The following is a 71,850-nucleotide window of genomic DNA, read 5'->3' as shown; positions in this document are numbered from 1 at the left end:
GAAATAGTGGCATAGGACATGTCCAATTGCAAGGATCCTTGGAGTTTGGCACCCCAATACCTGGATAAAAGCATACCATACTTGGGTGGAATATCAGCTACCACCACATCCATTAGAATTGTTTTGGTTGGTTATTGGACTAACGAAACACACAGATCTTTAATTAGGCCTAGACACCTGACTTGTCTTGAATCAATTGAGAACAAATCTTTGTAAGGTCTTGTGATATCTAGGTCCAGTTTTTCCATCACAGATTTAGGCATTAGGTTATGAGAAGCCCCGGAATCAAACATTGCATTGTGTAACACTTTGTCATGAATGTTTAAACTGACATAAAAAGGTGGAACTCCTCCATTTGCTGTCTTTCCATTAACTTCAGGACCAAAAAGTAATTCAGGTTGATCATCTAGAACATTTACAACATTCCTATTGTCTAGTATTTGGAGTGACCTATTGATTTGTTGTCTATAAACTTCATGTTTGGCCAATTCAGAAAGAGGAATAACGATTTTCAGCTTACCTATTTTTGCTTCTAAATTGAACAGTTTTTCTATCTGAGTTTTTGCATTATGGACAGTGGATTTTTCCTTTTCAGCTGCACTTTCAGTGATATTCTCTTCATTACAAGTGTTGTTATAAGTCAGATCTATTTTAAAATTATTTTTAGGAGTGTTGTTTGAATTTTCTTCAACAGGATAGGATGCAACTGGCTGCTTTTTTGAGGGCTGTACATCTGATATATCTTCCACAGCGACTTCCTTTAGGTCTGGGCCTTTCTTAGAGGAGGGTTCTAGTGGGACAGCTTTATCTTTTGTTTTCTTTGGCTGTTTATTATCCTTTGGTTTGATAGGTTCAGGCACATCTATGGTTCTACTCCTTAGTTTATACTGTTTATGTACCTCATAAACTGTTGCATCATAGCCTTCCCTAAAGTCAAATGACTCTCCTGATTTGGTTTGAAATTGATTGCAATTATGGGCCTCTTGATCCTCTTGTGTTAGAAAGACTTGATGTTCACTATCCAAACCCATCAAGTTGATGTGAGGGTCCACGGTTGGTTCACTAGATGTTGAGGCCTCGGCATAATTTTCTTGAAAAGGAGGTCTGATGTTTTGGTCGGGACCAGCCCTTCCAACATTTGGATTTTGATTCTTTCTAAAATTTGGGTTTCTGGCAGTACTTGGTTGACCTTCCCAAGATGATTTCCTTTCGATGGTTTCCACCCTATCCCCAAGCCTGTCCATGCCTTTGATGATTGCATCAAGCTTTTGTTCAAATGCTGAAGGTTCCTCCTTGAAAGTAGTTCTTCTTTTAGTCCTTGCTCGATTTCTTTTAGTAATTAGGTTTGCCTCTACACTAGCAGCTATATTTTGCATGTCTGCTAAGGTTGGAGGGGCTCTTTCCCTTAGTTGATATGCCATGTCAGAATCAAATCCATCGGGGAACTTGATCAGAGCTAACTAAGGTGGAGGTATAAGGTTTTACGGAATGACATTGTAAACATTGTTGAATCTTGAATAATAATCTAGGACAGTTTCTTGTGGGCCTCTTTTTATGGTGTCATACTCAGATAGAATGTGCAGTGGGTGTTTTTTATTTTCCCATCTGTTGAGGAATGTTTGGTAAAGAGAATCCGGATTGGCTATGGAATTTTTAGCAAGTGCTCTGAACCAAGTTCTTACTTCACCTGTTAAACTTTGGACAAAAATTTTCATTCTCACATCATCATCATCTATCTCATAATTCTCAAAGTAGTCTTGCATTTTCTTTGTATGTTGTAAGGCAGTATATGTACCAGTACCATCAAAATAAGCGATCTTACTTTGGTAATCCTGAGGCATAGCCCCAGGATTTCCAGGTAGCTGTAAAGGGGCATAATGATTTGCCATATTTACAGGGACAAATGGGACAACAGGAAGGAATGGAACAGCTGGAACAACAGGGACAGCAATGGAAATTTGTGCAGTGGATGAAGGTGTGGAGAATGTGTTTTGAGAGGTGGATGAGGAAGAAGGAGAAGAAGGAGCAATGTGAGGATGAACTGAAGGTTTAGCAGGGGTTGGAATATAGTTTTGCGAAACTGTTTCAGGGCTTGAATCAACAAAATCTTCTTGTTCCTCTTGCTTCCTAAGGATCTTTGGGATTAAGTTGGGATTGTCAAAAACAGCTGGAGGGTCTGGGTCAGGATTTGACCTAGTATAACGAGTTTTCTTCTTTGGAGCCAGCTTCAGAATTTGTTTTTGGTATTTTCTAGGAAAATTCTGATTTTAGGAAGGAACTGATCAAATTTTTTGGAACAGTTGTTTAAAGATTAAAACTAGAATGAAGATTGACTGAAGCAGCTTTTATTTAATCCTGTAAATGCAAAGCAAGAAAAGTTTCAAAGGCTTCCTGGCTGACATTCAGGCTTCATCTGTAGTTTTAAGGAATAGACAGCAATTGAAAAATTCGTTCTGTTCCCAGCGGAGTCGCCAATTATGTTATCGCTCAGGTTGTTCCCTTTGACTCCCAAGGGAATACAACCGAGGTAACCACTAACCAATATTTTAGCTACAGGTTCTAGCCTACCTGCAACCAGAGAGGGCTCTCTCTTTATGTTTTAGCTTTCTTTTTGAAGTATTTTAGGCTAGTTATGATGTACAGGGTTTTGTTTTGAATTTGGTTGGGTGATGATTTCAATCAGAACTGGTATGCAGTCTCAGAACAGTCTAGACCATTGGGCAATGGAGTCAATGATGGTGTACTGCTGAAAGTATTTCTTGAGAAAAAGGTAATGCTACAGAGCCAGACAGGCATCCATGGAACAATTCTTCAAATCTGGAATATGATGGCATGAAATCAGGGAATGAAAGGAAGCTAAGGATCTTTCACTATACTGATAGAGGGAAAATGTGGGAATATTATCTAGGAATTTAAGAATTCCTAAACAGCATTCATAATGAAAGAATCAATATAAACATGAGCAGTTAAGAATTCATATTTATGATTAATTATGAAGAAAACACAGTTAACAATAGAGATTGAGCAGAGGGTGCATTCAAGCAAGTCCTCGGCTATTCTTCTTCTCTATTTCTAGGATAATGAAACATATATGTGAATTTATCAAACATAGAAAGACAAAACATGGTTTAGGATAACTTATTGTTCCATTAAACAACACAGGAATTCTGTAGCAGAACGCAGATCATCACTTTCACATCCAAACAGTGCAGAGCCCATGAACTTTCCCAGCCATTTGTATTAGAGAATCTGAAAATTTACAGCGTAGTGTCTTAGAGAGAAAATCACCAACCACAAATACGTTCTGTGGGGAGGTATATATACAAAAACTAAGATACAAAATATCTAGTTGATGAGTTAATAGCTCATAACTTCTTTGCCAACTCTTGAGGAATAGTATCTGAAAGAGTAAATGCTGCAGTAAATATTAATGTATTAGCTGTCCATTCTGTCAGAGAATTTTGAATTTTGTGACCAACTGAGTCAGCTGGGGCTGTGCTTTTAAATCTGCATTTTTTCCTTTTTGGGCTTGCTGTCCCAGCATTTTCTTGAGTCACTGCTCCCACCTGCTCTGCCTGTTGTCTTCATGTTGTACCTGGTGCCTGCATACTCAACTCTGCTGACTTGTAGATGACCTGAGGTTGACCAAAAAAGAGAAATGACCAAGATCACTTTGGCAAAATTTCCAACATTGCTTGCCACCAATCTTCTTTAGGTAGTTGATGTCTTTGTATCTTTATTAATGTCTCATCTGCCTCGGTATACCTGTAAAAATTTGGTGGGACCTCAAACAAGTGATTGATTTCATGCTCAATGTAAAATAAATTTTCCAGCTTATCATAAGGGCTCTGTCCTGATGGAGGTCCTGTTTCTTCTGAGGTACTTGTGGATGTTGTGATCTGATTTGAAATAAAGTTACTCATCCTGGTGGCATACTGCTCATGGGTCAATAGTCTTCCAGCGCTGGTCAATAGGTTGGGCAATCCTTTGCCTTGCAATGCTCCCATCCTCAGCTTGTAATCATCTACCTTCGCCTACATTTCCTGACACTTTCTCTCCAAACTTTGCACAAAATTTCTAAGGGTCAGCACCTTTTTTGTTGTTAGAATAGTTTCTGTCATGTTACTGATGTCTAAGGCTACCAACTCCTCTTTGGTGTGAGTGTTCAGGAAGTGAATCATTTTTCTAGCCTGCTCAGGCATATTTCCCAATGCTGCTCTAGCCTTTTGACTCTCAATTTGGGCTAGGCCTATTAATTCAATATGTTCATGCAAAGTTCAGATTGATTTCCATTGTCTAGTGATAGAGTGGTCAATTCTGGTCCACAAAATCTTTTTTATTTTAGCTAGAGTATTTTCTAAATTCAGCTCCTTCTCCAAGGCCTTTATTTTGTCCTTCAGGGCCTTAATTTCCCTTGTCTATTCAGCTACTGTCACCTTGGACTTATCGTAGCTCACTTCCAGTTTGGCCAACTTTTCCTTAGTGTCTTTTATCTCTGTTGCTTGAAGCTCTAGATCCTTGACATCTTTCGTCAATTCATCCATGCTCATGCTTGATTCAGGAGCTGTTGTTGTCGCTGCTGCAACATCTGTAGCTGTTGTAGTTGCTGGAATAATAGGAGGGGTTACTGCTGCTTGTGTAGGCGGAATAGCTGCAACAGTTGGAACCGTTTGAGGTGGCTAGGAGGTCGACTCTCCCTTCTTGCCTTGTAGTGCTCTCTCCAACTCTCCCTCCATTTGAATTATTCTCTAGTTCATTTGCATCAGTAGGTCCATTGTATCCTTAGCTTCCTTCTCTTGCACAAGTTCTGTTGTTTGTGGGTGCATAGTTGAGGACAACCTCATTTGCTTTTTCAGAGCAGCAATATCATCCTCCTTTTTCTTCATTAGGGCCTTGATAGCTTTGGGATTCTTAGGATCATGCCCAAGGTCCACAATAATGTCCTCAAATGTTTTAATTCTCCTGTCTTTGGCTGTGGAGGACATTCTTTCCAAATCAAGTTGAGTATTTGTGTTCTTCAAAGATTCCTTTAATTCATGGGCCAGTGTGGCCTTCTCTACCAGTGTGGCATAGACCATTTCCCCTGTTTGCTTATGTAACTCTATTTGATCCATGGGGTGAATGTCCTTGGCCAGGACCTCTAAATTTTTCTTGACATAGTCTGCAGCTTTTTGAGGCTACTGAACGTTGGGCTTGAAGTGGTTGAGAATCATCTTTTCTTCTTTGATGTCATATGCTGCCATCAACCTTTCTTGTCTACAGGTGTTGCCTTAAGAAATTGGTCATACAATTGTACTCTTAATAGTTCATTTTGAGCCTTAATTTCTTTAAAGGTGGCTTTGATGCTAGCTGGCCTCTTACTTTGCTGTGTAGAGGAAGACACCTCCATGCCATGTTGTCTGTCTTGCTCTTGTTGGAAAGAGCTTGTAGGTGTTTGTTGACTCCCTTTTCTGTCTCTCCTTCGACTTCCAAGGATTTCCTCACTGACTTCCTCCTCAAATGGAGGATCAACTCTTCGCCTTTTAGCTTCAAGCTGCTGTGTAGACCCACTGGCAGGTGTCGAGTCTTCTCGGTCTCGTTTTTTGCCTCTTTCCTCATGGGTAGGGGTCTGCAAAGCAGGCACTTGTGGTGCCTTTGTTTGCTATGGAGGACCTGTCCTTGAGATTGTTCCATCGAAGTAGTAGGCTGCTCTGCGATCACTTCTTGCTATGCATCCATTACCACTTTCCCTTTTGCTGTACCTGTTGCTGATGTAGATGGTCCCTGGGCGGCTTGTGTGGCTGCAGCAGCGGATGTGCCTTCTCCAATTTGATGTGGCAACTTGAATGTTACCTGCTGCAAAGAATCCAAGTCAAGTGTTTTTTCTAAATCCTTGACATTTTTCTCCATTATTTCCTCTTGGGTCAATTCCTCAACTAATGTGTCTTGCAGCCACTCTTCTTGGTTGGCATATTGTTCAACTTGTGGAAATTTACAATGGTCATAGGCCAGCAACCTATATTTAACTCTTCTGGCACTGATAAAACCCTCCGGGTCATAAGGGACCCACCAGAAGCTCCTCTTTAACTTATATTTGTCCCTCAATATTTGATCAGCATCTTGCCAACCTTCTTTCTTGTTCATAATGAAGGGGCCTAGATGGTCTTTGAATTTTGGGTGAGCTTTCTTTTTGGCACTATGAAAATGAGTGATATTAGAATTGATGAGTTGCCTATAGTACTCCAAGACAAGCCGTCTCATTGGTACATATATTGGCAGCCTGTAAGGACAAAGCTCACAGCCATAGATTCTAATGACAGTGTGATTTTGATAGAGATACCAATCACCTATTTTGTAACTCTTGGATAGTTGCAAGGTCTTCTGTATGTCATATGACAATCTAGGAGGAGGGGATCTAATTAGGAGACAAGGGACTGGGTATACAAATTGGTCAATGAACTCACAGTAGGAAAATGGAGAGTTTTGAACCTCATGGAAGACTAATGACCAAAAGATGACAAACCTCCTTTTACCCTTAGAGTCCAACTCCTTGATGGGGCATTGGAAGCATTCAGATTGGTAATACATGAACAAATGATAGATATATGATGAATATTTGAAGACTCCCTCCCTATCCAGTTTTACTAGCTGGTCCTGTATTTTGTTGGCTATGAACATGGCATAATTATACTTGAAAGCAGGAGGCTGTCCTGGACTGTATGCAGATAATAAGACCAACACTGTTTCATCAATGTGCTCACTTGTTTTGAAACCTAGCACATAGGAGATCATATCAACTAGCAGCTTTCCCCTCCTCATTGAAATGGACATAAAGGAATGGAGGTGGTCCTGTAGGTTGGCAGTCTGCCCTCATGAATGTCTTGGCAACCCTTGCAATTTCAGAGCTGGAGAGTTTGGAGCCTGCATCAAGCAAGTAGTTCATAGAGAAAGGGAATAATAGCTGAGTTTGTTTGAAGTTAAGCATCTGGTTGATGGAGTCAAGAGTAATATAAAAAAGTATGCTCCCAGATGGAGACTTAACAGCTCTCTGAGTTGGCTGATAGTTCTCAGCACATAGGCGGATGATCTCAGGAAAAATATTAATAGAGGGAAGAAAGTAAATAGGGAAATTAGATTCCCATATGCCATACATATCACAGTTGTTTACAAAGCTGTTTCTCAACTGGAAAAAGGTCTGCAAGTGATTTCTATCCCCAACTAAATCTTGAATGAGGTAATCCTTATCAGTAAGAGGCATGACTTCAAGCTCTCTGTTTGGTGGGTTCATAGGAGTGATACTTAGAGCTGTTGGAGTGGCCATTTTGAGACTTTCTGAGCATATATTGGAAATGAGGTGTAGGACAGTAATAGACTGAGGATAACTGCTTTTGAGATTTTTCAAATGAGTTTGAAACTAAGTTAAGTGAAGCAATAGTCTTGACTGTCTGAAATTATGATGAAAGAGGTAAATTTCTGCAGAGTATAGATAGGTTTCTCTTCTCTTGAATGAATTCTGTGGATTAAGGGATTGTCGGAAAAATGCAACGGGGAAATGGGATTATTTTAGCCGAAGGAGTGAAGTTTTTTGCAGAGGATTTGGCAAAAGGGGTGAATGCACGATAAATACGAAAATTTGCCGGCAATACAAACTTAAAAACCATTTTTTGATGGTGAAATTGCAGGTGGGCGCGGGGTCACCGGGTTATTTTTAGCTGGGAGTTTATCAAATGGATTTTAAGCAGCATTTAGGTGCATGAGGTGTCTTCAATTTGGGTACTTGTAGGTATTCAAGCAGCTAAAAAGGAGAAAACGGTGAAAAACAGGGCTGTTGGGTGAAATTTGGCAAATACTTGGTTTAAAGTTGCCGAGGGTAATTGAGCTGGTTGAATGGCGGCTCAATTATTTGAATTCGAATTTTGGAGGTAAAATGGCACAAAACAGGGTGCGTAGCTCTCCAAGACGACCAATAATAATGGGTTAAAACAGTCGAAACATACGTTTTTTATAAAAATTTGGACTTTTAGCACTTTTGGCGCTTTTCGGCGATGACGTCAGCATGACATCATCGGTGGGTCCCGGGTACGACAAGATGACGTGGCATCTGACACGGGCGCCGATGTGGCGATGACACGGTGGTAAGGTGTGGATGCAGGCGGATGAAGTGGCAATGATGTGGAGAAGCAGTGGGGATGCGGTGGTGACGTCACAGATGACATGGTTGGTGACGTCATGGGATGGAGGGTGGTATCCGGTTTTCCCCGCACCACCTTTGAACATAGGTGGTATTGGGGAGGAGCCTCCGAACACGCTCGGAGGGCGCCACGTGGCTGGGGTATAGTAGGGAAACCGCCTATCCCCCGGACGTTAACCTTAGGCAGATCGGGGTTTCAAATTAACCGCCCACCCTTGGATCTGGAGTGCTGGCCATCGGATGGTTGGTGGGGCGATCGGGTGGCGTGCAGTTAGGCGCGGGACCCTCCTGCTATATTAAAATAATATTATGCCACGGGGGGTGAAAACATTGGTTAATGTGGGTTCGTGGGTTATGCGCGCCAGCATCGTTTAATGTTAAAATAAACGTTCAAATGCCAAACATTAACAATGAGCACGAAAAGAAGAAGGGTTAGGTTTATACACAAAAGGGGAAGACCATGGTTATTATTTTAACCAGAGGTTAAAACAACTCCGGGTTAGGACGCGGAAGGGTTAATAGTAGTCCCAGATGGACTATTATTTCCATAAACTATATATACATAGCTATAATGCTATAGGGTATGGTATGTAATATCTTTTGTAATTTTATATAGTTTTTGTAGCAATAGGGGCGGGAAAGTAGCTAGGGAGCTATATAATAGAGTTAGGAGTTAATATGGGTTTGTGAGGTGAAGTGTAGGGGAGAGGCTAAGTTTGTGAACTGAAACTTAGACATAGGAGTGGATGGAATGTGGAGGAGTGATTTTACACAAGAAATGTGGCTTCTTATCTTTGAGGAAAGCCAAAACTTGACTTGATTTTCTCAAGAATGCAGTGCAAGTAGGACTAGTTGGGCAGATCCCAAATTCCTCAAGGGGTGTTAGTGAGAAACTTTTAAGGGGGGGGGAAGGGGAATTAAACATGCTTCCACAGTTCTGCCATTAAACATCTGCTTTGAGATTTCTATTCCTTGATGAGATGGACCTTGTTTGACAATACAAATGTGATCCAAATCCTGCTTCCGCAACCTCAAACTACCTACCCAGCCTAATACACCTAACATTTTTTCTTCCTTTTGAACGGGTGCACTTAGCCTTGCAAACCCTGATTATCCTCTTTTCTTTTGACTGCCCTCCTATCTAAATCTACCCTTATCTCTTCCAAGGGCCCAGATTAAGCAGTTGGGCTCCTTAATTTCTCTACCTAGCTAGTGATCTGCCAAGCTTGAACTGTTTGGACAGATATTGTTTCTCTATTCTACAACCTCAATTTAAACATGGCATGGTCCAGATTGAACTGTTGGACTATCCGTCAAGCTAGAAGTGGCATCTTGGCTAGCCACTTTCCTGGTCATTCTTTGGGGTTCATTTTTTATCATTTTTCTGACCAATTTACTCTTTTTTCCCTTTGATAATTCTTTTAGGGCATACCCTCTTCAAATTTTTTAACTTTCCACTAATGCCTTTTTACAAAATATGGAACCTTTGCAGCATGAAAGGATGAACATATTTGGCACTTCCACTGTCAATCATGAAAAATGAAACCTATTGGTATAGGAACCTAACAGGTAATTGAGTTGCTTTTTTGGGTTTTCCTGAAGAATGGCCTTGGGTCATTTGTAGGGTGGCTAATTTTCATCTTCTCTCCATCCCCACTTGGTAGCACATGAGTGGTAATGTTGGCCATGCTTGTCTCAAGAGCAATATGTGAACAATTCCCCTTTCGCTCTCCAAGTTCTTGGAGTTGTATGGTCTTTTGTGGGGTGGCTCTTGGGCTCATCTTGGTCCCTTGTGCCTATCCAAATGATATAAGTGATAGGTTTTTTTTTCATGTTAAAAGTGGGTTGGTAATTGAGTTGTTTTTTTGGGTTTTCCTGAAGAATGGCCTTGGGTCATTTGTAGGGTGGCCGATTTTCATCTTCTTTCCATCCCCACTCAGTAGCACATGAGTGGCAATGTTGGCCATGCTTGTCCCGGGAGGCATATGTGAACAATTCCCCTTCTGCTCTCCAAGCTCTTGGAGTTGTATGGGCTATTGTGGTGTGGATCTCGGGCTTGTCTTCGTCCCACATGCCCATCCAAATGATACAAGTGATAGGTTTTCTTTTCGTGTGAAAGGTGGGTTGTTAATTGAGTTGTTTTTTCTGGTTTGCATGAAGAATGGCCTTGGGTGATTTGTAGGGTGGCCGATTTTCATCTTCTCTCCATCCACACTCAATATCACATGAGTGGTAATGTTAGCCATGCTCATCGTGGGAGGCATATGTGATTAATTCCCCTTATGCTCTCCAGGTTCTTGGAGTTTTATGGGTTGTTGTGGTGTGGCTCCCAAGCTTGTCTTGGTCCCTTATGCCCATACAAATGATACAAGTGACAAGTTTGCTTTCCATGTGAAAGGTGGGTTGGTAATTGAGTTGTTTTCTCAGGCTTGCATGAATGATGGCCTTGGGTCATTTGTAGGGTGGCCGATTTTCATCTTCTCTCCATCCCCACTTGGTAGCACATGGGTGGTAATGTTGGCCATGCTCATCCAAGGAGGCATATGTGAACAATTCCCCTTCTGCTCTCTAAGTTTGTGGATTTGTATGGGTTGTTGTGGTGTGGCTCCCCGGCTCGTCTTGTTCCCATCGTGCCCATATAAATGATACAAGTGACAAGTTTTCTCTTCGTGTGAAAGGTGGGTTGGTAATTGAGTTGTTTTTTCAGGTTTACCTAAAGAATGGCCTTGGGTCATTTGTAGGGTAGCTGATTTTCATCTTCTCTCCATCCCCACTCGATGGTACATGAGCGGTAATGTTGGCCATGCTCATCCTGGGAGGCATATGTGAACAATTCCCCTTCTACTCTCCAAGTTCTTGGGGTTGTATGGGTTGTTATGGTGTGGCTCCCTGGCTTGTCCTGGTCCCTCGTGCACATCCAAATGATATAAGTGATAGGTTTTCTTTTCGTGTGAAAGGTTGGTTGGTAATTGAGTTGTTTTTTTGGGTTTTCCTAAAGGATGGCCTTGGGTCATTTGTAGGGTGTTTGATTTTCATCTTCTCTCCATCCCCACTCGGTAGCACATGAGCGGTAATTTTGGCCATACTCATCCCAGGAGGCATATGTGAACAATTCCCTTCTGCTCTCCAAGTTATTTGAGTTGTATGGGCTATCGTGGTGTCACTTCTAGGCTCGTCCTGGTCCCTTGTGCCCATCCAAATGATACAAGTGATAAGTTTTATTTTCGTGCAAAAGGTGGGTTGGTAATTGAGTTTTTTTTTTTGTGTTTTCCTGAAGATATTTCCTTGGACCATTTGTAGGGTGGCCGATTTTCATCTTCTTTCCATCCCCAATCGGTAGAAAATGAGCGGTAATCTTGGCCATGCTCGTCCCGGGAGGCATATGTGAACAATTCCCCTTCTGCTCTCCAAGTTCTTGGAGTTGTACGGGCTATTGTGTTGTGGCTCCAGGGCTCGTCTTGGTCCCTCGTGCCCATCCAAATGATACAAGTGACAAGTTTCCTTTCCATGTGAAAGGTTGGTTGGTAATTGAGCTTTTTCTTTGGGCTTGCTTGAATGATGGCCTTGGGTCATTTGTAGGGTGGCCAATTTTCATCTTCTCTCCATCCCCACTTGGTAGCACATGAGCAGTAATGTTGGCCATTCTCGTCCCAGGAGGCATATGTGAACAATCCCCCTTCTACTCTCTAAGTTCTTGGAGTTGTATGGGTTGTTGTGGTGTGGCTCCCTGGCTCGTCTTGTTCCCCTCGTGCCCATCCAAATGATACAAGTGACAAGTTTTCTTTTCGTGTGAAATGTGGGTTTGTAATTGAGTTGTTTTTTTGGGTTTGCCTAAACAATGGCCTTGGGTTGTTTATAGGGTGGCCAATTTTCATCGTCTCTCCATCCCAACTTGGTAGCACATGAGTGGTAATGTTGGCCATGCTCGTCCTGGGAGGCATATGTGAACAGTTCCCCTTCTGCTCTCTAAGTTCTTGGAGTTGTATGGGTTGTTGTGGTGTGGCTCCATGGCTTGTCCTGGTCCCCTCGTGCCCATCCAAATGATAGAAGTGACAGGTTTCCTTTTCGTATGAAAGGTGGGTTGGTAATTTAGTTGTTTTTTCGGGTTTTCCTTAACAATGGCCTTGGGTTGTTTGTAGGGTGGCTGATTTTCATCTTCTCTCCATCCCCACTCGGTAGCACATGAGCGATAATGTTGGCCATGCTTGTCCCAAGAGGCATATGTGAAAAATTCCTGTTATGCTCTCTAAGTTCTTAGATTTGTATGGGTTGTTGTGGTGTGGCTCCCTGGCTCGTCCTGGTCCCTTGTGCCTGTCCAAATGATACAAGTGATAGGTTTTCTTTCCATGTGAAGGGTGGGTTGGTAATTGAGTTGTTTTGTCGGGTTTTCCTGAATAATGGCCTTGGGTCATTTATAGGGTGGCTAATTTTCATCTTCTCTCCATCCCCACTCAGTAGCACATGAGCAGTAATGTTGGTCATGCACGTCCCCATCCCTCTTGCCCATTCGAATGATAAAAATGTTAAAGCTTGCTTGGCGCTCCTTTGAGCCTTCATCTTTGTGGTCCCAGGTGGAAACCCCAAAACCCTATTGTGCCTATGTCGCTATCGTGCCCCTCAGTTGTTGCGAATAGAAAATTTTGATTGGGCTGGGTAGCCATGTGTGGCTCCATTGAAATTGGCTCCTCGTTATATTGTTCACCTCCTCCCTATTTGGTGGGGAGGGTTTTGCTTTTCGTGTGAAAGGTGGGTTGGTAATTGAATTGGATTTTGGGTTTGCCTCAAGAATGGCCTTGGGTCATTTCTAGGGTGGCCGATTTTCATCTTCTCTCTATAGCCACGCGGTAGCACATGAGCGGTAATGTTGGCCATGCTTGTCCTAGGAGGCATATGTGAACAATTCCCCTTTTGCTCTAAGCTCTCGAAGTTGTATGGGTTGTTGTGGTGTGGCTCCCTATGACGGCTAGCCTCTTCATTGTTTTGCTATTTATGGTGCCAGTTTCTTGTGCTTGTACTCTTTTTGTGTTGGCATTGTCAGTTAAGATGCATACATTTAAGAGGAACATGGATGGGTTTTGGTTGTAAAACACCTATTCTCCCTCTTGCTTTCCTTTTTCGTCGGGCGATGTGAGGTGATCTTATCCTTACTATTAATTTAATGGTTGGCATTCCTTTCAAAGTGCACATCATCTGTGGTTACATTGGATTTGAGGTTTTGATAGATCTGTTGGCCCATATGTTTGATCGAGTGGTCAGCTTTTTCCTTGCATCTCATGTGTATGGCAGGCTTTTGTGGTTGGAAATGTTAAGTCACAATGTTTATGGGCATTTTTTGTTTCAATTGTGTATGCGCTTGTGTTCCAATGGGGAGGAGGCTTGCTACGTTGTTATAGACATTTTTGTGCCTTACATCATGAAGCATGAAATGTCCATAATCTAAAGGATCCAAAGTCCCTAAACATGTTGTTCCTACCCCTAGAGGAACAAGGTCAGCAAACCACAGCAATTCAAATCAGTTCTCCACTGAAAAACACTCAAAAACAAGTCAATTCTGGATCATGTCAACTGCTCCACTGAGCATCTGCGCTGAATGTCAACTGCTCCATGGTCTACCTGCGTTGAATATCAACTTCAACAAAGGCTACCTGTGCTGAGCGAGTTTTGACATGTGGAGGTATCTTTCCTCAATGTGTCAGTGCCCAGGAAGCTTCCAAAATGACACTTGGATCAAAGGATTCGCCTAGTGATGAGTAAGAGGTTCTAAAACTCCAAGTGGAAGCTAGGATCTCCAAGTGGACTCAAGAACTGAAGAAGAACTGGAGTTGAAGAGGACACTAGTCACACATCAAGCTGACTCATCTTCTCTCCAAAACTCTATATAAGGATCTCATCCCATGAGATCAGTAGGCCGGGAATTTTGTGCAAAGAATTGTTGTTGGTTTACAGTTGGAACTATTGGGTGATTGCTTGAAGGAGGTGAAGAGGAGATTTCTTTCCGTCGGGAAGGTGATGCTGGATTGGGCCTCTTATGGTTGTATCACCACCTGAACCTTACTTTCTTCCATTAATAAAGCATTTGAGGTTCTTCTATTCGCATGTGTTTCAATGATGTATTGTTTTACTTACGTATTTGATTTATTCTAATCCTTGAATCAATTATGAATGCATGCTTCTTGTAGTTTCCCTTTCTCGTCTTGTTTGCAGGATCTTGGTGTAGCTGGGCCCGTGAGAAGACAAGGAGCTGGGAGCAAGCAGCAAGGAGAAAAGATTGGATCAACCATTGGCGAAAGACATCAGTGAGTCGATCTCTTTCTTCCCCCTTTTGCATCTCATAAAGAAGTAATCTTAGATAGCTTTGCTTTGATTGTTGCTAAGGATCTATCACCCTTAGAGTGGGATAGGGTCATTCCGTATTGGATACTTTTCCCAACAACATACGTAGATGGTGCGGGCTATCTGGAAGAAGGATTTCGAGGTGGAATGCTTTGACCTCCCTCCTCTACGTGGAGGTGTCCATAGGTGAAAATTATTCGTTGTCCAGTTGGTAAAGCTATGGGAAATCTCCTAGGTTACCTGTACCTAGGTTGCATGGGGTGCGGAGCTGCCCGATCCCTCCTCCTATTTGGATATGTTCTTGTATTGTGTAGAAAGCCTCTTGATTTGCATTTATTTCCTTTATTTGCCTTCGCATCGTGGTTGCCGTAGGTAGTTAAGTGATCGAGGTCCACCGTTGTTGTTGTCTGGGTGGACTCCTGGGTGGGCTCAGTGCGGGGTGGGGAGGGTCGGGGGGCATTTCTAAGAGAGGTTGAGGGCTCGGTTGGTCTTGTTTTATTTCCTTCCGTTTCTTTGGCATTGAGGCTATCGCAGGCGATCATGCGATCGAGGTCCATCGTTGCTACTGTCTGTATGGACTCCTAGGTGGCCTCTGTGCGGGGAGGGGAGGGTTGTGGGGCATTTCTAAGGGAGGTTGCAGGCTCGGTTTGTCATGTATTATTTCCTTCCCTTGCCTTTGTGTCAAGGCTGCCATAGGCGATCATCCAATCGAGGTCCACTATTGTTGATGTTCAGGTGGACTCCTAGGTGGCATGGGTGAGGACGGGGAGGTTTTTATGGCCTCTCTGTGATAGGATTTGTGGTCGGTCATTCTCTTTTTATTTCCTTCCTTTTCCTTCACATCGAGGCTACCGTAGGCAATCGGGAGATCGAGGTCCATCTTTGCTGCTATCCGAGTGGATTCCTAGGGGCTGCAGTGCGAGGCAGGGAGGGTTCAGTCTCATTTATAATATAGAGGTTGTGTGGTTGGGTTGATCATTCTCCATTTATTTCCTTTGCATCAAGGCTGCTGCAGGCAATTGGGAGATCAAGGTCCACTGTTGCTGCTGTCTGAGTGGACTCCTAGGTGGACCTATGCGGGGCGTGGAGGCTTTTGGAGGCATTTCTAAGGGAGTGGGTGAGTGATCACTTGTTTCCTTGTTGGTTGGGGCATTGTTGCAAACTCTGAAGTGGCCTTGGTGCATTGTGGCTTGGCAGGTCTACCCATTTGTTCGCCATGTCCTTGGCATGTTGCATGTGATTCCTTCTTGGGATGCAAGAGGTGCAAGTCGTAAAAGTTTTACATGATATTTTGATATCTCTTTGACTTGATGGGTGTTCAGGTTGGCTCTTGGTAAGAGAGCCCCCAAGATTCCCTTTGAAGTGGGAGGGTGCTACCTGGTTGATCCTACTAGTAGTCATATGCTTGTCTCAAAGATTAAGCCACGTATGTCTAAGTATGAACTAATTTAGACTGTGAAACTGTGGATAGCTCATTAAATCAGTTATATTTTTTTTTATGGTACCATACTACTCAGATAACCATAGTAATTCTAGAGCTAATACATGCACCAAGTCTCAACTCTTTGGAAGGGATGCATTTTTTAGATAAAAGGTTGGTGTAGGCTTGCCTGCTTCTCTGGTGAATCATGATAGCTCAATGGATTTCACAGCCCTTGTGCTGGCAATTCTTCATTCAGATTTCTGCCCAATCAGCTTTCGATGGTAGGATAGAGGCCTACCATGGTGGTGATGGGTGATGGATAATTAAGGTTTGATTCCAGAGAGAGAGCCTGAGAAATGACTACCACATCCAAGGAAGGCAGCAGGCATGCAAATTACCCAATCCTGACATGGGGAGGTAGTGACAATAAATAACAATACTGGGCTCATTGAGTCAAGTAATTGGAATGAGTACAATCTAAATCCCTTAATGAGGATCCAATGGAGGGAAAGTCTTATGCCAGAATCTGCAGTAATTCCAACTCTAATAGCGTATATTTAAGTTGTTGCAGTTAAAAAGCTCGTAGTTGGATCTTTGGTCGTAAAGGTCGGTCTGCCTACTTGGTGTGCACCTGCCCTTTTATCCCTTTTGTCGGTGGCATGCCCCTGGACTAAATTGGTTGGGTCATGGCTCCATCTTTGTTACATTGAAAAAATTAGAGTTCTCAAATCAAGCTTATGCTCTGAATACATTATCATGGAATAATGTGATAGGAGTCTAGTGCTATTGTGTTGGCCTTCGGGATCGGAGTAATGATTAATAGGGACTTTCAAGGGCATTTGTATTTCATTGTCATAGGTGAAATTCCTGGATTTATGAAAGATGGAACACTTTGAAAGCATTTGCCAAGGATGTTTTCATCAATCAAGAATGAAAGTTGGGGGCTTGAAGACGATCAAATACCATCCTAGGCTCAACCATAAATGATGCTGACTAGGGATTGGCAGATGTTGCTCTAAGGACTCTGCCAGCAACTTCTAAGAAATCAGAGTGTTTAGGTTCTGGCAGGAGTATGGTTGCAAGGCTAGAACTTAAAGGAATAAATGAAAGGGCACCACCAGGAGTGGAGCCTGCGGCTTAATTTGACTCAACATGGGGAAACTTACCAGGTCCAGACATAGTAAGGATTGATAGATTGAGAGCTCTTTCTTGATTCTATGGGTGGTGGTGCATGGCTATTCTTATTTGGTGGAGCAACAATTTGTCTGGTTAATTCTGATAATGAATGAGACCTCAACCTGCTAACTAGCTACGTAGAGGTTCCCCTTCACGGCTAGCTTCTTAGAGGGACTATGGCTGTTTAGGCCATGGAAGTTTGAGGCAATAACAGGTCTGTGATGCCCTTACATTTTCTAGGCCACACGCGCACTACACTAATGAAGCCAACAATTTTTCCTTCCTAGTTCGAGAGGATCAGGAAATATTCTCAAATTGCATCATGATCGGGATAGACCATTGCAATTATTGGTCTTCAATGAGGAATTCCTAGTAAACACGTGTTATCAACTCATGTTGACTATGTCCCTACCCTTTGTACACACCACCCATCACTCCTACCGATTGAATGATCCAGTGAAGTGTTCGGATTGCATCGACGATGGTGGTTCGTCGCCATCCATGTCATGAGAAGTTCATTAAACCTTATCATTTAGAGGAAGGATAAGTTGTAACAAGGTTATCGTAGGTGAACCTGTGGTGGGATCATCGATAGCAGGGGTTTCCTTTTTTGGTTCGTGTTGGTTGGGTTTCAATTGCAATGTGAGACTGTGTGGTGTGTCTCTATGGGAGTGGGTTTGTTTTTTGGTGGGAACATTGTTGGTTTCCTGTCTTGAGGTAATTCTTGTTTTTTCATCTGTGCGCTTGCAAGCGATGCTTGTGCTTGTCCCACCCATCCTTTGTTTTTCTTTCCCCCAATGTGTTTTTGTAGGGGGTTCGGAAGCTTGTTTCTTGGGAGCCCTTCTGATGATCTGTTTGGCCAGGCATGGTTGCTGTAGTTGAGGTGCTTGGGAAATACGATGGATAAATTTAGACTCATTCGTAGTGGAAGTGCTCATTATTTTGTTCATTTGAAGGCATGGGCCAAGGTTGAGTGTCAGCCCATGATAACTCCTCTTTGGAGTTTGATTTTTGACCCCCATTAACTTTCTCGCTAGAAAGGTTGTTGGGTGTTTTGTACATAGAGGCATACAATAGCGGGGTGGGTTTGTTATTAGTAGTCTATTTGTCGTTTGAAGCCTTGTGTCAGGTTGGGGGGTTGTTACCTCTCAGTAACGTGCTCCAGACACTGGTCTCATCGTGGCCCTTATCTTTTCTAGTGGTCATGTTTAGGTTGTGATTTATTTGCTTGGTTGTTTGATTTTTATTTTTTATGTTGTAAGCTAGAAAGGGTGTTGTGTCGTAATGTATGTGGGAGGGTGTGAAGAGGTGGGATGCTTTTTGATTGGGTGCCTCGTATGATTTATTTTTGGTTAGCGGACATCTACTCAGCGTGTTTTTGATCTTCTCTCTTTTCTTGGGATCTTTGTTTCTTTGGTGTTGTTTTCTTCCCTTCTTCCTTTTGCCCCTAGATTTATGGAGAAGAGGTGGGATTGTTGTGGATTAGTGTTCGGGAAGGACAAAAATTAGTGCGAGTTCCCGAGGTGGCCACCCTAGTCCTTCTCGATCCCCGTCCCCTACAGTTCCCCCATTTTTGAGAAGGCACGGGGTTTGGGAAGCTTGTTCTCTGTTTGAGCCTCCCCTTGTGAGCCGGTAGCCATGTTCGATATATCTTGCTTTCTTGTTGTTTTCTTCCGTTCTTGATTTTGGCCCCTAGGTTTATGGAGAAAAGGGGGATTATTCTGGATTGGTGTTCAGGAAGGACAAAAAGCAATGTGAGTTCCAGGGGTGGCCACCCTAGTCCTTCTCGATCACCGTCCCATACATTCCACCCCTTTTTGCGAAGGCACGAGGTTGGGGAAGCTTATTCTATGTTTGAGCCTCCCCTTGTGAGTCTATATACACGTTTGATATATCTCTTTCTTTCATGTTGTTTTCTTCCCTTCTTCCTTTTGGCCCCTAACTTTACAGAGAAAAGGTGGGATTGTTGTGGATTGGTGTTCGGGAAGGAAGAAACGTAGTGCAAGCTCCCATGGTGGCCACCCTAGTCCTTATCGATCATTGTCCCCCCCTTTTTGCCAAGGCACGAGGTTGGGGAAGCTTGTTCTCTGTTTAAAGCCTCCCTTTTTGAGTTGCTAGCCATAGTTGAAATCCCTTTCTTTCATGTTGTTTTCTTCCCTTCTTCCTTCTAGCCCCTAGCTTTATGGAGAAAAGGTGGGATTATTGTGGATTGGTGTTCGGGAAGGACGAAATGCAGTGTGAGCTCCCAGGGTGGCCACCCTAGTCCTTCTCGATCGTCGTCCCCTTCAATTCCCCCCTTTTTGTGAAGGCACGGGGCTTGGGAGGCTTGTGCTTTATTTGAGCCTTCCCTTGTGAGATGGTTGCCACGTTTGATCTCTATTTCTTTCACCTTGTTTTCTTCGCTTCTTCCTTTCGGTCCCTAGATTTATAGAGAAAAGGGGGAATTGTTGTGGACTAGTGTTCAGGAAGGATTAAAAGTAGTGCAAGCTCCCGGGGTGGCCACCCTAGTCCTTCTTGATTGTTGTTCCATACATTTCCCCCATTTTTGTGAGGGTGTGGGGCTCATGGAGATTGTTATCTATTTGAGCCTCCTCCTGTGAGGGTGGTAGACACCTTTGTTTCTCTTTCTTTCATGTGTTTTTCTTCCCTTCCTCCTTTTGGACCTTAGCCTTACATTTGTTGTCGGGGGTACCCCTATTCAGTGTTGTGGCAGATTTTTCAGTAATAAGTGGAAACAAATCTCGACAATGGATATCTTATTTTTTGTTACGATGAAGAATGTAGCGAAACATGACACTTAGTGTGAATTGCATAATCTTGTGAATCATCAAGTTTTTGAATGCAATTTTCACCCAAGGCCTCAATCGAGGGCACATCTGTCTAGGTGTTGCATCCCATTCAAACATGCTCCCGGCAATATGTTAGGGAGCAGTAGAGCTAGTCGTCTGTGCCCAATGTGGTGTGGTTGGCTGAAATACCTCAAGTGATGTTTTGTGGCATGCATCGGCAAGCAGTGATCTTGTCCCCTTGGATTAGCAGTTGGTGTTAGCTGATGCAGGCTTTATGTGGCATCGCTTGAACTTGTTTTTCTCTCTCTTTTCCTCCCATCAAGTAGGGCAGATTTAGCTCCAACTTTGTGACCTCAGCTCAGGTGAGAACACCCGCTGAGTTTAAGCATATAATTAAGTGGAGGAAAGGAAACTTACAAGGATTCCCCTAGTAGCGTTGAGTGAACCGGGAAGAGCCTAGCATGAAAATTGGGTGGCAGTGTCACCTGAATTGTAGTCTGTAGAAGTGTCCTCAGTGGCGGACCTAGGACAAGTCCTTTGGAAGGGGGTGCCTGAGAGGGTGATAGCCCCCTTGGGCTGGGACCATGCCGCATCCTGAGGCATTGTCGGTGAGTCAAGTTGTTTTGGAATGCAACCCTAATTGGGTGGTAAATTCCATCGAAGGAAAAATACGGGTGAGAGACCAATAGCGAACAAGTACCACGAGGGAAAGATGAAAAGGAATTTGAAAAGACAATTAAAGTGTGCTTGAAATTTCCTGGAGGGAAGTGGATGGAGATTGTTGATGTGTCTCGGTCGGATGTGGAACAGCTCAGGCTAGTCTCTAGCTCGACTTGAGGTGCAAACCAACACGAGTTGTTGCATCATCACAAGTGCGGGTGGATTACTACCTATCAGTTTGCCGTTGTGTTGGTCGAGGAACGAAGTGTGCACCCTTGTGGTGGGCCATGTGCACTTGCATGCTCATGTTGTTGGTTGGCAGGCTCTCCATTCAACCCATCTTGAAAACATGGACCAAGGAGTCTAACAAGTGTGCGAGTCAGCGGGTTTGAAAACATGTGAGGTGCAAGGAAGCTAATGGGCGAGATCCCCTCTCTAGGGGGTGCATCTTTGACCGACCTTGAGCTTATGCGAAGGGTTAGACTGTGAGCACAACTGTTGGGACCTGAAAGATGGTGAACTATGCCTGAGTAGGGTGAAGCCAAAGGAAACTCTGTTGGAGGATCGCAGTGATACTGACGTACAAATCGTTCATCTGACTTGGGTATAGGGGCAAAAGACTAATCGAACCATCTAGTAGCTGGTTTCCTCCGAAGTTTTCCTCAGGATAGTTGGAGCTCACACACGAGTTTTATCAGGTAAAGAAAATGATTAGAGGCATTGGGGGTGTAATGCCCTCAAGCTATTCTCAAACTTTAAATAGGTAAGAGGGTGTGGCTGCTCCATTGAGTCGTGCCATGGAATCGAGAGCTCCAAGTGGGCCATTTTTGGTAAGAAGAACTGGCAATGCGGGATGAACTAAAAGTTGAGTTACGATGCCGAATTGTTCGCTAACCTAGATCCCACAAAGGGTGTTGGTTGATTAAGATAGTAGGACAGTGTTCATGGAAGTTGGAATCTGCTAAGGAGTGTGTAACAACTCACCTGCCCAATCAACTAGCCCTGATAATGGATGGTGCTGAAGCATTCAACCTATACTCGGCCGTCGAAGAAATTTCATAGCTCCAATGAGTAGGATCATGTGGGGGTCATTGAGAAACCTTGGGCATGAGCTTGGGTGGATCAGCCCCTGGTTCAAATCTTGGTGGTAGTAGAAAATATTCAAATGATAACTGAAGACTGAAGTGAGGAAAGGTTCCATGTGAACAACACTTGGACATGGGTTAGTCGATCCTAAGAGATGGGGAAGCCTTGTATCAAGGGTTCACTCTGTATAAGTATCTAAAGGGAATCGTGTTAATATTCCCAAACCGGGACATGGCGGCAAGCGGCAACGTTAGGAAATCTGGAGATGTTATCGGGGGCCCCAGGAAGAGTTATCTTTTCTTTTTAATAGCTTGACGAGTTTGGAATCGGTTCACCCGGAGATAGGGTCTAGCAGCTGGAAGAGTACCACATATCTTGAGGTTTCTGGTGCGCCCTCAGTGGCCCTCGAAAATCTAGAGGACCAAGTACTGTTCATGCCCGATTGTACTCATAACCACATCAGGTCTCCAAGGGTGAACAACCTCTGGTCAATAGAAAAATGTAGGTAAGGGAAGTTGGCAAAATAGATCCGTAACTTTGGGAAAAGGATTGGCTCTGAGGGCTGGCCCTAAGGGTCTGCACCCTTAACTTGTGGGTTGTCAGCAGTCTGCTTGAGCTACTCTCGTAGAAAGGGCGGTAGTCACGTGTCGATTGGGCTACAGGCGTAGAATGCCCCCTATCGGGGGCTTTTTCCTAGGCGTCAGACAGTCGACTCAGAACTAGTATGGACAAGGGAAATCTGACATTTTAATTAAAAAAAAGCATTGCGATGTTCCCTACGGATGTTGAAGCAATGTGATTTTTGCCCATTGCTCTGAATGTCAAAGTGAAGAAGTTCAACCAAGCGCGGGTAAATGACGGGATTAATTATGACTCTCTTAAGGTAGCCAAATGCCTCGTCATCTAATTAGTGATGCACATGAATGGATTAATGAGATTCCCATTGTCCCTATCTACAATCTAGTGAAACCACAACCAAGGGAATAGGTTGGGTAGAATTAGTGGGGAAAGAAGAGCCTATTGAGCTTCACTCTAGTCTGACTTTGTGAAATGACTTGAGAGGTGTAGAATAAGTGGGAGTCATTTTCAACGCAAGTGAAATACGACTATTTTTAATGTTATTTTACTTATTCCATGGGGCGGAGATGGGGCACTGCCCTTATTTTTTTTCCTTAAGGCACATTTTGGTGGGTCGATCAGGGTGGAGGACATTGTCAGATGGGGAGTTTGGCTGGGGTGGCACATCTGTTAAGAGTTAAGGCAGGTGTCCTAAGATGAGCTCAACTAGAATAGAAATATTGTGTGGAAAAAAAGGGTAAAAGCTCATTTGATTTTGATTTTCAATACAAATACAAGCTGTGAAAGAATGGCCTATCGATCCTTTAGATTTTTGGAATTTGAAGCTGGAGGTGTCAGAAAAGTTACCACAGGTAAAACTGGCTTGTGGCAGCCAAGCATTCATAGTGATGTTGCATTTTGGTCCTTCGATGTCGGCTCTTCCTATCATTGTGAAGTAGAATTCACCAAGTGTTGGATTGTTCACCCACCAATATGGAATGTGAGCTGGGTTTAGACCGTCATGAGACAAGTTAGTTTTACCCTACTGATGAACTACACCACAATAGTAATACAACTTAGTATGAGAGGAACCATTGATTCACACAATTTTTCATCGCGCTTCATTGAAAAACCAGTGGCATGAAGCTATCGTGTGTTGGATTATGACTGAACACCTCTAGGTAAGAATCCATGCTAGAAGTGGTGCATGTCACTCTTCGACTGTATCTCAACCCGTAGTAGGGGCATTAATTTGTCGCCCCTGGTGAGCTCCAGTATTGTAGAAATAATGCTACAACTCCTGGGGCTTCCTGTCTCTAATTTTATCAACCCGGTAGTTCGTACAAACTTGGAAGCGACGGTGCTGTATGCACAAGTACTAGCTCTTGTCACAGCTGTCACTTGGCCAGCTGGCACAAGTCCGCTAGGGCTCAAGCCAACTTCTATAGGCTCTCAGAAGAAGCTTGCTAAATGATGGACGAAAGCTAGCTCAAAGAAAACTAATCTATTTGGCAAAAATGAACTGAAAGCAAATCAAAGCATGGAAACCCTAGGAAACCCTAATTTGACTAGTCTAACCTCTATGATGCAAAGAATGTGAATGAAACTTCTACCAATGATGCCATTACTTCTAGTAAGTGAAAATGCATGAATCTAAGCTACTTGCATCTTAAAAGACATGTTTTTGTATTTTTTCTTTAAGTGGATGGAGTGATGGTGATTTTGTTCTTATTAGGGTTTGGTTGTGCAGAGGTGGTGCGGAAGGAAGGAAAGCTTGGGAAAGGTTGGGGAGGCTAGGAGAGGTCCCCAGGGATCCTTAGCATCCGTCCATAGAGGTTCCTCACGTTCAGAGGCTCAGCAACCGAGTGAGTGGCCTCCTACAGGATGTCTGCAGGGGATCCTACAGGAAACTCAGGGGTTTCTACAGGAAGTCTACAAATTGCTACAGGATGTCCTACCGTGGGTGTTTGAGGTGATGGTGGAGTGATGGAATGGTAGGGGGAGATATGTAGGGTAGAGATAAAGCTGGTGATGGCTCAGGAGTGGAGAAGTAGGATGGAGAACGAGTGTATGAAGTTGGTTGGAAGATGGAAGGCTAGAACAACGAAAGGTTAAGAGAATGAAGCTACGTGGGGGAATGGAGATGTTGGAAGGTAGATGGGCTAAACAGAGGTCAAGGATGTGGCTTTGGACGTGGTCGAGATGAAGAAGAAGGAAATGGAATGGTAAGAAGCAGTGTAAATAAAACAAATTGCTGATGACTGTCACCAAAACGAGAATTCATTAACCTATGCTACATGTGTTATGAACTCAACGAACAGCAATGTAAATCGTGAAAAGAAGTGTGCATGAAGCTATAAATGAAGGCGTATGGTTCAGGAGTGAAGTGCATGGAAAAATCTATCATAAACGTGACTGTGTTGCAGCATGCATAAAGTAAAGAACTGCGTTTTTTTGGTGGTTGGTGTAGACTGCACCCCAATCTCCAAACAGAGATGGCAGTGGAGGCTCTCTCAACCTTTTTCTTGGAGCTCCAATGTATTATCAACCTGCTAGTCTAACTAGACAACTGAAAGCAATTTAACCATAAGCTAAACTCACTCAATCTCATAAAAACTAACTCAGCAGACTGTAATTTCGAATTGCATGTTAAAGCAAGGAAATAAAGTGCTGGAACAAAAAAGGTAAATAACATTACAAAACAGAGGAGATCTATTGCTCTCAGGTTGGGCCCTAACCTGAGAGCTATAGCTCCCTTAAAAGCTCAGAACTAGATCCAAATCTGGTTGCCTTTATTCATATTCAAAAATCTAATGTCATGCCAAAACTGGCTTACACAAAAACAAACACCGAGCTTGTAACTCGTGCACAACAATTACAATAGTAATCCAGAGGTTCAAAAAGCCCCTAACATAGGCTACGACTTGCATATTTATACAAAATGATGATCAGGCTGGCTTCCTTCATTCGTGGGGCTTGGTTGTCCAACTGAAGTCAAACTGCTGTAAAACTGCTAATCCTGTAGAACGTGTTGGCTGCCTTTGAGCTCGGTGGGGAGAGCTGTTGGAGCTCGGAGTTGAGGTGACAATTACGAGGGAAGTAATTTAAGGCCATAGACAACCTCCCTATAAACCTGCAATGTCCTCCTTGTTGTCTCCTTGTCTCCATTTATGTGGTCTTTTTCTCTCTTTAATGCCAAGAACCTGAAATCACCATGTATTAGCCACACAAATATAATGCCTGCCCTTCTTCCTACAAACACACGAATATACTAAGAAATGAATGCATAAGTAGTAAAAGATGAATGGTTGAGCAAGTAAAATAGGCCAAAATGAGCCCAAATTGTACCAAAAATTGGGGCTCATCATCACCCCCCAGCTAAACCATTTTCTCATCCTTGAGCAACTCTGCTCCTGCTCCTTGTCCTTGGTCGAGGACTAGGGACCGGAACATGCTCTTCCTTTCCCGCCTTTGATGGCCCTGCCTTCTCTGCCCCTGGTGGTGACGAGTGTTTAGTCAATTTAGTGTTATCTAAATTGCTAGTATTTATTGTCAACCCAGGGCTCGTAAGCTGATGAAGTGAAGGTGTACTATATGTACTTAAGTAACCTCTTAGAGTTTTTCTTATCGTTGGGGGTGTTGTTGTGGTTAATTATGTTCCTAAGATGAAGTGATAATTTATAAACAAGTGAGTGATGGTGTGTGTAGAGTGAATCCTAAATGAGTGAAAGTGTGTGTTTAGTGATCTCTAACTACTTGCTTGAAAGGAAATGCTTGAAAGGAATAAGTGAACTGAAATGACTTGAAATAAAATTGAAAGCAAATGACCACTTCCAATGGCACTAGACACCGTTCAAGCTGCTGCTAATAAAAGAAAAGAAAGTCACTTTTAAAACCAAAAAATAAAGATTATCTCTCTCTAACTCGATGCTTCAAAGCACATGTACTGTGTAAAGCACGGATAGAAAGTAGCTTAAGTTGAATTAGAAAAGTGAGAAAAATCTGCTTGAAAGACTAATGATAACGGTTTGCTCTTTCTAATTCTCTACTTCAGCCATATGTACTATGCAAAGTATGATTAGAAAGTAGTGAAAGAATAGTCTAAGAAGCACTTAAAATCAAAACTCTACTTTAAAGACTAGTGGTAATATTTTGCTCTTTCTAACTCTCTACTTCAGCCATATGTACTATGCAAAGTATGGTTAGAAAGTAGTGAAAGAACAGTCTAGAAAGCACTCAAAACTAACTGCAAGTTAGTGATATTCTGATCTTAAAAGATAACAGTTTATGATGAAGATCATTCATGTGTTAGCAGCTCTTTGAGAAATAAGATTAAAAATCAGCTATAAAAAACAAAGGCAACACTTGAATTTGTCAACTTCAAATACCATTAGTTTGTAAAGCAAACACACACACATAAAAATAAATCCCGGGCTAAAAGAAACCTACAAAGAAGTAACACTGATCAGCTTGAAAGAAAGGAAAACAAGTAAATGAAACTATACATGCTTAAGGAAATGAATAAGAAAATAAAGAAATACTGCACATAAAATACTTTACAGAGGCTGAGATGAGCAGGGGCCCTCTGTTCATTCAGCCACAAGAAAACTCAAAGATCTGGAAACTTCAAAACGGTGCTATGTCTATTCCTCCATTTGCAAAAAGTGTACAAAACAGAGTGCTAGGATAGCACTAAAAAAACAGAGTTCACAATGCTCTTAAATTTAACACAAGTTCAGAAATTACAACCGATAAAAGTCTGATGAGCGTACGCAGACGCAGCTATTTATAGAGGTTTCTAAGATAGCCTACTCGTACAGCTAATTAACTGAAAAACAACAAACAGTCATGCGTATTTATGGTCCCTTGACACATCATACGGCTGCGTGGATGAGTTTAATGCTTCTGTCGTCATGGGTAATGAATCCCATGTTGGATCATGTCCCCTGCCACCTGTAGAACGTGGACAAGTCACCGTTTAAGATGACGTGACCAAGCAGCTCACAATCACCGTTAAACAGCCTTGAGTTGACCGTAACTTGACCAGCTTTGACCATGGGTAAAGATGACGTGGATGGCTGGAAAAATGGGACAGGAACCTCAAGCACGTTGATACCTAAGTGCCCATGTGGCTCATCTAGCAAACCGACACGTGGAACATTGCGTTTAACAAAAAGGCTGCAGGATCTTCAGATAGCTGCAGGATCGTCAGATAGCTGCGGGATTCCTGCAAGTAAGTCAAAATCTAAACAAATAGTCATTCATTAGCAAAACTTGCTTGATCATGCTTAATGACACCTAATGTAATGACCTGGGTGGTTTTATGGTGAAAATGAGGCAAAAGTGAAGGAAAGATAAGGAAAAACTGAGGAAAATGGTAGACAAGTAGGTGTAGAATAGAGGCTCTACAACGAGGGTGGAACTTCTTCCCTCTTTCCTGTTTCTTTGAGTCGGGCTTCGGAAGGCAATTGGCCTATCTTTCGTGTCCAGGAGGTGACTTTCGGGCTTCCCTTCTCGGGGGTGACCGGTGTTTTAGAGGGAGATTTCTCACTCGGTGAAGTAGGGACACTCCCTAAGGTGGTTTGGCTACTGGGTGGAGGCTGTGACTTGTCCGTTTTCATTCTCTGACTTCTCCTGGCTTAGAAAGGTAGAGGGATCTCCCTTTCTCTCTTCTCCTTTGGCTTTGCAGGTGTGCTGAGGGCGGCCAGCGCAGCTGCTGCCTCCTTTTCGAGAATGCCAGCCTTCTCTTCCTTGCTTTTTACTTTCCCAGTGCTCCTTGTGGAAGGCCCCTTCCTTTCTGATTTCGGGCTTCCTGTAGAAGACCCTGCTTTATCCACTTTCGGCCCTCCTGTAGAAGACCCTTTCTTTACTAATTTTGGGCTTCCTGTAGAAGACCCGGTTTTGACCACTGTCGGGCTTCCTGTGGAAGACCCCTTCTCTATTTTTGGGCTTCCTGTAGAAGCCTGCGTCTGTGTTTTTGGGCTTCCTGTAGAAGCCTGTTGCTGCTTTCCTGTAGGCGTTGTTCTTGGGCTTCCTGTAGAAGCCTGCTTCTGTTTTCCTGTAGGGACCGCTTTTGGGCTTCCTGTAGAAGCCTGTTTCTGCGTTCCTGTAGACACAGATGTCACCACCTTTTCTTGCTTGGCTGCATGGATTTTGCTTTTTGCTTTGGCTGCAGGTGTTGATGAGGTGCTTGGGCTGACGTGGACCACCTCAGCTTTGTCCGTCCTACTTTTCAACCTCTTTTCTCTTGCGGACAGGATGGGTGTGCCCTCTTTTGCTCTGTCATCTTTTCCCTCATGCTTCTCCTTTCGTTCTTTCTTCTGTACTGGAGTTGGGATCTTTTGGCCTTTCCCTCTCTTACTCTCGGCTACTCCCTCTTCTTCCTCACCGCTAGAGGAACTCGTTTATTCAATCAACATCTTTATGTCCCCCTCTCTCGTTAAATTTCTGAATGATTCCCATGAGAGGGGAACCTTATATGAGTGGAGCGCATCCTCCACAAGAAGCTTGATCAACCCATGGTGGGCTACCTGATCTGGTATGCTGTCCTTGAGCTTTGTAGCGCACTCCATCAAGGACTGTAGCAAAAAATAAGGAATGCTCAGTATCTGCTCTACAGGAAGATCAATTCGATGTCTTAGTTCATTGAGAAGCCGAAAGTGATATGCATACACGATGCTATAACGACCTTCACAGGTGATATATTTCATGATTTGTAGGCTGACTTTGTTCCATGGTGGCAACAAACTTGTCCTTCGCACCCCATTTTTGTCCTCCGAGAATTCCTCCTCAGGTGGGAAGAACTCTTTCTTGGCCTGCTGGCTCAGTTTTCGTTCTTCTTTATCCCACGGCAGACCCATAGGAAGTTCAGTGATTCTACTGATAGATTGCGGGGTGAGCTTGAGGCTTAAGCCCCTGAAATTTACTGTGGCCAGAGTCTTGGATTTTGGCCTCAGGGCCTGCAAGAATTCCTCGGCTACTTCATCATCGTAACCCTGCAGCTTATCAAAAAATGATATCCATTGTGCTCGTGTGAAGAGCTCCACCACTTCCTGATTTCTCCTCAATTTGTCTGAATCAGTGGGTTCTCGTCTAATAAACCCACCCAGCATGATGGCACAACTTTCTTAACCGGAGGTGGTGAGGGTGGAAGAGAGTTTAGTTTCTGAGACAGAGTGTAGAATAATGAACATAACCCACAAAATTTTATGACACACTCTAATTACTCAACATCCTGTAGAATGCAGTATAGGAACGACATACAGCAATTTCACCACTTTCCTATGACCAGACGGTGAATGACAATTCTACCACCTTTAATAACCAGTTGCATGAAGAGTCCAGGGTTACCTCGTTAATTGGCCACCTTTTTACGTGAGGCACCCGCTTTCCTGTAGAAAACTGTGTTCCTGTAGGATGACAGCGTTCCTGTAGAATGCAGTGTTCCTGTAGAATGCAGCGCGCGATTTTTCGGGAGAGTCTGCAGTCGGTCTGCGCCTTGGGTGTGCTTCTCGACCGCTCTGATAGCCAAAGGCTCGGCGTATCACACTGCAGAAGGATCAGGATCGCCGCTCGAGTTCAAACTGGTGGTTGATACATGCATGAATGCAATCTAGCCGATTAGATTTTGAATTCGGCGGAACTCGTGGCGCGGGGGTGAGCTGTCCCCGCCGGACCGTTGGGTGACGTCATCCCCATCATTCAACTGTGCGTTCACTTGCTGCCGCATCAATTCCCGCGGATCTACCGCCGCCTTTTTCTATTAGTCGTTCTTTCCCCGACGGAATTTCTCACGTGCATGCTGCCCATACGTTTTGTCCTGGCTGCCACTCACACATCCAAAATAGACCATTCTCTGACTGACGTGGCCAGCCACATGGCCACACTGTCGCTCAACCCATTCACCTTTACGCTTAGCAATCAATCAAAGTAACATTCATGCAGTCTGAAGGAAAGAAGGGTTGAGACACTTACCTGCGTGGCTGTACACGGTGTTTCGGCTCTTTGGGATGCTGAGGAATCGATTTACCTGCTGCTGGCGATCTTACACAGTCCCGGAGGTTTATGTTCACGAGCTGCCGATGATGGATGGCATGCTTTGGTTGCATGCGCCCACGTTTCACTTCATATGGCCTGCGCGGTGAATGGTATCCACTCTAGCAGGTTTAACGGTTACAGGACTCCCGCGGGATGTCTTGGAACCGTTCTTCCTCCTTGGGTGCATGCTGCACGACGATAGATGGCCTCACGATCATGCTCTTGGTGCTTCTGGACGACTGTGATGAATAAGAGGTGAGATCTCCAGCATTTGTTTCATTGACAGTTTGCTTTTCCTTGAGATCTCATCGATCTGCTTTGCTGATGCAGGTACTGTGTTGCATGGCGACAAGGATGGTGGAATAATGTTGCAGCAATGTGCATGGTTGACAGTGGTGGCGTGCATGCGTCCAAACCCACCCTTAGCCGCCAGATCTCTTCATGAAATGCATTCTGGGCCGTTCTGAGCTTCTACAGGAAGTTTCCTATAGAAATACAGAGCTTCCTGTAGAAAGGCGGCTCTTCCTGTAGAAAGTCTGCACCTTCCTGTAGAAAATCCGCATCTTCCTGTAGAAAATCTGCGTCTTCCTGTAGAAGACTCAAGCTGTAATGAAAATGCACATACCTTGGAGAAAATGAGCATTCTTGGAGGAGGTGCTGGTGAGGTGTCCTGGCTGCATGATAAGGACCCTTGGCCTTGAGTTGAGAGGCTTCCTCTCCTCCATAGAACACCTGCAATCTGCATGCAACTTTCACATGATAAACTTGCTGATCTTGTTTTTTTTCTTTTTGTTTTATCTCTTTTTTCTCTTTTTTTTTTTTTTTTTTTTGAAAGATAGCAGGGGCACCTCAATGAGGTTTTCACCCCTACCACCTGCCTTAAGTGCCTCAAAGAGGTTTCCACTCAAGGATCTTTATCTCTTTTCTCTTTTTTTTTGAAAGATAGCAGGGGCGCCTCAATGAGGTTTTCACCCCTACCACCTGCCCTGGGCGCCTCAGAAAGGTTTTCACCCAAGGATCTTTATTATTTATTTATTTTTTCTTTTTTTTTAATTCTTCAGGGTATGCCCAAAGCAGAGGCAGAACCCTTCTCTATGACTAATACTCCCTTCTCCATAGTTTTGATGAACTCTTGTCTTGAGGGAGGCTTCCTGTAGATCTTCAATCGATGCCCATTGACAAGCATGGGGATGGCTTCCTCATCAATGGTCCGAATAAGAATAGATCCATTGTCATGACATTTTTCCACTGAATATGGCCCGAGCCATCTGGTTCTCAGCTTCCCCTTGAAATCTTTGTATCTGGAGTCATACAACAAAGCCCAATCTCCCGGCTGAAATTGCTTGTCATGGAGATGTTGGTCATGCCACACCTTTCTCTGAAGTTGAACCACTTCTGAGTGAAGGAGGGCCTGCATGCGGTGCTCATCCAGTCCATTCAGCTGCAATAGCCTTTCTTGTTGTGCATGGCTGAGATCTAGATCCAGCTGAGCTGCCATCCTCAAAGTGTTGTATTCAAACTCAATGGACAACAAAGCTTTCTTCCCATAGACCAGCTCATAAGGTGTGAAGCCGGTGGTGGTCTTCTAAGTGGTGTTGTAAGCCCATGTGGCTTCAACCAGGCGATCTGCCCAGTCCTTTCTACTGCTGCTCACCACCTTGGTCAAGATCCCTTGTAATGCTCTATTGGTGACTTCCACCTGCCCATTTGCTTGAGGATGATAGGGGGTGGAAGTTCTATGCTTGATCTTGTGATGAGCTAGTAGATCTTCAACCAGGTTGGAGGTGAACTGGCTCCCTTGGTCGGTGACCAGCTCTCTTGGATAGCCAAACTTATAGAAGATGTTTTCTCTTAAGAACTCGGCCACCTTTTCTTCTGTTGCTGCTTTGATTGCCTTGGTCTCTGCCCACTTTGTCAGGTAGTCAATGCACACAATGATGTAAGACCTTTGCCTCGAAGGAGGGTTGATTGGGCCCACAAAGTCCATACCCCACTTCTCAAATGGCTCGAGAGTCACTTGAGGTTGGAGAGGCATCTCATCCCTTTGGGTCGGTTTCCCCATTCTTTGGCATTGGTCACACTGGCTGACATATCTTTTCACATCTTGATGAAGTGTGGGCCAATAGTAGCCTGCCTGCAAGTTCAAGTGTGGAGTTATGTTGTGTAGGTCGCGAGCAGTGCAACACAACCACATGACACAACGAGTTGAAAGAATAATTGAAGAGGATATATTTATGGTAGGTTATTTTCACTGCATTATTAAGAACACTTATTGGAAAATTGACTGAGTGTTGAGGTAGGCGTAGAACATGTACTTAACTATTGGTAAAAGAAAAAGGTACGGTGGTGTCGTACTCACTTATGTGTGGTTGAAATACTTCCACTAGGATAGGAGCATGACATGGGGTCTCCCAATCCCTCCTCAACAAAAGTCACCAAATTGCGAGGAACCTGGGGATTCCATGTCCTGCATTGTCAAAAGCCTGCCAAGTGTGGGAAATTTGGGGTTTCCATGTCTCGTCATGATGGAAATCATCCCAGGTGTAGTAAACTTGGTGCACATTGAGTATGCAACCTCACATCAAGAAAAAGGCTCGGTTGGTCAAGAGAATGAAGGTTTCTTCATTGGTAAAGGATATCGCTAAGGATCAAAGGTTGGAGTCTCTTCTAGAGCTAGTCCACCAAGGACTATCAAAATTTGAAAGAAGGACACAGTGCCGGGGAACAAAGTGCCGAAGTAACAAAGTGCAAAGAGGAGGAAGGACTTGAATTGTGCTTGGAGGATATTCTTGTCAAGGGTTTAGGGTTTCACAATGACTAATAAGAAGCTTCAATAAGAGAAATTTATGGAAGGGTTTTCCTCTCTGAGAGAGAGAGGTTTTGCCCTGGCAGAGAGCCAACATATTGTGTTCTTGTTCTTATGTTTTTGGCACCAGTTTGATGAATTAAACACACATGCATTAATAAGAAGAGAAGAAGATTAAGATAACAAGATAAATTATAAAAGAGCTTCACAAATTGTTATCAAGTCTAGGAGAATCTCTCTATACACCATTGCTGAAGCATCAAGCCAAGAAGTCTCAATGACATTAAGGAAAAGAAGGTATACCATCTATCATTCATCATGGAAGACTACAAAGCAAGAAGAAACACCTTGTATAAAGGCACCTAGAAGAAGAACAAATCAAAGAGGTACCTACATCAAGCTACACCATCTTGAAAAATGAAAGGCACTACGAGTCAAGTCATCAAGCAAGTCCATTTGAAGAAAGCAACTTGAATAACATAAATATCTAAGGAAATCAAGCCATCAAGTCTTCAAGAAGAAAGCAAGTGCACTACATCTCAAACTCTATCAAGTAAGTATATGTCCCCTTCTGAGTATACCTCGATGTTTTTTTGCAAGGAAAGTAACAAATTGGTTGGGACCACTACATGTCCAAAGTCCATGATTTGGATGCCAAGAATATGGATGCTACAAAAAGGATTGTCCTAAACTTAAGAAGGAAAACAACAACAAGAGAAAAAGGGAAGAAGCTCATGTAACTCAAGAAGTGAAAGAAGACGACAATAAGCAAAATAAGGAAGATCCTCCTATGACTAAGTCAACCTCTTTTCTTAGAGTCTTCTTTCAAAGTTTTGAGTATTATAGGAGCATATAGAAATAGAATAGATTGCATGGTTAAAGATATCTTCTATAATATAGGAGCATGGTGTAGATATAGCTCAAGATAATCACATAGAAGGAGCATACCTATTATAGGGTCTCTTCCACAATGAAAAAATGATTGATCATGATCAAAATTCTTAGAAGGCCTCCATCATCAAAGGAAGAAACATTTGCAAGGTAAGGGTCTTCAAGATCCTCTGATACAATCTTCAAAATAAGGTTCGTACATAAGGGGGTAGATGTCTTATTTGGGGTCCCATTTATGGGATTCAAGAAAGGATGATATAGAGTCGAGAGTAGATGAAGCAAGAAAGGCTACACCAATCGAGGAGATCTATCAAATAAAGCTGAGATGATAAAAGCATAATCAATATGAGGTATGTATGCATCAACATCTCTCGAAAGAAGGCATGGAAACTCTAACAAAGGAAGAAATAGATCAAAGGACACTTGACACCTAAAAAGGCCTTGGAGATAGTAAGGTGCAAATAATTGATTCAACTCTACAATTATGCCATGATGAAGAGGCCATCCAACAAAAGCACAATTTGATGTTGAAGCAATATCAGGAGGAAGTCAAGAAGGGCCACTAAATCAAAGTATGGGAAAAAGCAAGTACAACTAAGCATCCACGTGATCAGTATTATGAAGGATAGACAAGATGACAAAGGAGTAGCTAGATGGAAAAAAGGACCTCATATATATTAAGAAGGCCACTCTCCATGAAGGGAGCAATGACATGACAAACCAGGAGGGAAAGTGATCAATGGTTGGTACCCTACCAAGAAGAAGTTCAAACAAAATCTTCATGACATCGAAGGAAAGAAGGAGATAAAGTAGCTGAAGGACCCATAAAGAAGACGTTGTTGATGAATGGACAAGTCCCTAGCTAAGAGGGAGTTCTAACAAGTTCCCAACTACAAAGGAGATTGGGCAAGTTCCTTGTCGGAGGAAACTTGGGCATGTCTTCCTCAATCAAGGGGAAGAGATAGACACAACATTCTTATCTTCACTTGGCAAGAAAGAATGGGAGGATTGGGTAATCATCTGGCATCTGATGCTCTTTAAGGATGTGTAGGGCATCTAAGACAAGAGTAGGTAAGAGAAGCGATATTATTTGAGGGCTGGGAACCGAAGATATGAATTGTCTTAGAAGGTCATACTCAGGGAAAACTTGGGTGGGTATGTACCGTGGGAGACAATGACTAAGGTGTTTATAATCCATTGGCCTCGCCAACACTGTGCTCCGATCTTATGAGAGATAAAGTTGTTAGTCAAGGCCTTGCTATGAACAATGTTGGCTACTATGATGCTATAACAGATGGGTTACCAATCCGATTTCTATTATGTGAATTATTCAAGATTGAAAAATAGCCAAACACCTTGTAATGATTTATGAATACCTCCCTAGTTAAGAGGGGGTGTTGAAGAAAATGGAACTGGGTTCGGTCTTCATAAATGTACTTTTGATATTTGTAGTTATTCAAAAAAAGAAATATATATATATATATTATATTTATCATTGAGTTTCTTACTCATTGAAATAGGCCTAGCACATGTTAAAGTGTTATAGGTGAGTCAAAGAGTCAAAAGAAAATGTTGAAGACCTTAAGGGCATGTTACACAGGGTATATTTATGTATTAGAGTTAAAGATATTCCTACCCTCATGCCTTCATTCTGGTCGTGTGCCCATTCAAACCCCAAAATTCATTCGGGCGAGCCAGGTCATGTCATGTCATGCCATGTGTAGGTGCCTGGGCACACGTGGCCATGCTGAAAATGCTAAGTCGTGATCGCCTGTGTGCCTTCTACACGTTCATGCATCCCATTTTCCCAACACTCCGTGATGCCTTTGTTCGAGTCGTACACCCATGGAAACCCCAAATTTCATTCGAGTGGGTCGATTCGGCTCACCCAGGGCAGGTTGGGTCATTTCGTGCCAAGCCGTGTGTGGGTTCCCAGGCACATGTGGTTGTGCCAAAAATTCTAAGTCATCACTACCCATGTGTCTTCTACATGTCCGTGCAGCTTTTTTTCCCGATGCTCACTCGTTTCTTCGTTTGGGTCATGCCCCCATGGAAACCCCAAATTTCGTTTGGGCAGTGCACCCATGGAAACATTAAATTTCATTCAGGCAGGTCGAGTCGTGTTGTGTGTGGATGCTTGTGCAAACGTGTTCGAGTGAGTCAGGTCAGGTCATGGCATGCACCCATGGAAACCCCAAATTTCGTTCGGGCAGGTCAGGTCGTGCCGTGGGTGCATGCTTGGGAACACGTGGTAGTGCCAAAAATTCTAAGTTGTGACCCTCCATGTGCCTTCTACATGTTCGTGTGGCCCATTTGCCCGACGCTCCCTTGTGCCTTCATTCGAGTCGTGCACCCATGGAAACCCCAAATTTCATTCGGGTTGTGCACCCATGGAAACCCCAAATTTTGTTCACGTTGGGTTGTGTCGTGTCGTGTGGGGGTACCCGTGCAAATGCATTCAAGTGGGTCAGGTCGGCTCACCAAAGGCCAATCGGGTCATGTTGTGCCATGTGTGGGTTCCCGGGCACACGTGGCCATTCCAAAAACACTAAGTCGTGACCGCCCGTATGTCTTCTGTACATTCGTGCAACCCATTTTCTCGATGCTCCCTCATGCCTTCGTTCAGGTCATGCAGCCACAGAAACCCCAAATTTCGTTCAGGTGAGTCGGGACATGTCGTGTGTAGGTGCCCATGTAAACGCGTTGGGGTGGGTCGGGTCAGGCTGGGTCATGTTGTGTCATGTCGTATGAGGGCACCCAGGGCACACGTGGCCATATCAAAAATGCTAAGTTGTGACCGGGGGTGGGCTTTGTGCACATTCGTACAATCATTTTCCCGACTCTCCCTTGTGCCATCATTTTGGTCATGTGTTGGAGCCCATGTAAACTCATTTAGGTGGGTCATTTATCGTGTAAACTTGTTCGGGCAGGTCGTTTGCCCATGTAAACTAGTTTGGGCAGGTTGTTTGCCCGTGTAAACTCGTTCAGGTAGGTTTTTTGTTGTGTAAACCAGTCCATGTAAACTCATTCAGGTGAGTCGTTTTCCATGTAAAACCATTTAGGCGAGTCGTTTGAGGGCACCCGTGTAAACTCATTTAGGAGGGTCATTTTCTATGTAAAATCATTCGGGCGGGTCGTTTGAGGGCCGTTTTCCATGTAAAATCATTCGGGTGGGCCATTTTCCATGTAAAATTGTTCGAGGGGATCGTTTGTGGGCACCCACGTAAACTCGTTCATGAAGGTCATTTTCCATGTACACTCATTCAAGTAGGTAGTTTGAGGGCGCCCGTGTAAACTCGTTCAGGCGGGTCATTTGAGGGCGACCGTGTAAACTCGTTTAGGCGGGTCATTTGAGGGTGCCTATGTAAACTCGTTCGGGTGGGTCGTTTGAGGGCAACTGTGTAAACTCTTTTGGGTGGGTCATTTGAGAGCGCCTGTGTAAACTCGTTTGGTCGGGTTGTTTGAGGGCATCCGTGTAAACTCATTCGAGCGGATCATTTGAGGGCGGCCGTGTAAACTCGTTTGGGTGGGTTGTTCAAGGGCAGTTGTGTAAACTCGTTGGGGCAAGTCATTTTCCATGTAAACTCATTCAGGTAGGTCATTCAACATGTAAAATCGTTTGGGCATGTCATTTGAGGGCACCTGTGTAAACTCATTCGGTCGTGTCGTTCAGTGTGAGGGCATGCCTTGGCACACGAGCCCAAATAAAAAATGCTAAGTTGTGACTCGGGGTAGGTTTTATGCATATTCGTGCAGCTTGTTTGCCCGGCTCTCCCTTGTGCCTTTGTTTTGGTAGTGTGGGTGCCCATGTAAAATCATTTGGGCAGGTCGTTTGAGGGCGTCTATGTAAACTCGTTTGGGTAGGTCGTTTGAGGGCGTCCATGTAAACTTGTTCGGTGGGTCCTTCGAGGTCATCCATGTAAACTCGTTCGGGTGGTTCGTTTGAGGGCATCTATGTAAACTCATTCAGCCAGGTCGTTTGAGGGTGTCCATGTAAACTCGTTTAGGCGGGTCATTTTAGGGCGTCTGTGTAAACTTGTTCGGGTGGGTCATTTGAGCAGGTCGTTCGAGGGCACTCATGTAAACTCGTTCGGGTGGGTCATTTGAGGGCATTCATGTAAACTCGTTTGGTCAGGTCGTTTAGTGTGATAGCATGCCCAGACACATGATCTCGTATCAAAAATGCTAAGTTGTGAGCTGTGGTGGGCTTTGTGCACATTCGTGCACCTCGTTTTCCCGGCTCTCCCTTATGCCTTCGTTTCGGTCATGTGGACGCCCATCTAAACTCATTCGGGCAGGTCGTTTGAGGGCATCCATCTAAACTCATTCAGGTGGGTCATCTAAGGGCATCCATGTAAACTCATTCAGGTGGGTCATTTGAGGGCGTTCGTGTAAGCTCGTTCGGGTGGGTCGGGCGAGGGTGTCCATGCAAACTCATTCAGGCGAGTCGAGTGAGGGTGTCCGTGCAAGCTCGTTCGGGCAGGTCAGGCGAGTGCATTCATGTAAACTCATTCGGGCGGGTCATTCAGTGTGAGGGCAGGTGCCGAAACATGAGCTTGTATAAAAAATTCTAAGCTGTGACCTGGGGTGGGCTTTATGCACGTTCATGCAGCTCGTTTTCCTAGCTCTCCCTTATGCCTTTGTTTCCGTCATGTGGGTGCCCATATAAACTCATTCGTGCGGGTTGTTTGAGGGCATCCATGTCAACTTGTTCAGGCAGGTTGCTTGAGGGCATCCATGTAAACTCGTTCAAGCGAGGTCGCCTGCGTCAAATCGTTCGGGCAGGTCAGGCGAGGGCATCTGTGTAAACTCATTTGGGCAGGTCGGGCAAGGGCATCCATGTAAACTCATTCAGTTGGGTAGTTTAGTGTGAGGGCATGCCTGGGCACACGAGCCTGTGTCAAAAATGCTAAGTTGTGACCCAGGGTGGGCTTTGTGCACATTCGTGCAGCTCGTTTTTCCAGCTCTCCCTTGTCCCTTTGTTTCGGTCATGTGGGCACCCATGTAAACTTGTTCGGGTAGGTCATCTGAGGGCATCCGTGTAAACTCATTCAGGTGGGTCATTTGAGGGCATCTATGTGAACTCATTCGAGCAGGTCATTTGAGGGCGTCCATGTAAACTCGTTCGAGTGAGTCGGGCGAGGGTGTCCGTGTAAACTCGTTCAGCCGGGTCGAGTGAAGGCATTTGTGTAAAATCGTTTGGGTGGTTCATTAACTGTGAGGGCACACCCATGCACATGAGCCCGTATCAAAAATGCTAATTTTGTGACCCGGGGTGGGCTTTGTGCATTTTTGTGCAGCTCATTTGCCCAACTCTAGCTTTTGCCTTTGTTTCAGTCGTGTGGGTGCCCATGTAAACTCATTTGGGCAGGTCGGGCAAGGGCATCCATGTTAACTCGTTTGCGCTGGTCGGGCGAGGGCATACGTGTAAACTCATTCGGGTGGGTCGGGCGAGGGCATCCATGTAAACTCATTTGGTCGGGTCGTTCAGTGTGAGCGTGCACTCGGCACATGAGCCCGTATCAAAAATGCTAAGTTGTGACCCGGGGTGAGCTTTGTGCACATCTGTGTAGCTCATTTTCCCAGATCTCCCTTATGCCTTTGTTTTTGTCATGTGGGTGCCCATGTAAAGATGTTTGGGCAAGTTGTTTGAGGGGCATCTGTGTCAACTCATTCAGGTAGGTTGTTCAGGCGGGTCATTTGAGGGCATCCGTGTAAACTCGTTTGGGCGGGTCGTTTGGGTGGGTCGTTTGAGGGCGTCTGTGTAAACTCATTTGGGAAGGTCAAGCGAGGGCATCCATGTAAATTCGTTCAGGCGGGTTGGCTAAGGGCATCAGTGTAAACTCATTTAGTCAGGTTGTTCAGTGTGAGGGTGCACCCGGGTACATGAGCCCATACCAAAAATGCTAAGTTATCACCCGGGGTGGGCTTTGTGTACGTTTGTGCAACTCATTTTCCCAGCTCTCCTTTGTGCCTTCATTTCAGTCGTGTGGGTTCCCATGTAAACTCATTTGGGCGGGTCGTTTGAGGGCATCCGTGTCAACTCGTTTAGGTGGGTTGTTCAGGCGGGTCGTTTGAGGGCGTTCGTGTAAACTCATTCAGGAACATCGTTCGAGTGGGTAGAGCGAGGGCGTCGGGCTAGGCGAGGGCGTTCATGTAAACTTATTTGGTTGGGTCATTCACTGTGAGGGTGCACCTGGGCACACAAGCTCGTATCAAATATTCTAAGTTGTGACCCAGGGTGGGCTTTATGCATGTTTGTGCAGCTCGTTTTCCTAGCTCTCCCTTGTGACTTCATTTCAGTCGTGTGGGCACCCATGTAAATTAATTCGGGCAGGTTGTTTGAGGGCATCCATGTCAACTCATTCAAGTGGGTCATTTGAGGGAGTCTGTGTTAACTCATTCAGGTGGGTCGTTTGACGGTGTCTGTGTAAACTCGTTCAGGTGAGTTGTTCGAGCGGGTCGCGCAAGAGCGTCTGTGTAAACTCGTTCGAGTGGGTCAGGCAGGTCGGGTGAGGGCGTGCATGTAAACTCATTAGGTCGGGTTGTTTAGTGTGAGGGCGCGCCCAGCCACACAAGCTCATATAAAAAATGCTAAGTTGTGACCTGGGGTGGGCTTTGTGCACGTTTGTGCAACTCGTTTTCCCAGCTCTCCCTTGTGCCTTCGTTTTGGTCATGTGTGCGCCCACATAAACTCATTGGGGTGGGTCGTTTGAGGGTGTCCATGTAAACTTGTTCGAGCGGGTCGTTTGAGGGTGTTCATGTAAACGCGTTGGGGCAGGTCATTCGAGGGTGCCTGTGTAAACTCGTTTACGGGGGTCGTTTGACGACGCCCATGTAAACTCATTCGATTGGGTCGTTCAGTGTGAGGGCGCACTCTGGCACCCGAACCTATATCAAAAATGCTATGTTATGAATCGATGTGGTCTTTGTGTACGTTCGTGCAGCTCATTTACTCGACTCTCCCTTGTGCCTCGTTTCAGTCGTGTGGGAACTCATGTAAAATTGTTCGGGCGAGTCGTTTGAGAGCGTCTGTGTAAACTCATTCGGGCAGGTCGTTTGAGGGTATTCTTGTAAAATCATTTGGCCGGGTCATTCGATGATGCATGTGTAAACTTGTTCGAGTGGGTCATTTGAGGGCGTTCGTGTAAACTCGTTTGGTTGGGCCGTTCAGTGTGAGGGCACGCTCGGGCACACAAGCCCATATCAAAAATGCTAAGTTGTGACCCGGGGTGGTCTTTGTGCACGTTCGTGCAGCTCATTTGCCTGACTCTCCTTTGTGCCTTCTTTTTGGTCATGTGCGCACCCACGTAAACTCGTTTGGGCATTCGTTTAAGGGTGTCCATGTAAACGCGTTCAGGAGGGTCGTTCGAAGGTGCAGCTCATTTGCCTGACTCTACCTTGTGCCTTCATTTTTCGTCGTGTGTGGGCATCCATGTAAACTTGTTCGGGCTAGTTGTTTGAGGGTGCCTGTGTAAACTCATTTTGGTGGGTTGTTTGAGGGCATTCGTGTAAAATAGTCCGGGCCGTTCGTTTGTGGGCGGTCGTGTAAACTCGTTCGGGTGGGTCATTTGAGGGCACCCGTGTTAACTCGTTCAGGCGGGTCGTTTGTGGACGCCCATGTAAACTCATTCTGGCGGGTAGTTTGAGGGCATTTGTGTAAACTCATTCGGGTGGGTCATATGAGGGTGCCCATGTAAACTCATTTGGTCAGGTCATTCAATGTGAGGGCATGCCCAAGCACACGAGCCCATAACAAATTGCTAAGTTGTGACCTAGGGTGGGATTTGTGCATGTTTGTATAGGTCATTTTCTCAGCTCTCCCTTGTTTTCAGTCGTGTGTGGGTGCCCATGTAAACTTGGTCAGGTCAGGTCATGTCATGTCATGCCATGTGAGGGTACCCATCAAAACTCATTCGGTTGGGTCGGGTCAGGTCATGTGAGGGAGCCCATGTAAACTCGTTCGAGTGCGGTCTTTCTTTTTTTGTGAAAAGTGGGTTGGTAATTGGGATGTTTGTTCAGTTCTGCCTGAAGGATGGCCTTGGGTCATTTTTAGGGTGGTTGATTTTCATCTACTTTCCATCCCCACTCGGTAGCACATGAGCGGTAATGTTGGCCATGATCGTATTGGTCCCTCGGTCAGCTTTTCGTGTGAAAGGTGAGTTGGTAATTGAGTTGTTTTTTTGGGTTTGCCTAATGAATGGCCTTGGGTCATTTGTAGGGTGGCCTATTTTCATCTTCTCTCCATCCCCACTCGGTAGCACATGAGCAGTAATTTTGGCCATGCTTGTCCTAGGAGGCATATGTGAACAATTCCCCTTCTGCTCTCCAAGTTCTTAGAGTTGTATGGGTTGTTGCGGTGTGGCTCTTGGGCTCATCCTAGTCCCTCATGCCCATCCAAATGATACAAGTGATAGGTTTTCTTTTCGTGTGAAAGGTGGATTGGTAATTGAGTTTTCTTTTTAGGTTTTCCTGAAGGATGGCCTTGGGTCATTTGTAGGGTGCCTGATTTTCATCTTCTCTCCATCCCCACTCAGTAGCACATGAGCGTTAATGTTGGCCATGCTCATCATGGGAAGCATATGTGAACAATTCCCCTTCTACTCTCCAATTTCTTGGGTTTGTATGGGCTATTGTGGTGTGGTTCCTGGGCTCATCCTAGTCCCTCGTGCCCATCCAAGTGATACAAGTGATAGGTTTTCTTTTTGTGTGAAAGGTGGGTTGGTAATTGAGTTGTTTTTTCGAGTTTTCTTGAAGAATGGCCTTGGGTCATTTGTAGGGTGGCTGATTTTCATCCTCTCTCTATCCCCTCTCGGTAGCATATGAGTGGTAATGTTGGCCATGCTTGTCCCGGGAGGCATATGTGAACAATTCCCCTTCTGCTCTCCAAGTTCTTGGAGTTGTATGGGCTATTGTGGTGTAGCTCCCGAGCTCGTCTTGGTCTCTCGTGCCCATCCAAATGATACAAGTGACAAGTTTGCTTTTTGTTACACAATAATTTGTCATTGTATTCGCTCCAGTCCTTCTACTATGTCATGTGTCCAATTCAAACATGCTTGTATTTAACTAATGCTCTCTTGTGCTACAAAAAAACCCATTTTCCCTAAGTTATCTGCCTCATCGTGTCTGTGGAAAAAATATACGCACTAAAGGGCGCTCATAAATAGTCTAGTTGTACTCCCAGCGCGGAAGTACATCTGATTCCCGTGATGGTCTGATTTCATGCTCCAGCATGAGGTTACTTATTATCTTTAGCGATGATCTGATTGGCTACATTACTCACTAGCGATGTCACCGCTAAGGGTCAGTTATGTCCCCACGATGATCTAGATTGGGTGATTTTTTTCTAACAGTCGGCCTTCCAGATGACTCCAAACTTGGTTGTTGGTATAGTTTGTATCGCCCCCCTTTCTCTGGCATGGAAGTTCCATCATTTGTGCTACCTTCCTTGGGGATAAGCTCACTCTTCCACCTTTCATGGAGACTCCTTCTCCTATTAAACTCTCACCATTGTTATGCATTGCTAGTTTTTGATAGTTTGCTAGTTGAGAAATGTTGTTGGTGTTTGTGGGTTTGCTAGATAGCTGGTGTGAGTGTGACAAGTGTGGGATTGTTGATAGCTTGTGGAAGGTTGTGAAGTGCCCTTAATCTTGTGTAGAACTTATGAGTGAGAGAGATCTTGTATATTGGGAGATCCATCTTCAAAGAGTGAATGCTTGAAGAACATGCTAGCCGGATCCCTCTGAGAAGGCTTGTGATGTGAAGACTTTGGTTGTAATCTTACTCTTATTTCATTATTAATACAATCAATGATCTTTTCCTATGTCTCATATGTAATTTACTTGATATCTCATGACTTCTTGACTTTGTGAGTAAATAGATCAATGTTGTTTTCCGGTTACGTGCTTTGTTGTATTTCCTTTGCATTGTTTCAGGTTGATCACTCATTAGGAGAAGGAAGCGGAAACTGGAGCAGTGCAATGGAACTCCATCGACCACCGGTTGAGGTAGGCCTCCAACTATGAATGTTTAAGGAAAGCTATTGTTGATCTCTCCTTGTTTGTGACTAAACTCACTCTAGGGCTAGAGGGGTTGCCTCTGTGCACAGAGGGAACACTTTCCTGCATCACAAATTGGTGATTCCACTGGGTTGAAAAAATATTATGCGTGAACTTCATGCACTTCGATTTGTACATACTTGTGTTTTTAGCAGGTGTGTCTATGTGTTTTCATATTTTGGCTTGGTGTGTAGGCGTATTGCTGCTTATTATGTCTTTTTCTTCTTGTGTAGATGTATGGTGCACCTTACGTTGGTTTCGTTGATCGTTCCTGCCGCAGTACCCGCAACCTGTCTTCTGTAGCATGGGTCATTTACGATCCTCACAGTGAGTTGGTAGATCTTCAAGGTGGTTGTCTAGGTTTTACCACGAACAATGTCGGTGAATATAGTGTCGTTATTGAGTTACTAGCCAAGGTGATCAATCTCGGTATTCGTACATTGGTTGTGAACCTGGATTCTCAGCTTGTCATCCACCAGCTCAATGGGCGATATTCCGTCAGAGACCATCAGATTTTAAGGTTGTATTTATGTGTTAAATTCTTAGAAATGAATTTTTATTTTATCACATATCAGCATATTCCACGAAGATTAAACACGTTAACTGATGCATTGGCAAACCATGTATTAGACAGACATTTGCGTAACATGTAATCAAAATAGCATATAAGAAGCATGTAAAACATAATAATCAACCATCAAAATATGTATATATATATATATATATATATATATATATATATATATATATATATATATATATATATATATATATATATATATATATATATATATATATATATATCGTGTGGCGCACCGAGGCGCTCAAAAAATAAGTGTACATGTCCAAATAGAGTCTGTGTTCTCCATACATCGAGACACATGTCTCTCAAAAATCATCAGCAGGAAATAAAACCTAGGCATCTACTGCGGTGGGTTATGCTCCCTATAGCACACCACCCGCTCGTGCCATCCACCTCAACAGGCAATGCACCCTAGATACCACTCCTACTGTGTGAATCTAGAATGCTATGGGGACCTCCTCAATCCCCATGTAATCTAGGATCGCCGCCGTCAGGCCCTCAAGGTTTTGGCCCAATTTCTCCACGGGATCATCAGCTTGGGGAGCCAAGGCTAGTGCTGCAATTCCCTATGCATCCCTCCGCGCCTCTGGAGCCAACCCGATGGGTCTCACTGGTCCCACATCTGCATACCATAGAGTTCATGATTAGGACATATACATGAAAAAATCTGTAAAACATGATAAAAAATAAAATGTAAAAAATAATGTGATCAAGTGTCTTACCTCCATCATCCCACTGCTCTCTAGCGGGCAGCTACATGTCAGGATCTCCGTGGAAATCCATGCCAACATATGGCCAATACTCAACAAAGATAGTCTGGCGCTCCAGCCACTCTCGAAACAGTGTCCCCCATGACATGACGTGTGCCCACCGTGTGGCCCTACTCTCATGTGGTCTGGGCAAATCCAAATCCATGTCCTGTAACTGCAATGCCGACACTTTCTCCAGCATGAGTGGGACTAAGATCGATCCGTACCCAAAGTGGTTCGTCTCTCCTTGATGGTAGTTGGTAAGTTGCCTCTTCATATTGGCCGTCACTGTCTCTATCCAGTTAAACGTGGTTGGATTGAGACATTCGAGAGCCAACCGGAGATGGGTCTTTGATGCCTCGTGCTGGGCTTGGGAGCCTACTACCCATGTCACCATAAATAGCATAGCATGAAGAACCACATCTTCCACTATCAGGATTTACACCTTCCCACTCCTCGTTTTGCATGCCCATAGGCACACTTGAGCCATCAGCATCTCTAGCGAATCGCCCCCGAGTCGCTGCCCCTCTATAATGGGCCTCTCACCGTGACGGGACAACCAGGTCAGAAAATATATGTCTGTGGCATCGAATTCAATGTCCCGGCCTCGAATAATGAATTTCCTGTCTGTGGGATTCCAGGCTCGAATCAGTAACTCCAGTAAATAGGGTTGAGACTGAAGGTGCGGAGTAAGGAAGAATTTTAGCAATCTGCATGCTCGTAATGCATTTCAGCATCCCAATTCAGTGAAAGCTTCCACATCATTATCATCATGCGTTCATTCTTTCCAGAAAAATGCCATTATGGCTTGCATGATGAGAAAAAACAAATTAGCACTTTGTTTGCAAATTTTAATCCATATTTTTCACAAAAACATAATTTTTCGTCGCCATCACATCTGTTTTTAAAACAGACGTGATGGCGCGAGGTTTCCAGTTATATATTTTCGTGGTCATCGCGGAATTACATCACTTTCTCACGATGATCGGGGAACCTTATGTGTAAATATTTTTGGTCATCGCATACCCGAACAGTATACCCCCGATGACCGAGCAGCGGAGCCCGACTCAAAAAATCTGCCTAAACTAACACATCTAACATCAAAATGCATAAAAAAGACATTGAATTGAAGTGGATGATGAATTCTATCTACTTGGAAGAAGTTTCAAGATGAACGGTGGACAAATGGGGCCGAAATCAGCTCACCAACTTTGGTGCTCCAAATTTCTCCAAGGTGAAATGAACAGTACCAATGGTAAAAATGAATGAATTACCCCCCCTTTTATAGTAATTTTTCAAAAATTAAAAATTATATTTTATAAATGTGGGTTTTTTCTCATTTTTTATCACATGGTTAGTTAAAATTTGGTTTTTTAACTATGTCTCCACGTATATTGTTCATTTTATATCGATTGGGTTTACGTTTGACGTGATTTGTGCAGAACTACAGGTAGTGGGGCTATGCCAGCTTTGTGTACTCTTGATCTGTAAAGTCGTCTTTAACGCTCTTTTCTAACTTGAAAAATGAAAAGATAGCTGAGTTGTTCCTCTTGACTTGTTAAATGAAATAAGATGCAGTCGCCTTTAAGCTCTTTTCCGACCATGTAAACATGAAAAGATCATTGGGCCTTTGTCGTTTCAAGCTCATTATTGGTTATGAAACGACATGATTTCAATCGCTTTTCTACTTTTTCGGGTTGAAGTCACCATTATGAAAATTACTCCTCGATCGTAATGGTTGGGCAGTTCTTTTGAGTATCGTTTTATACATTTTCGGGCTCGAGAGACACAAATCTACAAAAAGGGACCCCCCTGGAGTTTTCTTTTCCGTGTCTTTTTCAAACTCTCTAATCATGAAAAAGGCTTTGAGTTGTACCTATGTCAGACTCATTAAACCCTAATGACATTGAACTCGTCACCATGACGAGACTCGAGCTTCTCCTCCCTAGGGCTCGTTAAACTACTACTAGGTTGGATTCAATGGCAGGTTTATCATTGATTTTCTATGGTAGCTACTCACTCTTGAACATCGACACTTTTGCTTCTTTTCAGGTTGGGACATCCACACATCGTCATTTGGCCTTCCATTTAGGTTACCATTCAGCCTCATTCCATCCGATTCACGCTGTCTTCATTGAGCCTTTGATGCCTTGGTACCTGAATGCTGCCACCCTCCGGAGTCGTGTCACTGTCATGTTCAAGAGTATAATCCTTCTGCAGTTTACACCCTCGCCTTTCCTCTGATACTATGTTTCACCATCTACCACTTGTTCCTCATCTCGTGTCATTGATGGGGGAAACATTATGGCCCTCCTGCGATGGGTCGTCTCCTGTCAACATCAGCTCATTATCCAGGAGATTGATCTAGAGATCCCCTTTGGTACCTTAGAGCTTGCATGCCTCAATGGCAAGTTCTTCACACCTAATTGTCGACTTTCATCATTGGTCATCGATTAGGTGATTCCATGAGTGTTTGAATTCAACTCCTTTTTCACACTTTGTGGATTGTGCTAGCTAGTACCTTGAGAACCATTAGCATTATTAATGGTTTCTCTCACGCTTGTTAATGGTTTTCATCATCGACCAGTAATCAAGCGATTTTCTATCATGCTCGACCTCAGCACATATATTCGCATGTTAGAATTTGTACTATGATTAGTTGGGTCCAAGACCCCGAACTCAGATTACCCATGTTTAGGTTGTGTGGATTGGTTTGTGATTACAGGACCCATTGATGGATGGTTGTGACCATACTTCAGTCTTCATGGATGGTTGTGACCATATCTTTATCATTATCATGGTCTTATTAGCTGGATGGCTGTGTCCATACCACAGACCTAGTTCGTATGTCTTTTGGATGGCTGAGCCCATGCCTAGACTACATGTAATTCATTATCGGAGATATCAGTTACACTTGTGTGCAGGTTCTTCCAGATGGTGTTCCATCTCAGTCAGTTTTGTAAAGAATTTCACCCCTCCCACTTTCTCAGGCTTCATACTTTAAGGGGCATCTATTACATAGTAATTTGTCACTGTCTTCACTCTAGTCCTTCTACTATGTCATGTGTCCAAGTAAAACATGTTCGTATTGATCAAATGCTCTCTTGTGCTACCCAAAAACCCATTTTTCCTAAGTTATCTGCCTCATCACATCTGTGGACAAAATATACGTGCTGAAGGGCACTCATAAACAGTGCAGCTACACTGCCAGCGTGGAAGTACATCTGATTCCTACAACGGTCCGATTTCATGCTCTAGCGCGAGGTTACTTATTATCTTTAGCAATGATCTGTCTGGCTACATTACTCACTAGCGATGTCAGCACTAAGAGTCAGTTATGTCCCCGTGATGATCCAGATTGGGAAAATTTGTTCCAACATTTGGCCTTCCAAATGACTCCAGACTTGGTTGTTGGCATAGTTTACATCGCCCCCCTTTCTATGGCGTGGTAGTTCCATCATTTGTGCTACCTTCCTTGGGGATAAGCTCACTCTTCCATCTTTCATGGAGACTCCTTCTCCTATTTAAACTCTCACCATTGCTATGCATTGCTAGTTTTTGATAGTTGGCTAGTTGAGCAGTGCTGTTGGTGTTTGTGGATTTGCTAGATAGCTGGTGTGAGTGTGACAAGTGTGGGATCATTGATAGCTTGTGGAAGGTTGTGAAGTGCCCTTAATCTTGTGTAAAAATTATGAGTGAGAGAGATATTGTATGTTGGGAAATCCATCTTCAAAGAGTGAATGCTTGAAGAACATGCTAGCTGGATCCCTCTGAGAAGGCTTGTGACGTCAAGACTTTGGTTGTAAGCTTACTCTTATTTCATTATTAATACAATCGATGATGTTTTCCTATGTCTCGTATGTAATTTACTTCATTTCTCATGTCTTCTTGACTTTGTGAGTAAATAGTTACGTGCTTTGTTGTATTTCATTTGCATTGTTTCAGGTTGATCACTCATTAGGAGAAGGAAGCGAAAAATGGAACAGCGCAACGGAACTCCATCGACCACCGATTGAGGTAGGCCTCCAACTATGATTGTTTAAGGAAATTTATTGTTGATCTATCCTTGTTTGTGACTAGACCCACTCTAGGGCTAGACGGGTTGCCTCTGTCCGCAAAGGGAACACTTTCCTACATCACACTTTCTGTTTGGAAGGTACATTGGTAATTGAGTTGTTTTTTCGGGCTTGTTTTAACGATGGCCTTGGGTCATTTGTAGGGTGACCAATTTTCATCTTCTCTACATCCCCACTCAGTAGCACATGCACGGTAATGTTGGCCATGCTTTTCTCGGGAGGCATATGTGAACAATTCCCCTTCTACTATCTAAGTCCTTGGAGTTGTATGGATTGTTGTGGTGTGGCTCCCTAGCTCGTCCTGGTCCCCTCATGCCCATCCAAATGATAGTAGTGACAGGTTTTTTTTCGTGTGAAATGTGGGTTGGTAATTGAGTTGTTTTTTCGGGTTTGCCTGAATGATGGCCTTGGGTCGTTTGTAGGGTGGCCAATTTTCATCTTCTCTCTATCCCCACTCGAAAGCACATGAGCGGTAAAGTTGGCCATGCTCGTCTAGGGAGGCATATGTGAAAAATTCCCCTTCTCCTCTCTAAGTTCTTGGATTTGTATGGGTTGTTGTGGTGTGGCTCCTGGGCTTGTCCTGGTCAACTTGTGCCCATCCAAATGATACAAGTGACAGGTTTTCTTTTCATGTGAAAGGTTGGTTGGTAATTGAGTTGTTTTTTTGGGCTTTCCTGAATGATGGCCTTGGGTCATTTGTAGGGTGGCCGATTTTCATCTTCTCTCCATCCCCACTCGGTAGCACATGAGTGGTAATGTTGGCCATGATCGTCCCAGGAGGCATATGTGAATAATTCCCCTTCTACTCTCTAATTTGTTAGAGTTGTATGGGTTGTTGTAGTGTGGCTTCCTGGCTAGTCTTGGTCCCTGGTGCCCATCCAAATGATATAAGTGATAGGTTTTCTTTCGGTGTGAAAGGTGGGTTGGTAATTGAGTTGTTTTGTCAAGTTTGCTTGAATGATGGCCTTGGGTCATTTGTAGGGTGGCCGATTTTCATCTTCTCTGCATCCCCACTCAGTAGCACATGAGCAGTAATGTTGGCCATGCTCATCCCCATCCCTCTTGCCCATCTGAATGATAAAAATGTTAAATTTTTCTTAGCGCTCCTTTGAGTCTTCATTGTTGTGGTACCAGATTGAAACCCAAAACTCCATCATGCCTATGTCACTATCGTGCCCCTCGATTGTTACGAATAGAAAATTTTGATTGGGCTAGGTAGCCATGTGTGGCTCCACTGAAATTGGCTCATCGTTATATTGTTCACCTCCTCCCTATTTGCTGGGGAAGGATTTTCTTTTCGTGTGAAAGGTGGGTTGGTAATTGAGTTGGTTTTTTGGGTTTGCCTCAAGAATGGCCCTAGGTCATTTGTAGAGTGCTCAATTTTCATCTTCTCTCCATACCCACTCGGTAGCACATGATTGGTAATGTTGGCCATTCTTGTCTCAGGAGTCGTATGTGAACAATTCCCCTTCTGCTCTAAATTCTCAGAGTTGTATGGGTTGTTGTGGTGTGGCTCCAAGTGACGGCTAGCCTCTTCATTGTTTGGTTGTTTATGGTGCCAGTTTATTATGCTTGTACTCGTTTTGTGTTGGAATTTTTAATTGAGATTCATACATTTAAGAGGAACATGGAAGGGTTTTGGTTGTAAACCACCTACCCTCCCTCTTGCTTGTCATTTCCATCGGGCGATGTGAGGCGCTATTCTCCTTATTGCAAAGTTAAGGGTTAGCATTACTTTCAAAGTGCACATCGTCTGTGGTTTTGTTGGCTTTGATGTTTTGATAGATGTATTGGCCCATATGTTTGATCGAGCAGTCAGCCTTTTCCTTGCATCTCGCGTGTGTGGTAGGCTTTTGCATTTGGAAATGTTAAGTCACAATGTTTATTGGCATTTCTGTTTAAATTTTGTATGCGCTCGTGGTCCAATGGGGAGGAGGCTTGCTACGTTGATGGTGAGGGCTATCTAGAAGAAGGATTTTGAGGTGGAACACTTCAACCTCCCTCCTCTATGTGGAGGTGGCCGTAGGTGAAAATTACTCATTATCCAGTTGGTAAAGCTGTGGGAAATCTTCTAGGTTGCCTGTATGTAGGGTGCGTGGGGTGCGGAGCTGCCCGATACCTCCTCCTGTTTGGATATGTTCTTGTATTGTGTAGTGAGCCTCTTGGTTTGCATTTATTTCCTTCCTTTTCCTTTACATCATGGTTGCCACAGGCGGTCAAGTGACCTAGGTCCACCATTGTTGTTTTTCGGGTGGACTCCTAGGTGGCCTCGGTGTGGGGCGGGGAGGGTCAGGGTGCATTTCTAAGAGAGGTTGTGGGCTCGATTGGTTTTGTTTTATTTCCTTCTATTTCCTTTTCATTGAGGCTACCGCAGGAGATCATGTGATCGAGGTCCATCATTGATGCTGTCTAGGTGGACTCCTAGGTGGCCTCTGTGCAGGGATGGGAGGGTTGGGGGGCATTTCTAAGGGAGGTTGCGGGCTCAGTTTGTCTTGTATTATTTCCTCCCCTTGCCTTTTTGTTGAGGCTGTTGTAAGCGATCATCTAATCGAGGTCCACTATTGCTGTTGTCTGGGTGGACTCCTAGGTGGCATAAATGTGGGACAGAGAGGTTTGTATGGCCTCTCTATGATAGGATTTGCAGTCGGTCATCCTCTTTTTATTTCCTTCCTTTTCCTTCACATCGAGGTTAATGCAGGTGATCAAGAGATCGAGGTCCATTGTTGCTATTGTCCAAGTGGATTCCTAGGTGGCCTCAGTGCGAGGTGGGGAGGGTTGGGGCTCATTTATAATATAGAGGTTGCATGGTTGGTCGTTCTCCATTTATTTCCTTTGCATCAAGGCTACCGCAGTCGATCGAGACATCGAGGCCCACTATTGCTGTTGTCCGGGTGGACTCCTAGGTGGCCTCAGTGTGGGGTGTGGAGGCTTTTGGAGGCATTTCTAAGGGAGTGAGTGAGTGATTGCTCAATTTATTGTTGGTTGGGCCGTGGTTGCAAACTCCGAAGTGGCCTTGGTGCATTGTGGCTTGGAAGGTCTACCGATTTGTTTGCCATTTCCTTGGCATGTTGCGTGTGCTTCCTTCTTGGGATGCAAGAGGTGCAAGGCATAAAATTTTTACATGATATTTTGTTATCTCTTTGACTTGATGGGTGTTCAGGTTGGCTCTTGGTAAGAGAGTGCCCCAAAATTCCCTTTGAAGTGGGAGGGTGCTACCTGGTTGATCTTGCCAGTAGTCATATGCTTGTCTCAAAGATAAAGCCATGCATGTCTAAGTATGAACTAATTCAGACTTTGAAACTGTGGATGGCTCATTAAATCAGTTATAGTTTTTTTTATGGTACCATACTACTCGGATAATCGTAGTAATTCTAGAGCTAATACATGCACCAAGTCCCAAATCTTTGGAAGGAATGACTTTTTTAGATGAAAGGCCAGCGCAGACTTGCCTGCTTCTTCGGTGAATCATGATAACTCAACGGATCGCACAACCCTTGTGTTGGCAATGCTTCATTCAAATTTCTGCCCTATCAACTTTCAATGGTATAATAGAGGCCTACCATGGTGGTGATGGGTGATGAAGAATTAGGGTTCGATTCCGTAGAGGGAGCCTGAGAAATGGCTACCACATCCAAGGAAGGCAGCAGGGCAAATTACCCAATCCTGACATGGGGAGGTAGTGACAATAAGGGCTCATCGAGTCTGGTAATTGGAATGAGTAAAATCTAAATCCCTTAACAAGGATCCATTGGAGGGAAAGTCTGGTGCCAGCAGCAGCGGTAATTCTAACTCCAATAGCGTATATTTAAGTTGTTGTAGTTAAAAGTCTCCTAGTTGGATCTTGGGTCATAAAGGTCAGTCTGCCTACTTGGTGTGCACCTGTCCTTCCGTCCCTTTTGTCGGTGGCGTGCTCTTGGCCTTAATTGGCTGGGTCGTGGCTCTAGCGCTGATACATTAAAAAAATTAGAGTGCTCAAAGCAAGCTTATGCTCTAAATACATTAGCATGGAATAACGTGATAGGAGTCTGGTCATGTTGTGTTGGCCTTTCGGACCAGAGTAATGATTAATAGGGACTGTCGGGGGCATTTGTATTTCAATGTGAGAGGTGAAATTATTGGATTTATGAAAGATGGACCACTACGAAGGCATTTGCGAAGGATGTTTTCATTAATCAAGAACGAAAGTTGGGGGCTCAAAGACGATCAGAGACTGTCCTAGTCTCAACCATAAACGATGCCGACCAGGGAACAATGGATGTTGCTCTAAGGACTTTGCCAATGCCTTCTGAGAAATCATAGTGTTTGTGTTCTGGGGGCAATATGGTCGCAAGGTTGAAACTTAAAGGAATTGATGGAAGGGCACTACCAGGAGTGTAGCCTGTGGCTTAATTTGAATCAACATGGGAAAACTTACCAAGTCCAGACATAGTAAGGATTGATAGATCGAGAGTTATTTCTTGATTCTGTGGGTGGTGGTGCGTGGTCGTTCTTAGTTGTTGGAGCGATTTGTCTGGTTAATTTCGATAAAAAATGAGACCTTTGCTTGCTAACTAGCTATGCAGAGGTTCCCCTTCGTGGCCAGCTTCTTAGAGGGAATATGGCTATTTAGGCCATGGAAGTTTCAGGCAATAATAGGTTTGTGATTCCCTTAGATGTTCTGGGTCACATGCATGCTACACTAATGCTGCCAACGAATTTTTCTTCCTAGTTCAAGAGGACCATGAAATCTTCTCAAATTGCATTGTGATGGGGATAGACCATTGCAATTATTGGTCTTCAACGAGGAATTCCTAGTAAGCGCATGTCGTCAACTTGTGTTGACTATGTCCCTACCCTTTGTACACACCGCCTGTCGCTCCTACCGATTGAAAGATCTGATGAAGTGTTTGGATTGCATCGACAATGGTGGTTCGCTGTCATCAACGTCATGAGAATTTCATTGAACCTTATCATTTAGAGGAAGGAGAAGTCATAACAAGGTTACCATATGTGAACCTACGGTAGGATGATTGATAACAGGGGTTTTCTTTTTTGATTTGGGTTGGTTGGGTTTCGATTGCAATGTGGGACTGTGTGGTGTGTCTCTACGGGAGTGGGTTTGGTGTTTGGCGGGAACATTGTTGGTTGCTTGTCTTGAGGTAATGCTTGTTTTTTTGCGTGTGTTCTTGCAAGCCATGCTTGTGCTTGTCCCACCCATCCTTTTTTTTTCTTTCCCCCAATGTGTTTCTGTAGGGGGTTCGGAAGCTTGTTTCTTGGGAGCCCTTCCTACGATCTATTCGGCCGAGCATGGTTGCTACGGTTGAGGTGCTTTGGAAATACGATGGATAAATTTAGACTCATTCGTAGCAGTGGTGCTCGATATTTTTTTCATTGGAAGGCATGGGCCAATGCTGCGGGATTCCATAGTTGGCTCTCTCGAAAAGGTGACGGTGGTTGATGTGTTTCTTGGGTGAGATTTTTGCTGGTGGTTGGGTGGAGGGAGTGGTTGCGCAAACGACTGGTAGCTCAAACGTTCTGTGAGGGGAAATTGTCAGGGTGGGGTCAGTATGGGATGTGTAATGCCCTGCGGTTGTATAGCCAGGCACACATGCTCCCCACTCATAAAAATTGACTAAGGAATGGAAAACGCGATGGAGAACCAAGGCACACATATATTATGAGGGCGAATGGTGATCCATCATTTATAGGCAAGTTAGGCGAACTTGCTGAATGAATCGACCGTGGGCAAACATATGAGATGGGCACGTTAGGTGGGGCGGTCCCGCACCATGGACGGGCCGACCACACATAGAGAGACGACATATGATGAATGACGCGGTGAAATGGAGAGTCAGCTGAGAGGGAAGTTGCCACCATGGGAGCGTATAAACTCTTGGGCGATAATGGAATTTGGAGAATCAACCTTGGCTTGTCACAAGTGAAGTAAAGAAGTGCGCAAAAGGGAAGAGTGAAGCCGCAGCAAAGGGAAACGCACATCCGCCCGCCCACTAGGAAACTCTTGCACGGGTTTGGCACTTGGTGATATATCGATTAAGGCATGGTGGAGGGTGCGCTAGGGTGCCTGCCCGTTGAGTTTTGGTGAACGAGTTCGGTTGTACATGGGCGCGGGTCATGCACGGGTGCGCCCGCACGTTTGACATAAACTCGTGTGTTGTTATATTGTATTTTGGGTGGAGTGTTGTGGTGTGACCGCTGTGCGCTCTGGCATGGGTGGGCGCCCAACCTCGTTTATGAACGCCGGTGGAGCGCCACTCCCGGTCATTGTAATATTTCTTCATATATAATAAAAGAAGATTTCCTCTTGCATATTGTTGGGTTATTATTGTTGTTCATGTATTATTAATGGATTCCGCACATTAATAATGTTAATTCATGGTTATTATGAATTGTTGAAGGCGTAGTTCGTAAAGTTAATCTAACTATGGAAAGAGTTGGTAACTTAGGCGGTGTTGCACCCGGCCAATTTAAGGAAAAAAGAATTGGGGGCGTGACAGTTGGTATCAGAGCTGATATCCTGGTTGAAGCTGCTACACAACTTCACCGAAATGAAGTTGGTATCAGAGCTTGGTTGGAGCTGGTGTTAGAGCAAGGTTGCTCGTGACGAAGTGACAGTGGAAGCAGGTACTTGCAGGTGAAGGAAGCTAGTTTCACATACAAGTGGAATAGGGGCCGGTTCATGGTTGTAGGGAACTTGGTGAAGCTGGTGAATGGTGAAACAGGTTTAGCAGAGGTGAAGCTTAGTGCTTGGGCCAAGCTGAATGACAAGGCATGGCAGGTTTGGAAGAATGCGAAGGGAAGCTCTTGCTTACCTTATACAGGTTGAAGCAGATAAAAGAAGAGAACCCCCGGATTAGAAAGGAACTTGAAGTCTTGGAAAAGAATGTTGAAGATGAACTTGTTCAACTTGGTTGGACAATGGAGCAAGGTGAAGTTGCAGATTGTGCTAACAAGGAAGAGGAAGTCATGATGATCGAAGATGTTGCAGATGTGACAACGATGGAGGATGAACTTGAGATTGATCAAGTTGGACCAGAATCGTGCAATTTGGAGACATGGATGAATGAGGATACTCATATGGATGAGCCTCATGTTGATGATGTAAGTACTAGTGATAATTGTGTTTCACTTGAGCATTTGGTAGATGGACCGTATGCAGGGAAAGGCAAAGCCAGTTTGCCGATGCTTTGGAGGATCTTGCCATGGATGACTATGATGAGACCTTGTATGGAGAAGCAAGGATTGTTGATTGTTGTAGGACTTGTCGGGGATGTTTGTGACCTTATGGTAGAAGGTGCAAAGGCCCATAACAAGGGAGGAACATGATGACACATGATGAGGTCGACACGGGATGTTGCAGTGAGCATGTAGCTTGAGATGGAAGGACTAGCCTTCCATGATGGAGAGCACCATGTGGAGATTGTGATAGGGTGATCAATGATCGTGGATTGAGATGATCTCTGATGTATGACATACCGATGAGGTGTATACCTTGGTATGGTGATCTTGGTGACAGATGGTTGCCGGGATGAGACATGATGGAGACAATGGTTCTACATATGTTGCAGAGATGTTTGCAGTATGTGGAGGAGTTGACATCATGGATATTGTTGATCTTGGTGGATGGCTACCAGGATGGTAAGTTGTCGAGGATGACAATGACTTCAGGTGGAGGAGGATGTAACGACCTGCGGTTTTGGGTGCGCAGGCGGACGTTCGTGCGCGTAGTTGAAGTCTGAACGGGCAGCGGTTACACGATGTACAAACTCTGACTTGAAGCGCGACGGTGGAAAGTGCAAGCTCTCCAAACATGCGATGACACTTATGTGCATTTGTGAGGAGGCTGACTTAGTGACTTAGGGGCTTTTGCGATGGAGCAAGGGCATGGGTGAGGTTGGCTGGGTAAGCCATGACCTCCCCTCCAACGCATATATATTTGTGTTGCATTGGCTCATTTGGACAGCAATCAACCAACGCTTGAACATCTTCGCTAAAGGGAGTTGAGCGCAGATCTAAGTGAGCAGATTCAAGGAGGAAAGGCGTAGTTCACATGCACCCATTCTTGGGCTAGTCACACGGAAGAAGAGCATTGAACTTGGTATTGGGTGAGGCGTGCACTGTGGATATGTGGCAGCCGGTTTGTGCGAAGGCTTGACATGGGTGTCTTAGCGACTCGGGTGAGCGCCCGCCCATCGTGCAAGTGTGCACAGAGACTTGTTGGTGTGTTGGGTTGTGAACGGAAGTGTGTCTCTATTGGAGGCACCCGTGTGTGGCGACTTGGAGGTGCACCCAAGTTGGGCAAACGACACGACCATGAAACGAAGGTTGGAACTAGAGGTTGTAGAGTTGGGCAGGCGGTACTACATGTTGTTCACATGATTTGGGCGATTGCCAAGAGTTGGCAAGCGGGACTGCGTGTGGGCAGGTATACACAGTTTAGGCATTTGCGACCAAATGAAGAGCGAACCAGCGAAGACGTGCGACGAGGTGAACGAAGGGTTGGAGAGTCATGCGACGACCGTGCGGAGGTGCCGACAAGCTGGGCAACCGAGTTTTCCGAAGTTGGAAATTTGGCTAAGTATAATTTGGGGTTTCCCAAGGACTTAGTCTATACTTTGTAAAAGTGGAAAATTATACATATATTGACATTCGGGCAGACTCATATTGCAGGGAGTTGCCCCTCCCTTTATACTGTTGTGCATTTCTCTTTTATAATGTTGTTGATAATGAATGTGTATGGGTGCTCATTGGTATAAAGGCACATTAATAATACTTGGTAACGAAAATAAAACTAAGTATGGAATGTTAAGGCGTAGTCTACAATCATAAGTATTGGTGAAAAGAAAACGGTTGGTAGTGCCGCACCTCGCTATAAGTGGTTGAAAGACTACTGTAGGTGTAGGGGCATGACAGGATGGATGAACAGTGATTCAACCCATTGGGTTGGCCACCCTAGTCCTCCCGACTATTCTTCGATATGCCCTCGTGGAAGGGTTGGGTGTCCAGGTAATGAAAAACCCCTCCCTTGGTTTGAGCTCCATCGAGATTGAAATTTTCCCCGCCAATGGGCATGAGGGTGGCAATCTTATCTCGTGCCTTTACCATCGAGGGAATTCCTCATCCTCTCATGAGCCACTCCCCTTATAAGGAAAAAATAAGTAGCGGGTAGTGTCTTTGTTGCTCCCTTTGGATTGTGGGTTTTTTGTGGGACTTGGTCATTTCTTTGTTTTGTGGTGTACATTTTGCGTACTTTCCTCTCTTTAGTGGCCTTGCACCATTTATGTATTTGTGGCATGTGGCTTTCTCTAGCATTGAGTGTCGGCCCATGACAACTCCTCTTTGGAGTTTGATTCTTGACCCCATTGACTTTCTCACTGGAAAGGTTGTTGGGTGTTTTGTACATGAAGGGGTGCAATAGCAAGGTGGGTTTGCTATTAGTAATCTATTTGTTGTTTGAAGCCTTTTGTTGGGTTGTGGGGTTGCTTACCTATCAGTAACGTGCTCCAAACACTGGTCTCATCGTGGCCCTTCTCTTTTTTAGTGGTCAAGTTTAGGTTGTGATTTATTTTCTTGGTTGTTTGATTGTTGTTTGTTATGTTGTAAGCTAGAAAGAGCGTTGTGTTGTAATGTATGTGGGAGGGTGTGAAGAGGTGGGATGCTTTTTGATTGGGTGCCTTATATCATTTCTTTTTGGTTAGCAGACATCTACTTGGCGTGTTGTTGATCTTCTCTCTTTTCTTGGGATCTTTGTTTCTTTGGTGTTGTTTTCTTCCCTTCTTCCTTTTGCCCCTACCTTTATGGAGAAGAGGTGGGATTTTGGATTGCTGTTTGGGAATTATGAAAGATAGTGTGAGTTCCTTGCAGTTCCCCCCTTTTTGCGAAGGCACGGGGTTTGGGAAGCTTTTTCTCTGTTTGAGCCTCCCCTTGTGAGCCGGTAGCCACGTTTGATATCTCTTGCTTTCATGTTGTTTTCTTCCCTTATTTCTTTTGGCACTTGGCTTTACAGAGAAAAGGTGGGATTGTTGTGGATTGGTGTTCAAGAAGGACGAAAAGTAGTGTGAGTTCCAGAGGTGGCCACACTAGTCCTTCTCGATCGTCGTCCCCTGTAGTTCCCGTCATTTTGCGAAGGCACGGGGTTGGGGAAGCTTGTTCTCTGTTTGAGCCTCTCCTTGTGAGCTGGTAGACACGTTTGATATCTCTCTTTCTTTCATGTTGTTTTCTTCCCTTCTTCCTTTTGGCCGCTAGCTTTATCAAGAAAAGGTGGGATTGTTGTGGATTGGTGTTCGGTAAGGATGAAATGCAATGTGAGCTCTCAGGGTGGCCACCCTAGTCCTTCTCGATTGTCGTCCCCTGCAGTTCCCCACTTTTTTCCAAGGCATGGGGTTAGGGAATCTTTTTCTTTGTTTGAAGCCTCCCCTTGTGAGCCAGTAGCCACAATTGATATCCCTTTCTTTCATGTTGTTTTCTTCCATTCTTCCTTTTGGACCCTAGCTTTAAGGAGAAAAGGTGGGATTATTGTGGATTAGTGTTCGGGAAGGATGAAACACAGTGCGAGCTCCCGTGGTGGCCACCCTAGTCCTCCTCGATCGTTTTCCCCTTTAATTCCCCCATTTTTGTGAAGGCACGGGGCTTGGGAGGCTTGTGCTTTGCTTGAGCCTCCCCTTGTGAGCCGATAACCATGTTTAATCTCCATTCTTCCTTTCGGTCCCTAGCTTTACGGAGAAAAGGGGGAATTGTTGTGGAATAATGTTCGAAGGATTAAAAGCAGTGCGAGCTCCTGGGGTGGCCACCCTAGTCCTTCTCAATTGTTGTCCATGCATTCCCCCATTTTTGTGAGGGCATGGGGCTCGGGGAGATTATTCTCTGTTTGAGCCTCCTCCTGTGAGGGGGGTAGACACCTTTGTTTCTCTTTCTTCCATGCATTTTTCTCCTTTCCTCCTTTTGGCCCTTAGCCTTACATCTGTTGTGGGGGGTTCCCTTATTCAGTGTTGTGGCTGATTTTTCGGTAATACGTGGAAATCACTCTCGGTGATAGATATCTCGGCTCTTTTTATGATGAAGAACGTAGCGAAATGTGGTACTTAGTGTGAATTTTAGAATGCCATGAATCATCAAGTTTTTGAACACAATTTCCGCCCAAGGCCTCGGTTGAGGGCACATTTGTCTGTATGTCGCATCCCATTCAAACACGCTCCCTGCAATATGTTAGGGAGTAGCAAAGCTAGTCATCCGTGCCCAATGCGGTGTGGTTGGCTGAAATACCTCAAGTGGTTTTCCGTGGCATGCATCGGCGAGCGGTGATCTTGTCCCCTTGGATGGGCAATTGGTGTTAGCTGATGTGGGCTTTATGTGGCATCGCTCAAACTCTATTTGCTCTCTCTTGTCCTCCCATTAGGTAGGGTAGATTTAGCTCCAAGTTTGTGACCTCAGCTTAGGTGAGAACACCCGCTGAGTTTAAGCATATAATTAAGTGGAGGAAAAGAAACTTACAAGGATTCCCCTAGTAGCAGCGAGCGAACTGGGAAGAGCCCAGCATGAAAATCGTGCGGCAGCATCACCTAAATTGTAATTTGTAGAACCATCCTCAGTAGCGGACCTGGGTCAAGTCCCTTGGAAGGGGGTGCCTAAGAGGGTGAAAGTCCCATCGGGTCGAGACCCTGCCGCATCATGAGGCATTGTCGGCGAGTCAGGTTGTTTGGGAATTTAGCTCTAATTGGGTGGTAAATTTCGTCTAAGGCTAAATACGAGAGAGAGACCGATAGCGAATATGTACCGCGAGGGAAAGATGAAAAGGAATTTGAAAGGAGAGTTATAGAGTTCTTGAAATTGACGGGAGGGAAGCAGATGGAGGCTGTCGATGCGTCTCAGTCAGATGTGGAACGGCTCAGGTTGGTCCACCGCTCGACTTGAGTTACAAACTAACACAGGCTGCTGCATCGTCACAAGCACGGGTGGATTACTGCTTTTCGGTTTGCCATTACGGTGGTCAAGGAACAAAGCATGTGCCCTTGTGGCAAGTCGTCTACACCTGCGCACTCGTGGTGTTGGTTGGCAAGCTTTCCATTTGACGCGTTTTGAAATACGGACTAAGGAGTCTAACATTTGTGCGATTCAGTGGGTTTGAAAACCTACGAGGTGCAAGGACTGACGGGTGAGATCCCCTCTTTGGGGGGGTGCATCGCCGACCAACCTTGAGCTTATGCGAAGGGTTCAAGTGTGAGCACACCTGTTGGGACCCGAAAGATGGTGAACTATGCCTAAGCAGGGCGAAGCTAGAGGAAACTCTGGTGGAGGCTCATAGTGATACTGACCTGCAAATGGTTCATCTAACCTGGGGATAGGGTGAAAGGCTAATCAAACCATCTAGTAGCTGGTTTCCTCTGAAGTTTCCCTCAAGATAGATGGAGCTTAGGTGCAAGTTTTATCAGGTAAAGCAAATGATTAGAGGCATAGGGGGTGTAATGCCCTCAACCTATTCTCAAACTTTAAATAGGTAAGAGAGTGCGGCTGCTCCATTGAGCTGTTCCATGGAATCGAGAGCTCCAAGTGGGTCATTTTTGGTAAGCAAGACTAGCAATGCAGGATGAACCGAAAGTTGAGTTATGGTGCCGAATTGTGTGCTAACCTAGATCCCACAAAGGGTGGTGGTTGATTAAGACAACATGACGGTGGTGATGGAAGTCAAAATCCGCTAAGGAGTGTGTAACAAATCACCTGCTAAATCAACTATCCTTGAAAATGGATGGTGCTGAAGCGCACAACCTATACTCGACCGTTGGAGCAATTGGCTGGCTTCGATGAGCAGGAGGATGCAGGGGTCGTTGAGAAACCTTGGGTGTGAGCTTGGGTGGATCAACCCCCAGTGCAGATCTTAGTGGTAGTAGAAAATATTTAAATGAGAACTTTGAAGACTGAAGTGGGGAAAGGTTCCATTTGAACAACACTTGGACATGGGTTAGTCGATCCTAAGAGATGGGGAAGCCTTGTATCAAGGGTGCACTCTACACGAGCATCGAAAGGGAATTGAGTTAATATTCTAGAACCGGGACATGGTGGCAGGCGGAAATGTTAGGAAATCTAGAGACATCATTGGGGGCCTTGGGAAGTGTTATCTTTTCTTTTTAATAGCTTGCCCACCCTAGAATCAGTTCACCCGGAGATAGGGTCCAACAGTTGGAAGAGGACCACACGTCTTGTGGTGTCCAATCCACCCTCAACAACCCTTCAAAATATAGAGGACCGAGTACCGTTCATGCCCGGTCGTACTCATAACCGCATCAAATCTCCAAGGTGAACAACCTCTGGTCAATAAAACAACGTAAGTAAGGGAAGTTGGCAAAACGGATCTATAACTTTGGGAAAAGGATTGGCTCGAAGGTCTAGGCCTAGGGTTCTATGCCCTCAACTCATGGACTATGGTAGTCTGCCCAAGCTGCTCTCACAGTGAGGGTGGGAACTCGCGTGCCAATTGGGCTATGGGCATAGAATGCCCCCTACCGGGGGCTTTTCCCTAGCGAATAGTCGACTTAGAACTGGTACAGACAAGGGGAATCCAACTGTTTAATTAAAACAAATCATTGTGATGGTCCCTACGGATGCTAACGCAATGTCATTTCTACCCAGTGCTCTAAATGTCAAAGTGAATAAATTCAAACAAGCACAGGTAAATGGCGGGAGTAACTATGACTCTCTTAAGGTAGCAAAATGCCTCATCATCTAACTAGTGACACGAATGAATGTATTAACAAGACTCCCACTATCCCTATCTACTATCTAGTGAAACCACAGCCAATGGAATGAGCTTGGTAGAATCGGTGGGGAAAAAGACCTTATTGAGCTTGACTTTAGTCTGACTTTGTGAAATGACTTGAGAGGTGTAGAATAAGTGGGTGTTGTTTTCAGTGCAAGTGAAATACCACTAATTTTAATGTTATTTTACTTATTTCGTGGGGCAGAGGTGGGGCACTACTCTTATTTTTGGCCTTAAGTCACATTTCTCGGGTCGATCTGGGTGGAAGACATTGTCAGGTGGGGAGTTTGGCTAGGGCGACACATCTGTTAAAAGATAATGCAGGTGTCCTAAGATGAGCTCAACAAGAACAGAAATCTCGTGTGGAATAAAAGGGTAAAAGCTCATTTGATTTTGATTTTCAGTAGGAATACAAATCGTAAAAGCATGGCCTATCGATCCTTTAGATTTTTAGAATTTGAAGCTATAGGTGTCAGAAAAGTTACCATAGGGATAACTGGCTTATGGCAACCAAGCGTTCATAGCGACGTTGCATTTTAATCCTTCGATGTCGTCTCTTCCTATCATTGTGAAGCAGAATTCACCAAGTGTTGGATTCTTCACCCACCAATAGGGAACATGAGCTGGGTTTAGACTGTTGTGAGAAAAGTTAGTTTTACCCTACTGATGAACTGCACCGCAATAGTAATTCAACTTAGTACGAGAGGAACCATTGATTCACACAATTGGTCATCGTGCTTGGTTGAAAATCTAGTGGCACGAAGCTACCGTGTGTCAGATTATGACTGAACGCCTCCAAGTCTGAATCCACGCTAGAGGCAATGCATGTCACTCTTCGACTGTATCTCGACTTGCAGTAGGGGTCGATGTCATTTGAAAACTGTGACCATGAAGCATTTCGGTCAGGGCAGCTTTGAAGTTCAATTCCAAATGGTCGTTGAGAAGAATCCTCTGCAAATGACTTAAGTACGCAACGGGGTATTGTAAGTGGCAGAGTGGCCTTGTTACCACGATCCACTGAGATTCAACCCTTGGTAACCTCTATTTAGAGCTTTGCTCTTGTCACAACCAAATCGGGAGAACCCTCCCTCTCTCACGCCATTTCCTCTTCCTTCATATGGTAATTTTTTATTGCTTGGGGGTGGGAAATTTGGGGTTTCCATGCCACGATGGAAAAGGTGCCAAAGCCCGGGAAAATTGGGGTTTCCATGTCGCACCCCAGCACCCAAAATTTGGGGCTTTTGCCCAGTGCCTAAAATTTGGTGCTTCTTCTCGGTGCCTAAAATTTGGGGCTTCCGCGTCACACCCAAAATTTGGGGTTTCCAAGTTGTGCCCTAGAGCCCAAACCTGGGGAAACTTGGGGTTTCCATGTTGCACCATGACCGAAACTGGTGACGCCCAAGCCTAGGGAAACTTGGGGTTTCCATGTCGTGCCCTGGCACCCAAGCCTGGGAAACTTGGGGTTTCCATGTCGTGCCATGACCGAAATGGTGGCGCCCATGCTTGGGGAAACTTGGGGTTTCGATGTCGCGGCCTGGCACTCGAGCCTAGGAAACTTGGGGTTTCCATGTTGCACCATGGCCAAAACCAGCGGCGCCCAAGTTTGGGGAAACTTGGGGTTTCCATGTCCTACCCTTGATGGAACCGTGGGTTTCCACATTTTACGACACAATGGAAATGCGGGGTTTTCAACAATGCACCGAAGTGGGGAACTTGGGGTTTCCATGATGATGCAAACCAGCTCATAAATCTAGGTAACTTGGGGTTTCCATGACGATGCAAACCAACTCGCAAGTTTGGGGAACTTGGGGTGTTTCAAAATCGCTGCCCAAGTCTGGGATCTCAGAGTTTCCATGTCGCGGTGTGACCATAACCACCGACGGAAACCACCCAAGTCTAGGAAACCTGGGGTTTCCATGTCAGGACACCCCCTGCATTGCTCGAGAGTCTGTGGAACTTTAGATTTCCATGTCGTGGGGTGATGAAAAGCCACCAAAGTTTTGGGAACTTAGGGTGTCCATTTTGTGGCATGATGGAAACTGCTACCCAAGTCAGTGGACACACGGGGTTTCCATTTCGTGTCATGAAAAAAATTGCTACCCAAGTCTGGGAAATGCGGGGTTCCCATGTCGCTCGCGCCACAGCTAAAACTGCCACCCAAGTCTGGGGAGCTTTAGGTTTCCATGTCATTGTGTGACAGGTAATGACCGCCCAAGTCTACCGAACATGGGACTTTCCATTCCGTGGCATGACGAAAACCACACAATTATGTGAAACTTGAGGTCTTCCATGTCCCTCCATGATAGAAACCATGACCTCGGTGCAGGGAATTTGGGTTTCCATATCGTGGAATGACAGAGAGCCACCCAAGTCCACGGAACCCAAGGGCTTCTTGTTACACATCAATTTGTCACCGTTTGTCACCGTCCCTATTACCCCTCTCCTGCACACTGGAGGACTCATTCCGGGACCTATGAGAAGTGACATGACCTGAAACCACTTGCATCATATTCCTCTAAGTATGAGCTTCATATGCCCTGAAGACATCTCCTGCAGAATACCCATGAAAACAGCTCTTTTTGCATTAGCGCGGGTCCACAGTTTACTACCCGTGCCAATGGGGGAAATCCTCTAAATAGGGCGCGCTATTGGTGCTCTATCTCAGAGTCGCACTCGCGCCAACCGAATTGAGTAAAGTTTTTAACAAACAAGCTTCCGAAGGTTCTCTTTAACCCATTCACCAACTGAACCTATGTTGAGCTAGGATGGTTTGGCTTCGAATCTCCATAGAAGGGAAGTGGTTTGCCACCTTTCATGGAAGTTTCTAAGTGATAAAGCCAATCCCATGAATAATGTGGTTGATCCTATATCTTTCCTCTCTATCTATAAAAGCTTGTCTCTATGCCTTGAGCAAGCTAGTTCCAGTTCCAGCATAGTGACAGAGAATACCAGGAGTTCAAGAGTTTGAAGCTGTAAGAGCCTTCTTTGCACCCATAAGGCCAAATCTAAGTGAGGAGATTCTTGTCACCCAAGAGAGAGAGGCTTGTTTCCCATCCCAACAAGCTTTTCAAGACTTGTGTAGCTGACTACCCAGCCAAAGGAGGATTTGACGTCAGAACAATGGTTGTATTCTTCTTTGTTATCTATCAATAATAGATGACTATCATTATGGTTCCACTCTCATTGTCTTATGATTGATTTTGAGTTATATCTTTTCTGACTGATATATAGTTGCATCCATTGGATTTTATGCTTGTATTTGTGTTGTTCTTTGCATGTGCAGGTGTCCAATCATGGAGATCGTGGGGATCGTGACCGGCCAAGGCAAAGGAACGAGGGCCACATCTCTTCTATGAATATTAGCATTGGAATCTGTTGAGGGCCCCGAAATCGGGTCGACAACAAGGGGGATACCCACCCGGTCTGGAACCTGGTTGGCGGATCCTTGCCCGTTTGCAGTAGCGGGTCCGACTGGGGATAATGGGACCAGCTTCCCGATGCAAAGGGTGTGTGTGTGTGTAAGTTTTGATTTATGTTGTTTCTAGAGAGCTTTTGAGAACTAATTTTAATTTAACTCATCATTGGCTATAAGCTGCTAAAATCAGAATAAAAATAACATATACAACCTACGCTAACCCGGGATATATCCTTTCCATCATGCGATCTAAAAATATTTCATATAATAACTGGTAATGAAGGTTATTCATCTACTATAAGAATATAAACCATTTAAGATAAACCATTCTGCATAAGAGGTTGTGGACTGCATATCACATGATAAATCATTCATATGTCAAACATAAATAGATGATTCCATCGTACAAAAGTGTCAAATGGTAACCATAAATCTATACATTAACATACAAATAACATCAGCTGTATATCACTTTAAGTAAATCAGCAGAAATTAGTCAAGAGATAAAAGTACCATTTATGATTAATTTCTACTCACAACTTCAAGCAATAATGATCTACTTCTACTTGCTTTGAACGCCTACTAAGAGTACAGAAATGCAACATCAGTAGCAGACATTAAAATGCAAATATAAATAAATCTGATCCTTCCATTCATCAAACCCTCCTCTGAGGTGCAGAAGTGCATGTTCTGAGGACAAGTTTTTGACAAATTTCTGGACCCTTCTCCAATGCAATGAGAAGGGTTGAAATACTACTACCTAATCTTAATAATAGTATGTTTACAAAATTGAGGATATGGTTCTCAAATGACTGCCCTTTTTCTAATTTAGTTAGAAGGAAAAAACAACATTTTAAATGAAACTACTTCTGAATTTGGTCTCTGAAGTTGCAGCTGTCAAGCATAGGCTTGAGAAGAGTAGGCTGGCTGATTTTTGTGCTTAGCTGGGCTGCGAAAACAGCATCCATAAGAGCTGGCGCTACCTTCTCGGCTGCGTTCATGATGCATCTTACTGTCATGCATTGGCTGTGCGGCTTAACTAAGAAATTCCAGTAACTTTCCCAATTTAGTCTAGCCAATGCCTGGATTGTTTTCCCGTTTGCCTGCGTTCTCTGTCTCCATTTCGCTTAGCGTTTCTATCTGATTTTTCCTTCACACTTTGCTCCTGCAGGTTATGAGTAAAATGGAAAGATTGATCAGAAAGGTGATGGGAGAGTTTTAAATGCAAGAGATAAATCAGATACGCCACCGTACGTGAAGCAAATCCGCATTAAGGCACGCGTCTTTATTCCACTTAATAACTGACAACCGATTTATTACTATCATGAAAAGCGCATAATTCCAAGTCAGGTTATAGTAAGTGGCTTTTCTTTGGGTGGCGCGCCCGAGGGATTCGTACTAAGGTTCTTTTATGATCTGCCAACGTACCCTTGCATGTCGCACAATCGCAAATAGTAGTGATCCCAATATCTCAGGTCGCCATATCGCAGATCGCAGTAACTCAATGCTTGCCAATCTTCGCTTACCTCATTCCTGCGATATGCGATCGCGCAATCGCAATATCGCAAATCGGCGGGTTTGTAAGCTTTTCTTTATGGGTACTAGCGTATTGCGATGCGATGTTGTTATTAACACTGAGGCGGTGCGCATATTGGTCTTTTAGAAGGGAAATGAAGGTGCTTCTCATTCTTTTGTGATGCAACCTTAAAGATTTGCTTTCATGAACACAGGTTTAGGCTTAAGTCATTCAAGAAACCTTTTCTAAGTGTATGTTAGTACTTCAGAATGAAATCTTTGTTTTTCAAAAATTAACTAAGGGTCCCCATTCATTCTAGCATCATGGCTGATACTAGATTGAACAAAAAGGGAGGGGGGGTTGTTGCTGGCCACAACAATTGGCGATTCACTTGGGAGAACCAGTTATCTTTGTTCTTTTTCTATTGATGTCTTCAGACTCTAAAAAAAAATTTCTCAGAAATTTTGAACTTTATTATAAAAAGATAAAAACAACTGATACTTCAAGCGTCATGATGTTTTGTTTCAGCCCCATTTTACTTCAATTATTTGCATTCCCAGATTGTTTTCGAATTCAGGTCAGTCATTACTTGGTATTGTAAAAACATAAAAAATAAAGTGTTCTCTATGTATCAACCCTTTTTTAAGAATGCTCCTTTGTCACAGGTAGAGCCACTGCTGCCAGTAGGCGTCCATAGCCTCGATAGGGTTACCTATTATCCAGGAATGATCCTTTATCCTGCTTAAGGTTATTTGCAACTCTTTCAGAAAAAATCCCCTTCTTGATGCTTTTTCCTTTTTTATTCTCTAAAGAACAATGTCTTGGTTTGGTGGCCAAATTATGACACAGTCATTCACTTGACTTACACTTTTGCTGAACAAGCTGGCTCGTGATGAGACCCCTTGTCTTTTGATTGCAACAATCTCGAGTCATTGCCCTGTTTTGGTAGACAGTTTTGGTAGACAGATTTGGCAAAGTCAGCAAGTTATAATATATGTGATCATGATAAGTCGGCTCGTGATGAGACCTCTTATTCCTTGAGATATAGCATCTTTTTAGGTCGTTCTTCTGAATGTCGCATTTTCCTTCAGTAGGGAGGAAATCAAATTCTCTTTCCTTAAGAAAGTTCTGGACGACAATGATAGGGCTACTTTTGGTAGTGGCTGTTTTCACAGAGAATCCTTATTTTAATATTGATACCTTTCATTGTGCTGACCTAAAATGAATTCTTTACTGAGATATCTTTTTAAATTTTTTTGGAGCTGAAACTATCATTATTTTTGGGTTAAAGTTCTATTGATAATAAAGATCAAATTCTCAAAAGACTTGCTGTTCATAGGAGCCGAAGTTTCAAAATCTTCAACAGAGGTTGAGGCGTCTTTAGTAAATGTCAAATACTGTTTAGTCAGAACAAACTTTATTTGAGAGAGTCAAACATTCTCTAGGGTCATGTAGAGAATATAACTAACTTTTCCTATCAATTATTGAAAGCAAAACTACTAACCTAGCTAAATTACTCCTACTCCTATTCTAATTATATACAGGAAATAACTAAGTAAAATGATATTTCCAATGGAACCAACGATTCATTATTATCCCTAGCCGTATGGATTTACCAAGCATTGGTAAAAAGAATCGAATTTCTCTTGGATTGAATATGTTGACTAGGGAATAAGAACTTACAAACTCAATTGGAATTATGTCTGATTTTATTTTCTCATGAGAGGTCTTTTCTAACTGAGTACCTATTGGATCATAAAAATAGGGATGGATTTCTTTTGTGATTTGGTGATCTTTCAATAGGAGGGATAACAAGTCAAATTGTGAAATGGGCTTTTCAGTTTCGCTGGCTTGTAACCCATTGCTTGTTGACGTTGAGTTTTTAGCGATTTCGTTTGAAATGAAAGCTCTTATATGTAAATCGCTGAAATCTAATCTATCAAAAATTTGAAAATTTAAAAAGAGATTTGATTTTGTATAAAATGAACGTGAGTGAGAAAGAAAAGATTGGGTATCTACATAAATTGGGGTATCGCACAACTGGGAGTTATTTGTGATTTTCTTCTTTTCAAAAGAACTGGCCAAGTTTTGTGAATCAGGAACTGAGTTATGATTGCGAACAGGGATGAAACTTTCCTCTTGATATGAATCATAGATCGGAGTATCGTCTTGGATAGTAAAATTATTCAAATGAGCTTTTGCTTTGAGGTGAGGGTCAGCTGGTATAATTCCTGATCTAAGATGTTCTTTATCATCTGACCCTAGTTGAGTTACTTGTGATAACTCATTATCATCACGATCGGCAAAGCAACTATCACAAAAGACCTTACAGTGTCCCCTAGGTTCCTCTTTTTCATTATATGTTTTCAGACGAGGGAGGTGAGACAGCTCTTGTTTAATATGGATCAAAGGCTGTGTTAAAGTGGTCTCTTTATTTTGAAGACCCAATGATGGTTCATTTGAATAACCCTCTGTTTCCGTTGAAATATGCTTAATATTATGAGGGGAAAAATCGTCATCACTAAAAACATTGGGGTAAAGAGAAAAATGTAAATCTGGAACAACGCATTTAACAGAATCAACTAAATCTCGTTCATCAGATTCATTATAAGCATCGGGTTTTAGATCATACCTTTTTGTGCCGATACTTTTCGAAAGAGAAACAGTAGGTGGATCTAACCTTGGCATCATCATTTGTTGGTTTGAAATGATATTGTCTGACTCAATGTCGAAGTCATCTTCTGGTGCTAAGGTATTTTCCCTTTCGGTACTTTCGCCTTCGTTTTCTAGTGTCAGAGCATGCAATACTCATAGGCTGAATTCTGTTTGGTCAGGTACAGGAGGTAGGAAATACTCATCATAATCTGAAGATTCTTCATCTGTGAGCTCATTTTCGAGGTCATATTGTAGACACTTAAGATGAAATCGCATATTGAAATCCCTTACGGGTTCGTCTTCTTTCCGTAGATAGTCGATTTCATCATATACCTGGTCGTATTCATAGCAATCAAATTCCAAGATGAAAGTCCTAACGAATTGGTCCCAGCTGTGAACTGATGCAACTGGGAGGCTTCTGCACCATTTTCTAGCTTCCGCTGTGAATGTAAGAGTAAAAATCCTACACAAAACGCCTTCGTCAATTTTTTGAATATCAGAACTCAAAACTCTTTGAATGAATTGCAGGGCATGATGAAATGCAGAAGAATTATTCTTACCATTGAATTTTACCTGAGACAATAGCCTTACCACATATGGTGGAGTGTTGGAAGAGGCAGGAACATGGATGCAACTCCAAATAGGAATTCTGTGAGTAGCCATCCCGTTTCAAGATTTATAATTAAAAACATTCCAATCAGACAATGTGCTCAGGCCCTCCTTCTAGCGCCAAATATGTTGAGGGCCCCGAAATCGGGTCGACAACAAGGGGGATACCCACCCGGTCCGGAACCTGGTTGGCGGCTCCTTGCTTGTTTGGAGTAGCGGGTCCGACTGGGGATAACGGGAACAACTTCCCGATGCAAGGGGTGTGTGTGTGTGTAAGTTTTGATTTATGTTGTTTCTAGAGAGCTTTTGAGAACTAATTTTAATCTAACTCATCATTGGCTATAAGCTGCTAAAATCAGAATAAAAATAACATATACAACCTACGCTAACCCGGGATATATCCTTTCCATCATGCGATCTAAAAATATTTCATATAATAACTGGTAATGAAGGTTATTCAGCTACTATAAGAATATAAACCATTTAAGATAAACCATTCTGCATAAGAAGTTA

General features: G+C 44.0%; 3 non-coding genes and 3 pseudogenes across 3 annotated transcripts; all 6 read left to right on the top strand.

The window, feature by feature from the left end:
• The first annotated feature begins 15,877 nt into the window (after positions 1 to 15,877).
• Positions 15,878 to 17,693, top strand: LOC149157313 (18S ribosomal RNA; annotated as a pseudogene).
• A 2,145-nt stretch (positions 17,694 to 19,838) lies between these two features.
• LOC149157312 (5.8S ribosomal RNA) lies at positions 19,839 to 19,992 on the top strand (annotated as a pseudogene).
• A 247-nt stretch (positions 19,993 to 20,239) lies between these two features.
• Positions 20,240 to 23,620, top strand: LOC149157311 (25S ribosomal RNA). The gene has a single exon (XR_016262124.1). It is a non-coding gene; the product is annotated as a 25S ribosomal RNA (ribosomal RNA).
• Positions 23,621 to 52,608: 28,988 nt separating this feature from the next.
• On the top strand, positions 52,609 to 54,407 carry LOC149157310 (18S ribosomal RNA; annotated as a pseudogene).
• A 6,005-nt stretch (positions 54,408 to 60,412) lies between these two features.
• On the top strand, positions 60,413 to 60,566 carry LOC149157309 (5.8S ribosomal RNA). The gene has a single exon (XR_016262172.1). It is a non-coding gene; the product is annotated as a 5.8S ribosomal RNA (ribosomal RNA).
• Positions 60,567 to 60,813: 247 nt separating this feature from the next.
• LOC149157308 (25S ribosomal RNA) lies at positions 60,814 to 64,191 on the top strand. Its single transcript, XR_016262108.1, has one exon. It is a non-coding gene; the product is annotated as a 25S ribosomal RNA (ribosomal RNA).
• The last annotated feature ends 7,659 nt before the right edge of the window (positions 64,192 to 71,850 follow it).

The sequence above is a fragment of the Pinus tabuliformis genome, chromosome 5_2, assembly GCF_031772625.1.
Source record: "Pinus tabuliformis cultivar Carrire ecotype Pingquan chromosome 5_2, CPIR1, whole genome shotgun sequence".
Taxonomy (NCBI): domain Eukaryota; kingdom Viridiplantae; phylum Streptophyta; class Pinopsida; order Pinales; family Pinaceae; genus Pinus; species Pinus tabuliformis.
The sequence above is the reverse complement of the archived record's forward strand: the minus strand, read 5'-3'. Positions and strand labels throughout refer to the sequence as shown.